The sequence below is a fragment of the Molossus molossus genome, unplaced genomic scaffold (assembly GCF_014108415.1).
Source record: "Molossus molossus isolate mMolMol1 unplaced genomic scaffold, mMolMol1.p scaffold_m16_p_13, whole genome shotgun sequence".
NCBI lineage: Eukaryota > Metazoa > Chordata > Mammalia > Chiroptera > Molossidae > Molossus > Molossus molossus.
The window spans coordinates 84,943,234-85,015,322 of record NW_023425348.1 but is presented as its reverse complement, the minus strand read 5'-3'; the positions used below and the strand labels follow the sequence as shown (position 1 = coordinate 85,015,322).

At 40.0% G+C, this 72,089-nt stretch overlaps 2 protein-coding genes and 1 non-coding gene across 3 annotated transcripts; all 3 read right to left on the bottom strand.

Annotated features, from left to right (window-relative positions):
- Positions 1-16,795: 16,795 nt before the first annotated feature.
- LOC118629236 lies at positions 16,796-16,902 on the bottom strand. The gene has a single exon (XR_004959455.1). It is a non-coding gene; the product is annotated as a U6 spliceosomal RNA (small nuclear RNA).
- Positions 16,903-19,531: 2,629 nt separating this feature from the next.
- Positions 19,532-20,452, bottom strand: LOC118629025 (olfactory receptor 5AK2). The gene has a single exon (XM_036260128.1). The coding sequence runs from the start codon at positions 20,450-20,452 to the stop codon at positions 19,532-19,534; it is 921 nt and encodes a 306-aa protein (XP_036116021.1).
- A 14,262-nt stretch (positions 20,453-34,714) lies between these two features.
- LOC118628770 (fatty acid desaturase 2-like protein FADS2B) lies at positions 34,715-67,051 on the bottom strand. Its single transcript, XM_036259719.1, has 12 exons — positions 66,668-67,051; positions 57,319-57,429; positions 53,469-53,666; positions 52,086-52,187; positions 47,351-47,476; positions 44,443-44,503; positions 41,764-41,840; positions 41,484-41,581; positions 39,433-39,529; positions 37,549-37,628; positions 36,215-36,340; positions 34,715-34,766 (listed from the first exon to the last, which is right to left on the bottom strand). The coding sequence occupies exons 1-12, from the start codon at positions 67,049-67,051 to the stop codon at positions 34,715-34,717; spliced, it is 1,512 nt and encodes a 503-aa protein (XP_036115612.1).
- Positions 67,052-72,089: the final 5,038 nt, after the last annotated feature.

Here is a 72,089-nt window from a genome sequence, read left to right as displayed (position 1 = left end):
AGGAAGGGAGGGAGGGAGGGAGGGAAGGAGGGAGGGAGAGAGAGAGAGAGAGAGAGAGAGAGAGAGAGAGAGAGAGAGACATTGATGTGAGAGAAACATGTGGATTGGTTGCCTCCTGCAAGACCCTGACCAGGGCCAGGGATTGAATCTACAATCCAGGTATGTGCCCTTGACCATGAATCAAACCCAAGACCCTTCTGTCCACAGGCCAATGCTCTAATTGCTCAGCCAGACTGATCAGGGTGCCTGTCCACATTTTTTGTCAATGTTTATATTAAGTTGCTTTTTAGATGTTCTCTGTCAAAGATTTAAATCTTTATTCCAGATTTGAATTTCCTGTTAGCTGTTGACTTGAGCAAGAGTTTCTAACATTCTATCATCTGTTAATTTTGTCTATAATATACTTTATAGAGTTGAAATCCTTACATTTGAAATAATAATTCATCATTTTTGCCTTATTATTCATTCTTTTGAAAAAATAAAGTTTATTTCTTTTCCTAGTTTATTACCCCAGGGGGACAAAAAACAATAACAAAGTTTTTCCCTTTTTTATACTGGATTGTTGGCACATGGTGTCTGTTGCACCGTGAACACTTTATATTAGACACATAATTGAAAAAAGTTACCGTGTTTCTCAATATTTATTTTTCTCAAAAAAGAAAGCAGACTAACAGCATAGAGTAGCCAGTGTGTGTGTGTATGTGTGTGTGTGTGTGTGTGTGTGTGTAAAATATCAAATATTTTTAAACCATTAAGTGATTTAACTTGTTATTTTAAAATTTATACAAATACTTGGCTCAACTATGTTATAGAAAAGTTTTACCAAACATTTATAGAACAACTAATCTAATATGCAATCTTTTCCCATAATTGGCAAAAGAGAACATTCCCAACTCATTTCATGAGGCTAATGTATCCTTGACAACAAAGTAAGTAAAATTTGAGAAAGAAAAATGAAAACCAAAGTTACTTTGTGAATATAAATGCAAACAGCTTAAAAATACACATCCACAATCAAATCCCCCCCCACCATGTGTGAAAAAAATGATTGTGAGGGCCTCAGAGGAGTTTCCAGTGAACAGATATTCTCCCTCTTTCCCAGGATCTGAACAAGTTGAGGAATAAAGGGAGTGTCTATATGGAGACCATAATATCATGTTCAGACTCTTGGGAAAAGACTTAATTAGTCAGGTTACTTGCTGCCAGTGAACATCATAGCTAGACAGCCTTCTTCACCCATTTTGGAGGCAGTGAATGGGAAGTGTCCCTGGAATGCAGGGGAACACAGGCTCCAGCAGGCTGCTTAATCCCAAGAGGGTAAAGGCAGAGCAGAGCATGCCAGGCTGTTTTCAAATTTGCCAGTCAGCCATATTACTCCACCTTCCTGGGAACTGGGAATAAAAGAGGGAGAGGGAGCCCACAATTACACAAAGTAAGGTCCCTGTGCAAGAAAGAAATATGAGAAGCAGGAGAAAAGATGTTTTCCATCGGCAATCATGACCAAGTTGCATAAACCTTACATTTCCCCCCAATATTAACTTATAAATTCAAGGTAATTTCAATCAAATGCTTGAAATAATTTTATAGGCACTTTCACAAACTTAAAACATTTATATGGAGGACAAAAGAGCTAAAAATAACTAAGAGAATTTTAAAGGAAAACAAGGTGAGAATTTGTCTACCAGATATTGGAACTTATTGTAAAGACATAATGCTGATGACAGTATGGTACTAGTGTGAGGGCAGACAGGTCAGTGGAACTGAGAAAAAGAAATGATAAGCAGACCCACATGTCCACGGAAGCTTAAAGTGTGAACACAGTAAATGCACAGCAATGAACTGGGGTCCATTAAACTGTGGTGCTGCAATGGTCTGTACAGGTGAAATAATATTGTGCTCCTACTTTTACGTTTTCCTAACACCAGTTCCAAATGGATCACAGATTTAAATTGTAAAGCTTTGAGAGTAAAACTGCAGACTATTAATGACCAACATTATATAAAGAAGACTGAATATTGACTGGAAATTTATTCAGGTACATTTGTTGGCAACACATATAAATGTTAGAGAATCTGGTTCCAGTATACATAAACAATTTCTAAAAATTCAAAAACAATATGATCAAGATAATTATAGGAGACAAAACCTAAACAGTCAATAGAAATATGGAAATACAGAGATTCCAAAATGGCAGCAGAGTGACAGGAGCTACACAGACGATCTCCCAGGACCAAACTGGAATTACAAAGAAAATAAAGACAAATTGTCAGGAAAACGCAACAGGAAAGCAACTTGAGAGGACCATATAACCAGGGACATTGAATCAAGCCTGGTAGGTCTTGGAGGTGCGAGAGGGAGGCTGGGAGCCCAAGGACAGCAGTGGTCTTAGCTGTGAGCAGCACCCTTGGGGTTAAAATCCCAAGCTGGCTCCACAGTGCAGAGAGCCAGGACAGAACACTAAATTAGCTACATCCACTCACCTTGGGCTCCGGCAGAGAGAGGGCAGACTGGACTGGAACTGTGTGGGGACACTTGAGATTTGGAGGGTGCTCAGAGTTTTTGCTGAGTTGTGGCAAAAAAAGACAGTGGCCATCTTGCTCCTTCCTGGAGCTCTGGGGAGAAGCAGCAGCTCCTCCCTCGGAGATTCAACCCCACCCAGTTGGACCAAAGAAATGCAAATTGATGCTCAATAACAACCAGCATCTGCCCCACCCTTGGGAAATCCTCTTACGCTGAATACCTGAGGGAGTTTTTCATTCAGCTGAAAACCCAAGGCTCTTCAAGTAACTGACACTAATAGCATTCAGGTAAAAAGCTAGAGAATAACTGAACCTTTCCTGGGCTTGCAAATATGCCCAGGAAAGTAAGACTTGACAGTGGTGTTTAACGTGGGTCCTCCCATGCTCATCCAAACCCCATAGAACTGTGGTTCTCAACCTTCTTAATGCCGTGACCCTCATGTTGTGGTGACCCACAACCATAAAATTATTTTCATTGCTACTTCATAACTGTATTTTTGCTACTGTTATGTCTTAGGCAACCCCTATGAAAGGGTCATTCGACCCCCAAAGGGTCATGACCCACAGGTTGAGAACTGCTGCAGTAGAGGGAGCCACAAACAGCAGAACATCAACACCCACAGGGAAAATTTGGCAGGCTCCAAAACCCACGGAAATAACCAAAATGGTGAAACAAAGAAACAAATCGCAATTGAAAGAACAAGAGACCTCTACCAAAGATGAGATAAATGAAATGCAGTTAAGCAAGTTATTAGAGGTAGAGTTCAGAGCCATGATCTTGAGGAAGCTCAACAGCATAAGTAAGGACATCAGCACCATGAGTAACGATATAGAAACATTGAAAACCAACCAAGTGGAAATGAAGAATGACATAGCAGAAATAGAGAACACATTGAAAGGACTAACCAGCAGAGTAGAGGAAGCTGAGGACCGGATCAGTAAATCAGAAGACAGGTAGAAAAAAATCAACCAATCAGAAAACCAAAAGGAAAAAACAATTAAAAAACAGGAAGACAGCTTAAGAGAACTGTTGGACAACTGGAAACATAATAATATTCACATCATAAGAGTCTCCGAAAAAGAAGAAAATGAGCAAGGGTTAGAGAATATATTTGAAGAAATAGTGAGAGAAAACTTTCCTAATTTGGTGAAAGAAGAAGGCATTCAAGTTCAAGAAGCACAGAAAGTCTCAAGTAAGAAGAACCCAAACAGGCCCACACCAAGACAAATAGTAATTAAAATGTGAAAAACTAAAGACAAAGAGAGATCCTAAAGGCAGCAAGAGGTAAGCAACAGGTTACCTACAAAGGAACCCCATAAGGCTGTCAGCTGACTTCTCAACAGAAACACTACAGACCAGAAGGGAATGGCATGAAGTAATCAAGGTCATGAAAAACAAGGATCTGAATCCAAGATTACTCTATCCATCAAGGCTATCATTCAAAATAGAAGGTCAAATAATGAGCTTCCCAGAAAAAAAAAAAAGGCTAAGGGAATACATTAACACCAAACCAGCACTGCAAGAAATGTTAAAAGAATTGCTGTGATTAGTAGAATAGGAAAAAAAATAGAACCACACTAAACAAAAATGGCAATAAATAAGTACATATCAATAATCACCTTAAATGTAAATGGATTGAAAGCATGACTCATATATATGTTGTTTACAAAAACCCATCTCACAACAAAAGATTCACATAGGTTGAAAGTGAAGGGATGAAAAAAAAATTTTCCAAGAAATGGAAAGGAAAAAAAGCTGGAGTAGCAATACACATATCTGATAAAGTAGATTTCAAAATGAAGGCCATAACTAGAGACAAAGAAGGCCACTACATACTATTGAAAGGATCTATCCAACAGGAAGATATAACTTTGGTAAACATATATGCACCCAATATAGGAGTACCAAAATATATTAAAAATCTTCTGGAGGACTTCAAAGGAGAAATCAACAGCAATACAGTCATAGCAGGGGACTTCAACATGCTGCTGACATCATTGGATAGATCCTCTAGACAAAAAATGAACAAGGAAACAAAGAATCTAAACAAAGCACTAGATCAAATGGATTTAATAGATATCTACAGAGAATCACACCCCAAAACTTCAGAATTTGCATTCTTCTCAAGTGCACATGGGACATTATCAAAGATAGACCATATGTTAGGACACAAACTAAGTCTCTGCAAGTTTAAGAAGATTGAAATCATATCAAGCATCTTCTCAGATCACAATGGCATGAAATTAGAAATCAATTGCAACAAGAACATGCAAAGGCATTTGAACACATGGAGGCTAAATAGCATGTATTAAACAATGAATGGGTTACCATGGAGATCAAGGAAGAAATTAAAAACTTTCTGGAAACCCATGAAAATGAACACACAACAGCACAAAATCTATGGGATGCAGCGAAAGCAGTTCTGAGAGGGAAGTTCATAGCACTACAGGCCTACCTCAAGAAACAAGAAAACATTCTAATAGACTATCGAACCTCACAACTTAAAGAACTAGAAAGCAAACAAAAAGAAAACCCCAGAGCAAGTAGAAGGAAGGAAATAGTAAAGATCAGAGGAGAAATAAATAACATAGAGGCCAAAAAAACAATTCAAAGAATCAATGAAACAAAGAGCTGCTTTTTTCAAAAAGATAAACAAGATCAATGGACCCTTAGCTAGACTCACCAAAAAACAGAGAGAACCCAAATACACAAAATCAGAAATCAAAGAGAAGTAACAACTGACACCACAGAAATACAAAGGATTGTTAATAAATACTATGAACAATTATATGGCAACGAATTTGACAATCTAAGAGAAATAGACAAATTTCTAGAAATACATAATCTCCCAAAGCTGGACCAGGAAGAGATAGAAAACTTGAACAAACCAATAACAAGTAAGAAAATTGAAGACGTCTTCAAGACTCTCCTAGCAAACATAAGCCCAGGCCTGGACGGCTTCACGGGGGAGTTTTACCGAACATTCACAGAAGAACTAACACCTATTCTCCTCAAACTATTCCAAAAAATTCAAGAAGAAAGAAGACTTCCAAACTTGTTTTCTGAGGCCAGCATAATTCTAATTTAAAAACCAGAAAAAGACACTACAAAGGAAGAAAACTACAGGCCAATATCTTGATGAACATAGATGCCAATATCCGGAACAAAATACTAGCAAATCGGATCCAGCAATACATCAAAAAAATTATTCACCATGACCAAGTGGGATTCATCCCAGGAATGCAAGGCTGGTACACTATTTGCAAATCAATAAATGTGATATACCACGTAAACACAATGAAAGGTAAAAACCACATGATCATATCAATAGATACTGAAAAAGCATTTGACAAAATCCAGCATCCATTTCTGATAAAAACGCTCAGCAATTTGGTAATAGAGGGATCATATCTTGACATAATAAAGGCCATATTTGAAAGACCTACAGTCAACATCATACTCAATGGGTAAAAACTAAAAGCATTTCCCTTAAGAACAGGAACAAGACAGGAATGTCCACTTTTGCCACTCTTATTTAACACAGTACTGGAAGTCTTAGCCACAACAATCAGACATGAAGAAAAAATGAAAGGGATCCAAATTGGAAAGGAGGAAGTGAAACTGTCATTATTCACAGATGACATGATATTATACATAGAAAACCCTAAAGACTCCATCAAAAATCTACTAGACTTAATAAGTGAATTTGGCAAAGTAGCAGGATACAAAATTAATGTTAATAAATCAACAGTATTTTTATACACCAATGATGAATTCACAGAAAGAGAAACTAAAAAAAATCCCATTTACCATCGTTGCAGAAAAATTAAGATACCTAGGAATAAATTTAACCAAAGAAGTGTAGGACCTATTTGCAGAAAACTACAGGACATTGAAAAAAAAAAATAGAGGAAGATGTAAAAAAGAGGAAGCACATACCTTGTTCATGGATTGGAAAAATTAACATCATTAAAATGTCCATACTACCCAAAGTAATCTATAGATTCAATGCAATCCCTATCAAAATACCCACGACATATTTTGCAGAACTAGAACAAATACTTCAAAAGTTCATATGGAACCAAAAAAGACCCTGAATAGCCACAGCAGTCTTGAAAAAAAAAAGGACAAAGTAGGTGGGATCACAATACCGGATATCAGGTTATACTACAAAGCTACTATAATCAAAACAGGCATATAGATAAGTGGAATAGAACAGAGAACCCGGAATATTGGCATCTATGTTCATCAAGATATTGGCCTGTAGTTTTCTTCCTTTGTAGTGTCTTTTTCTGGTTTTTAAATTAGAATTATGCTGGCCTCAGAAAACCACTGAGCAACAATGGCCAGGGCATGATGGTCAGTGTTAGATAAGAATGTGCCTTTAGTGGTGAGGAATGTAGCAAATTAAACCTGTGGTTGATGTGGACAATCTGGCTCTTTCAAATATCTTGAGAAATAAACAGGAAATATCTTGTGATCACTTTGTAGTGATGAAACAAGAAACATTTTGTTCAATGCAACGTTTTAGTGAGGGCCAAGGGCCAACAAGTTTCTGTAAATTTCCTCCTCAGGTCAGCTTGCAAATTAAAATAGAATAAATTTAGCCTTTTCAAGGAGGCTTCCATCCAGTGGGCAAAAAGCACTTGGCAGAGGAAGCTAGACTTGGTCAGGGGTCTTCAACTAGGATCTTGATAGGGTAATGACATTTACTTTATCAGTTTAATCACTCTGAGTTGAAATAAAATTTTAAAATAAGGTGTTATAATTGACATATTGGGGGGACTTTTACAAGAGCTATGGAAAACCAGTATAAGGGCTACCACACACACACACACACACACACACACACACACACACACACACACACACGCACATGCACACACTGCGGAGTGTGCGCGCCAAGTGCCCAAGTATGTTGAATACACTTAACTTACACTGAACCTTGGTGTTTCTGAAGCTTAATTTATATTAAGCACTGTGCGGTGGGAAGTAAATAGGCTGACCTGGGTTTGAATTCAGGTCTTGACACTTCATAGAGTCAAAGAATGTACTTCCCTTTGGCCTCAGTTCCATCCTCTATAAAATGGGATCACAGACGTACTGAGAAGGTAATGGTGGTCATTGTAACTCATTTGCAATAGCAACACTTTGTAAATAGAATAAAACAAATCAAAGTAGACTCTTATTATGGATCAATATATGCTCCCAAAAGAATGAGGTATATACTCGTATGGAAAGGTGCTCATGTCATATTGTGAAATAAGCAAAGCAAGTTGCAGAATGATACATAAAATGTGGACCCTTTTAACTTTTCACTCTTATACTCTCTCTCTCTTTTTTAAATCCTCCAACAACTGTTTGGATGAAATATGAGAAAACCTTTAAAGTTGTGCTTTGGAATTCTGCTTCTAGTTTGGGGTGAGGGAGGAGGCAATATAGGTTAGTAGTTTTTTTTTTTTTTTTATCCTCACCCGAGGATATTTTCCCACTTATCTTCAGATAGAATGGGAGGGGGAGAGAGAGAGAGAAACATCGATATGAGAGAGACACATCAACTGGCTGCCTCCCACATGACCCTGACCAGTGCTGGGACTGAACCACAACCCAGGTACGTACCCTTGACCGGAATTGAACCCTCGACTCCTGGGTCTGTGGGCCGACACTCTAACTGCTGAGCCAAACCGGCCAGGGCTCCCATACTCTCTTTTTCTCATTTTCCTTATTTATCCATGGAAAAGCTTAGGAAGGGTTCACACTAAACTTTTAATGTTTATCCTTGTGCATGAGAATAAGGAGAGAATGCCTTAAATTTATAAACTTCTTCACCTTTCCTTTTAAAATAGCTTAATTGTTTTAAAAAGGAAGAGGAAGAAGTAAAGTCTGCTTTGTAATGATATGACAAAGTGAGGTGATTTATGTAAAGTTTCTGGCACAGGGCCAGGCATTGAATGGGCACTCAAAATCGGTCATGATAACACGTGCAAATAGTATACTAAAGGCATATAATATTCATCCATCCATCCATCCATCCATCCATCCATCCATCCATCCATCCATCCATCCAATCTTTCAATGATGTGTTCATTCATATCCTTCCCAGCAACACTCAGCCAATTTAGTTCCCTTACTCCATTTCCATCATGTCACAGCATGAAGTGATGGTTCCTGGTCTTGGATGGGACTTGTTAGAACTTGGGCTCTGACCGTGTTGCTCCCCCATTTTCTGCACACCCCGGCTGTGTTTTACTTACAGTCTAGCTGCCTCCAGATTCCCTTTCTGCAGCTGGTGCAGGATGACTGCCCACCAAGCTCTCTCGGTGTGGTTCCTCTAATTGGGGAGTTCGGGCCTAAGGGATCAATACTTGCTCCCTGGAGGATCTGAAGTTCCTGAGATTGAGATGGAATTGGAGTAAACAATGTTCGGTATTTTCTGCTGAAAAACATTTAAACTTTCTAGAGTGGATACATTTAACTTATGTTCCTGTCATTAGGGACTCTGTGTGTGTGTGTGTTTGCGTGTGTTGCCTTCTTAAAGAACAAGTCCTTTTAAAATGTTCCTTGTTTTGAATCAGGCTGAGCATCTTTGTATGGGTCTAAGTATCTGTGTTTAGGTCTAGAAAATTGACCTTGGTACCATAATCAGCCAAAAGCATGGCTTTTTTTTTTTTTTTTTTAAAGAAATCCAAAGCTAATCAAATTTAGGGCAGATAGTCTCTAGTGTGACAAAGAGAGTTAGTAGCATTTGAGCATATTTTATATGATTACTTTAACTCTTGTTTATTTCTTTAAAGAAAAAATTTACTCTTGATTCTCTTTTTAAAAAAAATGTATATATTTAAAAAAACCAGCCCTGGGTAAAGACAGCTTTCTTTCAGTTATACCTACACTGCCAGACGATTCCAGATGACAATCTGTGAAATAAGAGACTGAGTTACTTGGTATCACGCTGCTATGGTTAAAGCTTTACATTAATCAGCGAAAGGACAAAGCTAGACTGAGCCCAAGTGTTTTGATTACCCAGCATACTCATGAAGGAGAGTTATTGCCAATTGACCTTCAGCGTTACTTGCTGTCTGACCAGTGTCTGAGTTAGGAATGTTTTCCACCAAAGAAAACACAATTTTCTTCGGCTTCAAAACAGGGACTTTTTTTTGTTTTTTTTCCCCTTCACAGCTCTACTTTGGAAGTTAAGACTCACTCTCTTGTGACTTGCTTAGTCCTTTCCATGTGTTGGTTGTCTCACAGTCTCGCATGTCTGCTGTGCTGCCAGACATCACATTCTCTGTCGAAGCAGGAAAAGGGATCCAGGAGGGTGGGGTGACAACCACTTCTATACTCTTGATCTGGAAAAAAAAAGCCTCCCTGCCCCGATCCAGCAGATTCTACTCACATCTCAGTGGCTAGAACTGTATGTGGAGCAGCAGAGACATCGGGGTGTTGCCCCCCAGTCCTCAGCTACTTGCTTTCTGTGCCTCTGCAGCAGACAGCATTGTCCGGGCTCCGAGGCAGGTTCCCAGGACTCTCTCTCGGCTTGTCTGGCTCAGGAATAGCTCAGAAGCTGTGAAAGATCCTGGCAACCCCCAAGTAATGGGAGAGGGGAGCCAGATACATGTCCTAACCTTTTGTCCTTCCGAGGGACGATTCTATGGGACATTCTACATAGTTGATCAAAGTCCCCTGTGAGAGTGAGTTCCAGGTCCCAGGGGATCAGCCAGCTAAGTTGGCCATCCTTTCTTTGTGTTTGTTTTTCTATATCTCATTCTTTCTGCTCCTTCTCTGCTGCTTGGGATAAACCCCTTCAAAAAGTTTAGCAACTTTTATAGTCTGAAGGAACCATTTCCTCAGGACTGATGTCACTTTAGTCACTAGTCAAAAGTTGAACGGTCCAGAGCCATTCTCATTTGAATGGGGCTACAAATGAGCGGTCTCCACAATCACCCTCAGGTTTGATAGTTCTCCAGAATGACTTAGTGTTATGGACTGAATGTTCATGTCCCCCCAAACTTTTTCCATTGAAACCCTAACCTCCAAGGTGATGGTTTTAGAAAGTGGGGGGTTGGTGAAGTAATTAAGTCATGAGGGTACAGCTCTTATGAATGGGACTTAACACCCTTGTAGGAGAGACTCCAGAGAGTTCTATAGCCCTTGTCCTACCACCTGAGTACACAATGAGAGGGCAGTAGTCTGCAACTTGAGAAGGGCTCTTACCAGACCCAACCATGCAGGCATTCTGATCTTAAACTTCTAAGCTCCTGAACTGTCAGAAATACATTTCTGCTGTTTATAAGCCACCCAGTGTATGGAAATTTGTAACAGAGCCTGAACTAACACATCAGGAAGGCATTATGCATACAATTACAATACTATTATAGAAAAAGTTTACAAATTAGGACCAGCCAAAGGAAGAGATGCACAGGGCAAAGTCTGTAAGGCTTTCAAACTTGAAGTTCCCAGGGATGCAGTGCCCTCTGGGTGTCAGTGTGGGGTAACATGCACGGAGTATTGCCAACCTGGGAAGCTCATGTGAGCCTTTGGTATACAGATTTGCTTTTTAAAAAAACATTAAAAATTTTTTTTCAATGACATTCAATATTATTTTGTATTAGTTTCAGGTGTGCATTATAGTAGTTAGACAGTCATGTACTTTTCAAAGTGCTACCCTTGATATGTCCAGTACCCACCTGGCACCATACATAGTTATTATAATATTGTTAACTATATTCCTTTGCTGTGCTATACATCCCTATGACTATTTTGTAACTACTAATCTCCACGACTCCTTTTGGAGCTCTGTGACATATTGCTGATGTGGTTCATCTTTCGTTCCTAACCCGTCCTAGAGGTTCAGGTAATACTTTAGGTTTGCAGTTTCTTCGGAGGTTGGAACTAATATGGGAGTATTCTAAAGTCCCATCTTAAATCACAATATTAAAACTTCCATGCCCTGGCCAGTTTGGCTCAGTGGTTAGAGTGTCGGCCTGCGGTCCGGAGAGACCCGGGTTCGGTTTCCGCTAAGGGCATGTACTTCGGTTGCAGTTTGTCCCCGGCCCTGGTTGGTCGTGCGGTTGGCAGCCACTCGATGTGTCCCTTCACATCGATGTTTCTCTCTCTCTCTCCCTCCCACTCTATCTGTACGAAAAATGGAAAAATATCCTCGGGTGAGGATAAAAAAACAAACAAACAAACAAACAAAAAACTTCCAAAGGCCAAAGCCTCCAGGAAAACAGACGGTCCTATTAGGAGGGTATTCTAGGGGCTTAGAGCTCACTTCCCCAAAAAAACCAGACCTTTGTTTAGGTAAGGTTAATTCTTCATTATGCACACTCACATACATGACTTTTATCCAACGCCATATCTCAGGAGTGCAAACAAAGACACATACTATCCTGGTTACAATGGAAACTAAGAAATAGGCACCTATTTATCTGGTTACATTACCTTCCACATAACATTGGAATCTTTTTTAGGATGGAATAAGAAGAGAGTGGGTAGTGGGTGGAAAAACAAATATATTTTGTCACTGCTAGTTAATACAGGTAGGGATGGTTAATAGATTCTTTGTCTTTCAGCCTCTGCAGTATTCTCTTGTCCCTGTTATTGTTGTCTGAATCTTTTATGCCTGATGCCATATTTTTTTTCCATCTTGGTTTAGACTAATATTTTCTATAAAGTCAGCCATCTTTGCTAATTCTTGACTTCAAATTTTGGTTGAAGAGTTAAGCTTCTACCATAATGTCTTAGAAAGAGTTATTGGACTTAAAACACCCTTAAAAAACATAGGCTCTTATAAGAACTGGTTTATCTCTACCCTCCCCCCACCACCCCCTCTTCTGAGGGTTGTCAGTCTGTACCCTACTTCCACTTCTCTGGGTCTACTCAATTCCTCAGACAGTTATGTTTATTATATTCCACAAATAAGTGAGATCATGTGGTATTTGTCTTTCTCTGCTTGGCTTGTTTCGCTGAGGATAATACTTTCCAGGTCCCTTTATGTCGTCTCAAAGGATAAGAGATCTTTCTTTCTTACAGCTGCATAGTATTCCATTTATGTATATGTACCACACCTTTTTTATCCATTTGTCTACTGATGGACACTTAGGCTGTTTCCAGATCTTAGCTATTGTAAATAGTGCTGTTATAAAATGGGGGTACCTATATTCTTTCTGATTGGTGTTTCAGGCTTCTTAGGGTATATTCCTAGAAGTGGGATCATGGGATCAAATGGCAATTCAATTTTTAATTTTTTGAGATAACACCATAGTGTTTTCAATAGTGGCTGCACCAATCTGCATTCCCACCAGCAGTGTACTAGAGTCCCCTTTTCTCCACACCCTCGCCAATACTTGTTGTTTGATGAGTTCTTGATGGTGGCCATTCTGACAGGTGTAAGGTTGTTTTTTTAATTTGCATCTCTCTGATGATTAGTGATGTTGAGCATTTCTTCATATATCTCTTGGCCATTTGTATGTCCTTTTTGGAGAGGTGTCTATTCAGTTCCTCTGCCCTTTTTTTAAAAAATTGGGTTCTTTGTCTTCCTTTTGTTGAGTTGTATGAGTACTCTATATATTTTGGAAATTAACCCCTTATCTGATATATCATTGGCAATTATGCTCTCCCATACAGTGGATTCCCTTTTCATTTTAATGGTTGTTTCTTTTGCCATGCAGAAGCTTTTGAGTTTGATGTAGTCCCATGTGTTTATTTTTTCCTTTGTTTCTGTTGCCTTAGGTGATGTATCAGTGAAAATTCTGCATATGATGTCCGAAATTTTGTTGCCTACATTATCTTTTAGAATTTTTATGAATTTCTGGGTCACATTTAAGTCTTTTATCCATCTTGTATTTATTCTTGTGTATGGTGCAAGTTGATGGTCTAGTTCCTTTTTTAAATCTTTATCTGAGGACATTTTTTTTTCCATTTTTTGTTCAGATAGAGTGGGAGGGAAGGAGAGGAAAAGAGAGAGAGAGCGAGAAACATCGACTTGAAAGGGACACATCGAGTGGCTGCCAACTGCACGACCAACCAGGGCCGGGACAAACTGCAACCGAGGTACGTGCCCTTAGTGGGAACTGAACTCGGGTCTTTCTGGACCACAGGCTGACGCTCTAACTGGTGAGCCAAACTGGCCAGGGCTCTAGTTCCTTTTTTGCATGTAGCTGTCCAATTTTCCCAACACCATTTATTAAAGAGGCTGTCGTAACTCCATTGTATGCTCTTGCCTCCTTTGTCAAATATTAATTGAACATATTGTCTTGGGTCTCCATTTCTGGGTTCTTGGTTCTGTTTCACTCATCTATATGCCTGTTCTTGTGCTAGTACCAGGTTGTTTTGATTACAGTGGCTTTGTAGTATAACCTGATATTCGGTATTGTGATCTTACCTACTTTGTCCTGCTTTTCAAGATTGCTGTGGCTATTCAGGGACTTTTTTGGTTCCATACGAACTTTTGAAGTATTTGTTCAAGTTCTGTGAAATATGTCAGTGGTATTTTGATGGGAATTGCATTGAATCTATAGATTGCTTTGAGTAGTATAGACATTTTCATAATTTAATTCTTCCAATCCATGAACAAGCTATGTGCTTCCACTTTTGTTTATATCTTCTTCTATTTCTTTTTTCAATGTCCTATAGTTTTCTGCAAGGAGGTCCTTTACTTCTTTGGTTAAGTTTATTCCTAGGGATCTTAATTTTTCTACTACGATGGTAAATGGGATTGTTTTTTTAGTTTCTCTTTCTGTGACTTCATCATTGGTGTACAAGAATGCCATCGATTTCTTGACATTAATTTTGTAGCCTGCTACTTTGCCAAATTCATTTATTAAGTCTAGTAGATTTTTGATGGAGTCTTTAGGGTTTTCTATGTATATCATGTCATCTGTGAATAATGACAGTTTCACTTCCTCCTTTCCAATTTGAATCTCTTTTATTTTTTCCTCATGTCTGATTGCTGTGGCTAAGACTTCCAGTACCATGTTAAATAAGAGTTGAAAAAGTGGGCATTTTTGTCCTTTTCCTATTCTTAAGGAAAATGCTTATAGTTTTTGCCCATTGAGTCTGATGTTGCCTGTAGGTCTTTCATATATGGCCTTTATTATGTCAAGATATGATCCCTCTATTCCCACATTGCTGAGCATTTTTATCAGAAATGGGTGCTGGATTTTGTCAAATGTTTTTTCAGCATCTATTGATATGATCATGTAGTTTTTATTCTTCATTTTGTTTATGTGGTGTATCACATTTATTGATTTGCAAATATTGTACCAGCCTTGCATCCCTGGGATGAATCCTACTTGGTCATGATGAATAATTTTTTTGATGTGTTGCTAGATCCGATTTGCTAGTATTTTGTTCAAGATTTGGGCATTTATGTTCATCAGGGATATTGGCCTGTAGTTTTCTTTCTTTGTAGTGTCTTTTTCTGGTTTTTAAATTAGAATTTATTGATTTATTTATGCTGGCCTATAAAAAGAGTTTGGAAGTCTTCCTTCTTGAAATTTTTGAAATAGTTGAGGAGAATGAGTGTTAGATCTTCTCTGAATGTTTGGTAAAACTTCCCTGTGAAGCCATCTGGGCCTGGGCTTATGTTTGCTGGGAGAGTCTTGATTACCTCTTCAATTTCCTTCGTTGTTATTGGTCTGTTCAAGTTTTCTATCTCTTCCTGGTCCAGTTTTGGGAGACTATGTATTTCTAGAAATTTGTCCATTTCTCTTAGATTGTCAAATTCTTTGCCATATAATTGTTCATAGTATTTATTAACAATCCTTTGTATTTCTGTGGTGTCAGTTGTTACTTCTCCTCTTTGATGTCTGATTTTGTGTATTTGGGTTCTCTCTGTTTTTTGGTGAGTCTAGCTAAGGGTCCATTGATCTTGTTTATCTTTTTGAAAAAAGCAGCTCTTTGTTTCATTGATCCTTTGGATTGTTTTTTTGGCCTCTATGTTATTTATTTCTCCTCTGATCTTTACTATTTCCTTCCTTCTACTTGCTCTGGGGTTTTCTTTTTGTTTGCTTTCTAGTTCTTTAAGTTGTGAGGTTCGATAGTCTATTAGAATGTTTTCTTGTTTCTTGAGGTGGGCCTGTAGTGCTATGAACTTCCCTCTCAGAACTGCTTTCGCTGCATCCCATAGATTTTGTGCTGTTGTGTGTTCATTTTCATGGGTTTCCAGAAAGTTTTTAATTTCTTCCTTGATCTCCATGGTAACCCATTCATTGTTTAATACATGCTATTTAGCCTCCATGTGTTCAAATGCATTTGCATGTTCTTGTTGCAATTGATTTCTAGTTTCATGCCATTGTGATCTGAGAAGATGCTTGATATGATTTCAATCTTCTTGAACTTGTAGAGATTTAGTTTGTGTCCTATCATGTGGTCTATCTTTGAGAATGTCTTACGTGCACTTGAGAAGAATGAGAATTCTGTAGTTTTGTGGTGTAATTCTCTGCAGATATCTATTAAATACATTTGGTCTAGTGCTTCATTTAGAGTCTCTGGTTCCTTGCTAATTTTTTGTCTTGAGGATCTATCCAGTTATGTCAGTGGGGTGTTAAAGTCTCCTGCTATTATTGTATTGCTATCGATTTCTCCTTTGAAGTCCTCCAAGAGATTTTTAATATATTTTGTTACTCCTATTTTGGGTGCATATATGTTTATCAAGGTTATATCTTCATGTTGGATAGATCCTTTCAATATTATGCAGTGGCCTTCTTTGTTTCTAGTTATGGTCTTCATTTTGAAATGTATTTTATCAGATATGAGTATTGCTACCCCAGCTTTTTTTTTTTTTTTTTTGCTTTCAGTTTGCTTGGAAGATTTTTTTCCATCCCTTCACTTTCAACCTATGTGAATCTTTTGTTGTTAAGTGGGTCTCTTGTAAACAACATATAGATGAGTCATGCTTTCTTATCCAATCAGCTACTCTGTGTCTTTTTATGGACCATTCAATCCATTTACATTTAAGGTGATTATTGATATGTACTTATTTATTGCCAATTTTGTTTAGTGTGGTTCTATTTTTCTTCCAAATTTTTCTACTAATTACAGCAGTCATTTTAACATTTCTTGCAGTGCTGGTTGGGTGCTCATGTATTCTCTTAGCTTTCTTTTTTGTCTGGGAAGCTCTTAATTTGACCTTCTATTTTGAATGATAGCCTTGCTGGGTAGAGTAGTCTTGGATTCAGATCCTTGTTTTTTCATGACCTTGATTGCTTCATGCCATTCCCTTCTGGCCTGTAGTGTTTCTTGTGAGAAGTCAGCTTATAGCCTTATGGGGGTTAAAAATATGGAACGCTTCAGGCATTTGCATGTCATCCTTGCGCAGGGGCCATGTTAATCTTCTCTGTATCATTCCAATTTTAGTATTTGTGCTGTCGAAGCGAGCACAGTCTTAGCTTTTTTTCACTCAGCATAGTTCCCTGAATATTTATTGAAGTTGTTTGTTGTATGAATAGTTTATTCAGTTTTATTCTTGAGTAAATTCACTTTTTAGAAGGGTTTCCTCTTGACGGTTGAACTTTGGGCTTCTATGTCATGGGTACTTGCTTGGTTTTTATACTATCTTGGCCTCTAGCATCTCTCCAGTTGTTTTTCTCAGGCCCCTGGGCTGTTATTCTGAGCTAGGAATGATCCTACATCTGTATCTTTCTCTTTCCTTGGGAAATAAGGGCTTTTTTTTTTTTTGAAGGAGGTGCTGTTAAGTGCTTTCTAAATTTCTTGCTGGAGGCAGTATCTGTTTGAACTATAGGTGTCCAGTGATTCTATACCAGGCCCCCAGTAAATGTTTGAAATTATAAATCAATCAATCAATCAATCAATCAATCAATCAATCGGAAAAGTACTGATTCAGTCAAGACAATGGTCCATATTTCCCTGCTCTCTTCAGTCTAGGCTGGGCTCAGACAGTGTACATGTAGCTGTTGATTTATGGAACAATGTATGATTATGTACCACCAGACCATTACTACTCTCTGTAACATCAGAAAGAAAGGTTTTCTCTTGGACAAGTGCTAACAAACTCAAATCACCTGTTCTATCCTTCACATAAGTCTGAGGGATTTTGCTCCTTTTGTCTATTTGTCACAGAGTTTATTTTCTTTCAGGATTTCTTTCACCTCTGTACTCAATTTAGAGTACTAATGTGACCTCACTTTGTGCCTCATTTCCAATGAACCACTTAGAGTTCCTAATTTGTATTAAGTTTTCTTTGTTCAATCATCTCCTGCCCCCAGCTATGAGACACAGTGACAAAATTTATATATATTTATGGTATGCAAGTTGATGTTTAGATATGTGTGCATTGTGGAGTGACCACCAAAATCAAGCTCATTAACATACCCATCACCTTGCAAAGTTACTATTTCTTCCCTCCCTCCCTCTTTCTCCCTCCTTCCCTACTTCTCCCTCCCTCCCTCCCTTCTATCCTTCATTCCTGGTGACAGTGTTTAAAATCTACCCTCTTAGCAAATTTCAAGTATATGATATAGTATTTTAACTATAGTCACCATGCTATAATATTAATTTCTAATTTTCCCTGCAGGGCCTCAGGACATCCTCTGTCTACTTTCTGATGACACTCCAGTTATTGTCTCTGGGCCTGGTCTTTGAGATAATTGAATCTGTGCTGGACTGAGATCTCGTCCTATACAAAGATAAAGTCTTTTCAGGGGAAATTCTAGTCATCTTACACTGACTTAAGGTGAATTTTTTTCTCTTCTCTTAGAATTTAAGTAGGAGAGTGTATTTGAAAAACATGTCTTCTTCTCTTGTCCAATTTTCCTGTGCTGTTATTTAATAGTACATTTTTCTGGACAGTGCATTAGACTGGCTGGTGTTATTTTATTTTATTAAAAAATTTTTTTTCTTTATTGATTTTAGAGAGAGAGAAAGGGAGAGGGAGACAGAGACAGAAACATTGATGAGAGAGAACATTGATTGGCCACCTCCTGCATGCCCCCCACTGGGGATTTGGCCCACAACCCGGGCTTGTGCCCTGACCAGGAATCGAACCGGTGACCTCCTGGTGCATAGGTCAATGCTCAACCACTGAGCTACACTGGTCCGCCTACCTGGTGTTATTTTAATGTGAAACTTGCTATCTGGCTAGTGTGGCATCTCTAGATTCATGTGGGAGTTCTCATCACCTCCCTTCAATCTATCTACTAAAGCTTTTCTGTTAACAGTCTATTGTCCTGATTCGATGGGCTCTTTGCCTCCCTACAACTTATCACATTCCTACTGTTTAAAGTTATTTGTCTGGACTAAATGATTGGTATGCCTTTCATAAATGATTGACCATCGTTTAGGTTTTTAGATCTATCTACGTTATAGATTTTCTATTTCTAGTGGAGATAAAGATAGAAAATGTTTCTAGAAGTTTCTTTACTTTATACAAGAAAGAGATAAATTCTGAAAAAAAGAGGGTAACTAATGTAAAAAATAAACCATAACACCAAGTAAGAAATGTGTTTTTAAGTGCTGGAGAATGTAACTAACAGAGGAATATTAGGTAGAAAGCATACTGGCCTGAGTCACAAGGTGCTTTCAAATCAGTTTATTTTATATTTGGATTTATGCAATAATTAGGACAGAACATACATGGAGCCTCTTTGCAGACAATTTAGGGAACTTGTTAAAATAAATGGAAAATAATGAACTGCAGTTTTAAAATTAATCATACACAAAATTGGAGTTTTCTGCTCTTTCAGAACAAAGCTGAAATATTTGAAACAACTAAGTACTCTGTAAAGTCCATACATATTTCATAATATTTCAAATAATTTCAATAAAGCCCTTCTTCATGGGTAGTATGAGATATGTTTCCCAAACTACGCTCAAGGGAAAATTAGTCCCAAGAGATGTTTCTATATTTTCCACATACTAAGAACTAATCTATTGAAAGAGGTAGCATTGCTTTACGATGTGAACATGTTTCCAATTTCAGTAGTAGTATGCAGTGGACACTAACCTCTCCTGGATGCCTTGATGTGCTGTCCTGGAACAATGTGGGTCTGATCTAGAAGACCTTTGCCAGTATCCCTTTTAGAGCTTCTTTGACTTCCTTATTCCTCAAACTATAGATCAGGGGGTTCAACATGGGAATCACAATGCCATAACATATGGAAGCCACTTTCATATTCTCCGGGACATTATTAGAATGAGGCTGTAGGTACATGTATGACAGGGTTCCATAGAAAATGGTGACTGCTGTCATGTGGGAGGCACACGTGGAGAAAGCTTTTTTCCTTCCTGTGGTAGAAGATACCTTTAGGATGGCAACTGTGATAGAGATGTAGGAGTAAGCGACGACCAACACAGTGAACGTCAAGTTAAATCCCACCAAGATGGCAAGTAGCATAATGTTCACGTCAGTGTTGGAGCACGAAAGGGCGAGGATTGGTGGAACATCACAAAAGAAGTGATTGATGATATTGGACCTGCAGAAGGACAGTGTAAATGTAAAACCTGTGTGCACAGAAGCATTTATGGAGCCTATGACATATGAACCAGCTACCAGGTGGATGCAGACTCTCTGGGTCATGACAATGCGGTAGTGGAGTGGGTTACAGATGGCCACATAACGGTCCACTGCCATAGCAGCCAGGAGGTAAGCGTCACTCGTTGCGAACGTTGCATAAACCAATAATTGCATAACACAGCCCCTGAATGATATAGATTTATTTTCTACTATGAAGTTTTGCAACATCTTGGGAGTGATAGCAGAGGTAAAGCAGAGATCAACAAAAGCCAAGTGTTGTAGGAAGAAATACATGGGTGTTCGAAGTCTGGAATCTGTCTTGATGAGCAGAATCATTCCAATATTACCCACCACAGAGGTCACGTAGATGACTAGAAATACAACGAAGAGAAACTTGTGCTGGGTACCAAATCCTCGGAGAAAGAATTCAGTCACTTCAGTGCTATTTCCTTGTGTCATGGCTACCAAAAATCTAGGAAGGTCCAAGAGGAGGACAAAGAAAAGAAGAGAAATCTTTGTGACTTTTTGAAAGAAAAAAAGCCTCTTGCATTTCATGTCACGTTTTTGAATTGTATTTTCAGGCAAACATTCACAATAGGGTTTCTTGCTTTGCAAATAGTTCTTTCATTTTCTGGGTAAGAAACCACTGCAATAAAAGTGATATATGAGCCATGGATTCATTTTCTAAGTGAAGATTTCATAGAAGACTGACCTCTACTATGTGTGATTCTAAGAAACACAGATTAAAACACATTTTCACCATATGAAATGGGTATACACATTTGTAAAGCGATATTAAAATATGACCTTGAACCCTTTCAACAACCTCAGTCATTTATCATTTTAATCCTGGTTCAAGCTCTTGAAATTTGTCTATATGGAGATAAACCAAAATAAAAATAAAAAGAATTGGTTAATCTTGGTGAAATGTGTACCAGTGTTCCTTGTACTATAATTTTAATTATTATGAAGGTTTTATATTTAAAAATAAAAATCTAATAAAAAACATAGACCACAAAGCCATTTTCATACAAAAACAATAAAGAGCATTTACCATAAAGAGTTGTACACTAAAGATGCTTCCAAAGACTGTTATTCAGAAAAGAGGAATATGATCTCTGAAGAAAGACTCAGAAGCAAAAAGAAATGATGAGCTTAGGCATTGAGAAACATGGAAACATTGGAGCAAATAGAGACAGTATCAAATAATGATATTGTTCATGGGGAAGTGATAAACTAAAAATATCAGCTAATGCTAATGTGTTAGATTAGAGGATTCCTTTGGTTTATGGTCCTCTAAAATTTTTGTACTTTAGACTTTTACTTATACGTATATATTTCCAATACTTACAAGAGATGATAGTACTTTTTTAAGTTTAGGGGAATAAATAAAATTTTAAAGTCAATCTAGATGAACACAGGAGGGGATGAAAAGAATAATAGAAAATATCAAGACAAATAGAAATCACCTGAAAAGGCATAAACATCCAAATAAATTAGTAAGGAAATAAATATAAATGGACTAAAATTGACATTAAAATTCAAAGATTGTCAAATTGGATTTTTAAAATGTAAACCAAGCCATGTGATTGATTATAAAATATGCAAAAAATTGAGAAAAGCTTAAACAACTAACTATTAAATAAATAATAATATAGAAAAGAATAGAGTATGCATTAGTGAAAATAAATCATAAGAGCTATAATTCATAAACCAAAGCTTAGAAACATAATGTTGAGGTAAAGAGCTATTGACCAATTGATTACATTACATATAATACCAATATTTCAATGGTATTGTTGATATTTCATATCCATAGCTACTTATTGGTTATTCATGTTCACTGTATACTTTGTATGCCTTTTTGTAGTTGTTAACTATTTTTGTATGTATTTCATACCCTTAGATTGCTGTTAAGCACAGATTATAGACATACCATCTCTCAGCAAGTTAAAATGCTGCTAGTTTTATTAAATCAAAGCTACACCTCCTTTATAAGACATTAGAAAACAAAGGTATTATTATTTTAGGTGTTAAAAGGGGTTAAGTCCAAACAAAAAATTGAGCCATCTCAGTTGTTAAAAACAATGTTCAGAGCCCTGGACGGTTTGGCTCAGCAGTTAGAGTGTTGGCCTGCGGTCTGGAGAGACCCGGGTTCGGTTCCCACTAAGGGCACGTACCTCAGTTGCAGTTTGTCCCCGGCCCTGTTTGGGTCGTGTGGGTGGCAACCACTCGATGTGTCCATTTCATGTCGATGTTTGTTCCTCTCTCTCTCTCTCTCCCTCCCACTCTATCTGAACAAAATATCGAAAAATGTCCTCGGGTAAGGATATAAAAAAAACAATGTTCAGAGACTTAGGGTTTAAAATTGTGAATTAGTTATACCCACAGTCCTCAAGCTTAATTATTATGATGATTCTCTGTGACAAAAGTCGGAGTTAATAGTGTCCAAAGAAGATACAAACCAAATGCTGTTTGATTTGAGAGAAAAGATCTCATATTGTTAGAATAATTTTGTCAGAGAAACCTTCCTTGAAACAAGTAACTTTGAAATTGGTTCTAGAAATATGTTTAAGATTGTATAAGGTGGGATTGTATAAGGTACAGCCAGGGAAGGCAACTCCAAGCAGAGAAACTACTTTAAACAAGCTAAGGGCAAGAGGCAATAAGGACTCACATTATATACAATTAAGGAGTATTGCTCTAATTAGTTGCATTTTCTATATTAAATCAGGTTAGTTATCACATCCTTCACCTAACACACTTACCACATTGTTATGGTGAGAACATTTAAACTTGACTCTTACAGCAACTTTCAAGTACACAATACAGTCTTGTTAACTATCGTCCCCATGCTGTGCATTAGATCCATTTTGTAACAAGAAGTTTGTACCCTTTGACCAACATCTCATTTCCCCACCCTCCGGCCTCTGACCACCACCGTTCTACTCAGAGATACACTTGAGTGAAGTAAATCTTGAGTTCAGACCTGACTTCTCCCTTTCCCAAAGTGTTAGCTGGTAACTGAGATGAATAAGTTAGTTGCAAGACTTTTGCTGGCATGGGCAATCTTCCAGGCGTTGTTTCGGGCAAGTGCTCCCCACTTCAGCAGCTCCTGCTACTGTCTCCACTTTTGAGTTTCTGGTTTTCTGGAGTCTGAAAAGAACTGAAGATAAAATTCCTGGTGTATGTATTCGACTCCCACACTTCCATGTCCTACCCGACACTACAGTGAATGTCTGCCTAGAAAAACATACCGTAGCCCTGGCCAGTTTGGCTCAGCGGTTAGAGTGTTGGCCTGTTGTCCGGAGAGACCCGGGTTCGGTTCCCGCTAAGGGCACGTGCTTTGGTTGCAGTTTGTCCCCGGCCCTGGTTGGTCGTGAGGGTGGCAGCCACTCGATGTGTCCCTTCACGTCGATGTTTCTCTCTCTCTCTCCCTTCCTCTCTCTCCCTCCCGCTCTATCTGTACAAAAAATGGAAAAATATCCTTGGGTGAGGATAAAAAAAAAAAAAGAAAAACATACCGAGAATTACTTTTTAAAAAAGTCGTAGGGTGTTAATGGGGGAAAATAAGAAACATCTGTAACAAAAACAAATTAATAAATAAAACATTAAAAAAATAAAAAGAGTTGTATTTATGTTAGAATATCCCTTTCTATATTTGCTGCAAGATGCTATTATTGCTTGGGCTGCAAGTGGGGGATTTATTTTTGAGAGCTGTAAGATTAGGAACTATTCCCATGAGAATCTCAGACACTGGGGGCTTGGTTGAGTGTATAATATTGAGTGTCCCAGTTGAGACCATTAACTTTTTTTTTTTTTTTCAAGTTTCTGTCCTTTAGGGGCTTTTTGTCTTGTTTACTTCCATGAGCTTAGGGACCATCTGGCCAACCTGGGGCTGATCTTGGATTTTGTCAACCTGGTTTTGCACACTGGATCTTCCACTTACTCCAACCTGTTTCTCCATCTGTCAAATAGGGCTAATGAACCAAACGTGGCTGCCTCCGTGGTGCTGGAAGAGCCCATGCGTGTGCATGTTCTCATCCTTTGACTCTTGGTTCAGGGAAATGGGCATTGCTCCCTCCCCACCCTCTGTGACTTAGGTCTTTCCCCCTTTCTTCCCATAGCATATGTATGAGTGTCTATCTATCCTTTGTCCCTGTGTGCTAATTCCTAATTTAAAGCACTTGTTTGCTCTGGATGGTGAGCTCCTGAAGGCCAGCACACTTATTTGCATTGGTGTATGTCATGCCTACCAAGGTGTCTAAAACTAGTTTGTATCCAAATTTTCATGGAATAAATAAATGAATGTATGTGAATGAAAGGCATGATCTCTGATAGAGAAATCGACTCCTTCTATTTTATAGAGATGACTACTCAGAGCACAGAACTAACACCAGTAATGGTGATAATGCTAATTAAGGATTTGCCAAGGCATTGGATAGGTTTTACATGTATTGTCTTGTTTAATCCACACACAACTCTATGGCATTTAAGTACTGCTGTTATCTGCATTTTATAGAGAAAGGAGCTGAGGCTCAGAAACTCTAAATGAGTCAGCCATGACTACATGGATAGCATAAGATGAACATGGAATTAAAATAAGTCCCTTTGCATCCAGAATTTAAGATCTTGGTTGTCAGGCTGAGCCAGACCCAAAGTTTAAGAAGCAAAATCCTCTGTCTTCTTGAGGAAACACCTAAAGTCAGTGATTCTATGTTGAATGTTCTAGGTTAAGGCAATCCGTATTATGAGCACCTACTATATGCTGGGCTCTGTTCTAGGCACTTGGGACACATAAGAAGCAGGAGTATATGGATATGACTCGTGGAATTTGCATCCTAGTGTGTGTGGAGAACAGTTTGTCAACAAAGAAACTCACTAATAAGCAAGACAATTTCTACTATAAGGAAAATAAAATACTGTGAAGTGAAGGTGCCTGAGAGGAGACCATCTCAGTCGGGAGAAGCTTCCTTATTGAGATGGTGCAGTGGAGAAAGCAAAACCACCTGAGGGGAAAGACGGCAGCTGGAACAAACTTGGCTTGTGTGTTCCAAGGATGAGAAAGCAGCCTGCAGGAACTGGAGGGGAACATGTGACACATTAGGTCAGAGACCCAGCACAGATCTTACATAGACCTTGAGGTATCATAGGGAGTCATTGTAGGGCAAGTGGGGGAAGTGGCATTAGATCATTGCCCTGGACAGATCACTCTTACTGCCGATTGGAGAACAGATTATAAGAGCAAGAAAGGAAACTGAAAGCCCATATATGAGAGTCTGTGGTTTGTTTTTTGATTGAGAGAGAATAGTGGCTTGAATAGGGTCGTATCAAGGAAATGGAGACAGAGTTACTTTAATTGTACTATTTCGAGAAGGCAGCTTTTAAAGGAATTGCTTCTGGTTTGAATCCAGGAAGTGAAAGAAAGAGCAGCGAAGTCTGACTCCTGGATTTCTCTTCTGATCGATTGTGTGAGTGGTGGTGCCATTGAACTGTGATAGAGAAGACTGAGGAGGTTAAAATAAAGTGCAGATAAATCAGATGTAACATTGCCCAAAACCCCAGAGAAACAATCCTCAGTGTAATTGAAACATAAAATGGGCTTCTAAGGCTTTTGAAGGGCTTTGTCAAAGCTGAAAATGGTGAAAAGCTGCTAAGGGGTGTAGAAGGGTCCAAGGAGACAAAGACTGGATTTCTTGGGCCTCTTTAGAGAACTTTTCAATAGCTGAGCCACATAGTAAACAGTCCCATGGAGCCCCCTAGGCAGCATGGGGAAGGTGGTAATTCAGGGAGCTTGCTGCAAAGGCAAACCGAAATCAACCAACCAGCATTCCCATGCCAGTTGGCTCCATGGCTGCTTAAACTACCTGAGGGGGAGGCCAGCTGGAGCCCAGCAGGTTGAGGTCAGCTGAATCCTTGACAGGTTCCTGCAGACATGAACAGGCACCCCACAAAGAGTCCAACAGCTTTGCGAGAGCAGGAGTAGCTTGTCTCCAAATCCCTTCCTTTCTGATAATCTATAGTCTGTTACGAAGGCAACATAAATAAGGATGATTAATCCTCTTCACCTGGAACACCTATCTGTTTATTATTACTCCGTCTTGCTACACAAGAATGTGGTGCTTACCTGGACACCTGGCTCTGATTCATTTTCCTCACCCTCTTCATGTCAGCTGATACTATGCTTTGACCCTCAATTCCTAACATATATTCTGATAGGGTCTTTTCCTAAGCTAATGCTATCACCAGGATCATTTAAGTAGTTCTATAAACAGTGAAAGGTGAGATTTATAGTGATACCAGTTTACTGGATTTTTCTGTTGTGCAAAATGATTGTTATCTCATGATTTCTATGCACCGTGGGATTTTGTTACAAAAGGTGTTAAAGGTTCAGTCATACAATCCATGGCACAGTGTATACTGGGTAAGGAGCGAAGTTGAGGGAATGCAGAATTGGGATGTCTATCCTGCAAAGCCTCAGCCTAGAAGGCCTAACGCTACTGTCCTACCACCTGCAGCACACCAACCACAGAAAAGCTCCCCCTGCCCCGGATGTGACTGCTATTTTAATTCAGTTAAATTTATTGGGGTGACATTGGTTACTAAGATTATATATGTTTCAAATGTACAATTCAATGATACATCATCTGTATTTTGCATTGTGTGTTCACCACGCAAAGGCAAACCTCATTCCATCACCATATATTTGACCCCCTTTACCCTTCTCTACCTCCCCTCCCCCTCCTTTCCCTCTGGTAACCACTATCTTGTTTTTACTGTTATCTTTATCACTAGCCCCAGGGACTGTGCTGACCCAGTAGGCCCTACCCTGAGAGAGGGGCTCACTGGCTGTGTGAACACACACAACCTGCAGTTGGAAGGGGACTTTCTTGGATGGGACAGGTTGTGGAGTTGGGGGTGGGGGTGGGAAGGACACAGAGATTCTGTGCATAAATTGGATTGGCTAGAAAGTGACCAGAATGAGCCCTGGCCAGTTTGGCTCAGCGGCTGGAGCATCGGCCTATGGATCAGAGAGTCCTGGGTTTGGTTCCTGCTAGGGGCACTCCCCCCAAAAAAAAGAAAGTGACCAGAATGATAAATAGATACCCCTCATGCAAATGTGTAGGAGGTTTCAAGTAGATGATAGAACATCAAGTTCCAAGGTGCTGATGGAGGAAGAAGAGGGGAAGCAAAGGAAACAGTTAGGAAGCTAAAGCAATAGCCCCTGAAAGTTGGCCAGGGCCAGGCATGGTAGTGATGCTTTAAAATGCATTATATTTTGAAATCCCCAAATACTTTCTTGTATTTTATTCATCGTCTATGGATAAAGGAGATACGTTCTAGAGAGGAAAGGGCAATCTCATGAGCACATGGTTAGTTAGGAGTAGGTGTTTAAGTATTAAGAAAACCCAAGTTCAGGGCTTTAGAAACTCCCCATTGTGGCTTAGGGGAGCCTCATTGTCTCTTTAGCTCTGTCCAGTTCTTTTACCAATAAATCAAGTATCAGAATACATGTACCAGAATTCTCTTGGTGTGACTTAATGTTTGGGTTTGTCGCAATAAGAAGGGGACCCAAACCCCTCTTGAGCAACCTTTTTCAATTGCCTGAGCAAAGGGTTCCATATTACAGGCCTTAACAATTCTATCCACTTAGGCATTTTTTTGGGGGGTGCTGATGCTGAACACAGAGCATCAGAATGACAGTTGGCTTCTGGGCAGCAATTCCAAGAAATTTTGGAATGCTTGTCATGAAGCGAAAGATTCTTTACTGTTTTTGTTACTAGGTAGTGATGTTTTGTGGCTTCGGTTGTTGCTGTTAATTGGGAGTTTTTGTAGGCCACACTGAAATTGTCAAGCTCAAATCAGCTGAGGCCTAGAAGTTAAATATTATTTTGTCTTTTGTAAATAAGCTGCTTTCTCAGTACACTGAACAGGATTTAAAAGGTATGAAAAAGTACCATCCACCTACCAACACAGTTATCTCTGTTCTGTGTGTGTTCTGGTAAGGGGGCTGGGGATCAGAGGGCTGGGCTTGTGGAACCTAGGGAAGAAGGCAGTGGTTAACACCAGCTGACATGGTGTTATCTCCATCTTTTAATAAATGGTGTAGCTAAAGTGGCTGGATATTATCTCAGTCAATAGGACTACCAGTGAAGTCCAGACATGCCCTTAGAGGTAGGGTAGACCAGAACCTTCCAATCTGTGTTCTGGGATATCCTGATGTGCTGAATATTGATTCCCTCATTTTACAGTTTACCTGGATGGGGCATGAGCAGCTAGAGTTCTGGGTGGGTCATCTTGTGGGCTGAGCATCCTATTGCATTTATCCTTACCCTTGTGTTTCATATAAACATTCTCATTTTATGTTTGTATCATTACAGAAAACTTTCTGGTGGTATTAAAATATAAAATTCTTATCTTTTAAAAAAATGATGACAAATTTTGAAACATTAGCAATAGAATGCTTTTAGAATATGGTGGTGACATGCTCAGTACATATTCTCAGCTTGGATGTTTAGTTACTTCTTGAGATGAACTCAACTTTTGCAGACTGAGCAAAATGAAATTAAATGGGCTTTGATCTACAAAGCCTTCTCTCCATATTTGACTTTGCTTATTAGCCACTTTTCTAACCTTTCTCCTCTCCCACTATCTGCCTCATACATTCTCTTGTATTTTCTGCTAGGACTTAGCTAATCCTTATTTTTTCTGGCTCATTTTCTCCCCTGAATTCTACAATGCCAACATTTTTGAAATTCTCTGACAAATCAAGTCTCTCCCTCTACTCTCTTTCTTGTTTGGCTCTCTGGAGAGTATGTCTAAGCTGGTATCTTTTTTCTTTATTTCTTTCCCAAGGTCCAGAAGGGCATTTTCTCCATTTACCTGCTTGGCATGTCCACTTAGGTTTTCTTTCAACACTATAAACTCAAGGTATTTAAAAGCAACTCTTTGCTTTTGCTCCATGTTCTACTTTTCCTTCCTTGGCCAATGTTCCCACTTACAATTCATAAACTTTGGGTTGTCTTTAGGTTTCCCCAATGTTGAGTTACTCACCATGTTCCATGGCTCCAGCCTCCATAATGTGTCTCCATCGATTATTTTCTATTTCCTGTTTGTACCACCAGCTGAACTCAGGTTCTCATGATCTCTCACCCACGCTGTTGCAATGGTCACCTTGCTGGTCTCCCACCTCCATACCACCCACTTTTACAACCTTTCTTTTATACTGTTTCAAGAAGTTTCTTTCCAGATGAGGAAGGATAAGTGTATGCACGGGAAGGCTTGTTCTATTTTGAGTTAATAACTGATCTTACAGAAAGTTAACTATGTTATAATCCCTTAACATAGCAACATTTCCTTAAAATTTCTTCAAAGATGAAGCTGTTACATAATTTTCACCAACTCTTTGTTGAAGAGAAGAGATATACTTTGTTGTTTGCATAACCGGAGGTTTGTTTTTAAAAGTAAGCTTCTAGAAATTTATTTTTAAATGCATAAAGAAATAAGAGGACCCTGACCAGTTTGGCTTGGTGGTTAGAGCGTTGGCCTGTGGACCAGAGAATCCCGGGTTTGGTTCCTGCTAAGGGCATATACCTTGGTTGTAGTTTTTCTCTGGCCCCGGTTGGGGTTGTGTGGGTGGTGGCCCCTTGATGTATCTGACATCGATGATCGATGTTTCTCTCTTTCTCTCCTTCCCACTCTATCTGAAGATAAATGCAAAAAAAAAAAAAAAAAAAAAAAATGTGCTCGGGTAAGGATAAAAAAATAAAAGAAAGAAATAAGAGGGGTTTAATCGATAAACAGGTAGATGAATAGATATTAAATTTAAAAAAAGTTTACTAAGATGTTCAAGTTGAAATTTAGGTAATGGCTGTATAGATGTTCACTGTTAAATTCTTTCAACATTGCTGTCTATTTGCAAACTTTTATAATTGATGTTGTGAAGGAAAACATATCTGGGCATATTCCTGATCTCATTAGAGTTTAGGTTCAATCTCTTTTACTTTCTGCATCTTTAGGGTTGATGATTAGATGATTAGCAGGGAAATAGTCAAGAAAGTCCTTTATAATATACTGTTTATGCAATACTTACTGCTTAATTTGTGTACTTATATTTGACATGATTTCCAACCACAAAAATTGTGCAATCATTTGACTAACCAGAAGTTTGGATAACTAGAACCCCTGGCTCTCTACTATTCCTCCAGCCTGTGTGCTGGATGCCAGTCAGAAAAAGTGGAAGGTGACTTCTGGGTCTGTCTTATTGCAATAAGAGAATCATTTTCTTCTTTTCTCGCTTGTAACTCATGAGCCTCTCATCTGGGGACAGTCTCCCATACTGTCATTGTTGAAATGATCCACTGCCTTTCCATCCTGTGTGTCTGTGTGACTCTCTGGCCTCTCTTGCTTTTGGTGGGTCTAGGATGGGAGGAACCCTCATTATAATAATAATAACCAGCATTGGACGGGTGTTCCCGGCTTGTGAAACTATTCCCTTTGCCTCACTTCATTTGATTGTTCTGACTGTGCTGTGGTGCATGTAGGCCAGGTATTCTTATGTACTACACCTGTTTTATTTTATTGATTTTATTAATTAATTTTTGTTACAGATGTTTCTCCTTTTTCCCCCACTGATTCCCCCCTCCTCCTCCCTCCCTGCCCTGCCCCCAGCTTTGTTGTCCATGTCCATTGTTCATGCACACATGCATATAAGTTCTGTGGTTCATCTCTCCCCCACCACCCCCTCTTCTGGGGATTGTCAGTCTGTACCCCACTTCCACGCCTCTGGGACTACCCCATTCCTCAGACTGTTATGTTCATTATATTCCACAAATAAGTGAGATCATATGATACTTGTCTTTCTCTGTTTGGCTTGTTTCACTTGGGAAGATACTTTCCAGGTCCCTCCATGTCGTCTCAAAGGATAAGAGATTTTTCTTTCTTACAGCTGCATAGTACTCCATTGTGTATATGTTCCACAGCTTTTTTATCCATTCGTCTACTGATGGACGCTTGGGCTGTTTCCAGATCTTAGCTATTGTAAATAGTGTTGCTACAAACATGGGGATACATATACACTTTCTGATTGATGTTTCAGGCTTCTTAGGGTATATTCCTAGAAATGGGATCACTGGATCAAATGGAAGTTCACCTACACCTGTTTTATACATTGAGGTATAAAGTGTATGAATGACCTGGCCAATTTCATTGTAGAGTATTCAATTAAAGAGCTGAAATAAGAATCTAGACTCTTGATTTCCACTTAATGCCTAACTGAAAACACATGCAGTGTCTTACAGGAGAATTTTGCCAAGAGGAGTACAGTTTTAAAAGAAATAGGGTTCAGGTAAAGCCACATGAAGACAGCCACAAGGAAGGTGCATTCTCCTTGGGTTGAAATCATGCCAAGTCACCACAAAATCTCAAATCTATGTCTTTACCCTCTTCTTCCATGCGTATTGCAATTAAATGCTAATCTCAACTTGACTACTTCCAAGGGAAATTTCTCTGAGCTGGAGACTCTTTTAGGATTGGTGAGCAGAAGTTAGTCAACGAGGACCCTTTCCAAGTTCTGCTATGCCTGTCACGTGCTTCTCCTGCCTTCCCCTCCCCAGGGTGCTTGCTCTTGCTGAGGTCGAAATGCTTATTCCATCAGCTTCTGGGAAGCTGTTAGAGATATTCCAGAAGCATCAACCACCAGGTCTTTTAATGCCACTTAATTCCCCTTTACTTTGAATTTTCTGGCATGGAAATTAATGAGCATTGACTATGGAGTCAGACATCCCTGGGTCTGAAACTCTATTCCACCACTTTCTACCTTGTGACATCAGGCAAATTGCCTCCCTAGGCCCCAAATTTTTCTTCTATAAAATAAGATTAATTATAAGACTTATGTCATGGGACTGTTAGGAGGATTAAATAAAATAATGCTCATGAAGGGTATAGTTCCGTACTAATTGCTTGGTAGATATTCTTAGGTATTGGTGATAATTTTAATAATTCAGACTTAGAACATAGAAGTGCTTTTCCTATATTAGAGAAAGTCTATCTTTCTATCTAGTTAGAAAGAATTACATTTCCCTCCCTGCCTCCCTCTTTCCCTCTTCCCTCCCTCTCTCCCTCTGTTTCTTCCCTCTTTCCTTCCGTACATCTTTATTGAGTGTCTTTAACATGTCAGGCAGTCCCTACTTTCATGGACATTTCAGGCTAGGGTGGAAGACAAATTAATTAAGGAATTGCACAAATGAATGTAAAATTATACCTGCAGTAGTTGCTGTAAAGTATACCCCAGGAGGCCATGACTGAGTGACGTTTCCCTGAGATCTGCAGGTGAGTGACAGCTCACCGGACGAGGGGCGAGAGCAGGCAGAGCGACAGAGAGGTCCAGACACTGGGTTGAGGAGCAGAGACCTTGTGGCAGAAGGGACTGTGAGGACTCAAAAGAAACCACTGGGGCTGCAGCAGAAGGAGTACGTGCCAGAGTGCTGTAGGTGGGGCAGGGTGCACAGGGAAGGGCCAGTGCAGGCAAAGTCTGTTGGCATTGCTCTGGGTTGGTGTTTATTTAGAGAGCCATGGGAATCCATTGATGAGTTTCAGGTAGGGCTCTAATGTAACAATCAGGAGTCATTAGAGCCCTGCGGTACAGAGTGAAGAAATGGAATGACCTGCAGATTGCATCCTCTAAATTCTAATTCAGTGCGCAGAGATCTGGAAATTGTCAAAGTCACAGGCCTTGGTTCTCCTCCTCTGGGAGGTTTATTGAACAGGTAATAGAAATATAGTCATGTGCAAACACCATTCGCCGCAGGGTGAGAGAGAGAGAGAGAGAGATCAACTGAGAGACTGGATTCAGGAAAAGGATTAATTTATCGACCAGCACTAAGCAAGTTAAAATATACTCCATTATGAACTTTGTTGTTACGTAGAACCTTTTTTGAACCCATTTCATTTTTCCCTGATGTGATCTTTCTAATTCTTCCAGATTTGTTCAGTGTCAACTGCATTTTGGGAACTGCAACGTGGGTTAGTTTCGACCTTGAGGGAGGAATGCCTTTGAGATAGTACGTTTGTCCAGGGAGAGGTCTGGTTGCTATTTCTAGTGACCCGGAGAACAGATGATGCTGAACACCTCTGGGAGTTGGGACAGAGGAGACAGAGAAAGCAAGCACTGGGCTCCACTCCCACTGCAACCTGATTTCAGGCGGGAGAAATCATCTATAGATCCACCAGCAGGAGGCATCTCGGCTCTTGTCAGATCCATCCAGAGCTTACATTATGAAGAATTATTAAGTCAGCAAAGCTTTTCTTCCTTTTCATTTCTTACCCAACTTCCCAGTTGAATAGTATTAGTATTTCAATGCCCAATCTTCCCAGACAACCTGTTTTTGTTTTCTTAGCTTTGGCATTAATGGCTTACTCCTCGGATGTGTGAATCATTTATTGCATTTTCCTTCATTGCCCCACTGTGTACCACTGTGGCCCCTGCTCTCGCTGCTTCAGCCCCAGTGGCTTCTTTCAAGTCACCACACTTTCTTTCTGCCATAGGGTCTTTGCTCCAGAGCGCAGAGATTTCATTAAGAAACAACAACAAAAACAAACAACCATTTTGCAGTGTTTGGACAAAGAGAATGAAATGCCTGCTGGTGGAATTTCAGACAACAGATAAACCCTTAATGCTGACTTGCTTGGAACTGGGGATGGAGGTTGTGCTGTCTACTTTCTCTCCCTGAAGCCAAGGTCATCTGAAAGCTGCCCCCATGAATGGATGAGCGAAAGCACAGACACACTAAACATCAGTGTGCTCGCTACTGAGAGTGTCAACTCATCCTTCTAACATTGAAACTCTCTTGTCCTAAGACATGCTTATTCAGTGCCAAGCTTGAAAAATGCTTTGACATAGCCCATGGTCTACGTTAGAGAAAACACATCTCTTTCTTGCAGTATGGTTACCAAATAATGCTGTTTGGCAGTTCTGTTTTGGTGGGTAGGAATTAGGCAAATTAATCTTATACTCAGGAACAGTCTATTCTCGGGCAGAGCACAAGACATCTTTAAACATAGAACTTTAGCTTGTTTGATCAGTTGTTATTAGAACTGCATGTAGGAAGCGCCTTTAAGAAATTTTATAACTTGGAAACAAATATATATACACACACACACCAATTATACATGTGCAGTATAATAATGGAAACCTGAAATGAATACTGAAACATTTAAAGAAATTTTAATGTTAATTATCTTCAGTGTTTAAAGAAAAAGAAGTTATGACAGAAACGTCTTAAAAACATGATTCTCTTCTAAGAGCAATTACCCTGTTTTTCAAACCATGGCCCTCATCCAGGGTATTTTCTTGGGTCACTTCTTCCTATGTCCTCATCATCATTGGGACTTTTACATTGTTCCTGTACTTATGCCCAGTGACTGAGATGATTCGACTAAGGTCTGTTGGTAGGACTATGGTCAAGATCCGTTTGGAAAAATGACATTGGGCTCCATTTCCCACTGGTCACCCTGGCCAAAGCCATCCTGGGTTCCCTCTGCTTCTTATTTGCAGAGGAAAGCTTCAGGGAAGTGGTTATCCTGCATCTTTGGAATTCACACTCCTGGAACAGTCAGGTGTGCCAATGCCAATGGCACTGGCAGGTAAGCTGGACGTTCTTGCACATTCACCAGCCCCCTTGAGGGATGCACTTACATGCACATCCAGGCAGGTGTTCTGCATCATGTTTCGTAGTACACGTCCACCCAGAGGGCTGCAGATTTCTTCAAGGACCTGTGAGAAGAGTGAATAAGATCATCAGAAGGTGAGCCTGTAAGGGAAGGGTGGCTACTCCATGGAACATTTGCTCTTTTACTTGCTTCAGGGCCATGTTGGCATTTTCAGCTATATGTGAAAATGTCTTTCTCTGTTGCCCAGTGGAGGGAGTCAAATACACTGAATTGTGTTATTTTTTAAGCAGATGAGGTCATCTTTCCTTTATGGAGGAAATTGAGGTTTTTTTTTTTTTTTTTTCATTTATTCTCCTCTGTACCTGAAACTATTGTCTACCCTTTTCTGTAGTTTTTTTATAAGCTCCTTTGAGATTCTACAAGATAAAGCATGCAACCATATACCAATCCACCCAATATCCACCTATCCATCCTATTTTATAACATGAAAGATACTTTTCTAGGTTCTGGGGATTAAGCAATGAATAGAAAAGAGGTGAGTCCTATCCACGCCGAGTTCCTAGTCTAGTGGGAGACACGTATTAAAGGATTTACTACTTAACATGTTATTTAGTCATAACGGCAACAAAGGTCATGAATGGAGAGAACCAGGTGCTGCGAGAGCATGTGACTGAGTCATGAGGGTCAGGGAAGACTGAGGAGGAACAGGCATTTCAGATGAGCATTGAAGAGTGAATGAAAATCGATAAGGTGCTAAGGACAGGTGGCGGGTTGGAAGAACATTCTAGGCAGAAGAAAAGGTGATAAGGAAATGGAATGGCAAGGGGCAGGGGTTTCTGTAACACATGAAGGGAGGCAGATATCTGGAGGGCAGAGGAGGAGGAGAGTGGTAGAGTCTGAAACTGGAGCGCTAGTCAGGGATCAGATCAGACCGGGACTGGCCTTGTTGGCTTCATTCAAGGTACTGTCCTGTTTTCCTTTGTTTTTCCCCAGTCCTAATAGGAAAAGAAAGTTCTTAAACACAGATTGCCGGCTGTCAGTCTGACCAGCACTCTTTAGGGAATTGCAAGTACTTCAGAAGGGGTATGAATTTTCAGTTTCCTCCGACCTTGCCATTTCTGGTCAGTTACCTCTGAGATCAGTCTGTAGGGGATCAGTCACCCCTGCCTGATGCATACGTTTATGTCCTGATGGACCCTGCAAGCATCTTAGTTTGCAACCCTGGACCATTGATTCAAGAGTCCCTCTTGAGTTGTTAAGCATGTAAAGGCTCTGTAGGGGACACAAAGACTAATAATACACAGCCCTGTTTTAAGAAGCTTGAAATTTAGTAGAGCAGCAAGGCATTTTTACTAAAAGGTGCCTAGAAGGCAGAAGGTAAATGGCAAATGATATTATTATCATTGCTGTTGTTGATGCTATTCATGGCCATGCTGGGCATATAGGAGCCCTTAATAAATGGTTCTTGGGTGAATGAGTCACAACCCAGTGAATTGGGGATGGGCAATGAAGAAAAATGAGAACTATGAGTTTAGGAGACTCTGTTATTACCTGACAATATCTCCAAACGCCTTCAGCATGGGCTTATTCACATACTGCAGTCCGTGCTTGGCACACAGGGACCTCACCAGAGGTGCCACCTTGTGATAATTATGGCGTGGCATAGTGGGGAACAGACTAGGGAAACAGAAAAGGGAGATAGAGAACTTAGAGCTACAGAGCAACCTGAAACAGTTTTCTTCCCCCATTTCTAAAGAAGACTGTGTCAGCATTGCATACCTAACCTTGACTCGACACAATACTTGTGCGCCAGGAAGTTAAAACGCCCTTGCCAAACATTCTTATCTTATCTCTCAACCTTCTGTGAGCCCTGTGGGTGGCAATGTTTGGGAAGAGCTAAGAAAATAAATATTAGCTCCATCCATCAAAAATGTTTATATTGAGCCAGCCCACATGAAAGTATGGAGTTTTCTACCATTCTGAATTATCTGGAGAGATGGAGGCAACCACTCTCCATCTCTGTCAGTCTGTCTGTCTCTCTGTCCATCTAACTCCTGCATCATAAATGGATGAGTTTCAGTAAGTTCTAGTTGTGACACGTGGGGAAAGTCCTAGGACAGGAATGAGACATGAAAAAAGATGGGTTTTTAGCCAATGCTTTAACTAATCAGCCAGGTGAACTTCTTGGGTTTTTACCTCTTCTTTGATTAAACATAAAAAAATAATTGCATCTTATTTTGCTGGGCTTTTAAAGAACTAACATGAAAGAAAGGATAAAAAAATCCTATGAATGGGATTCCTTCTTTATCACAGAAATGGCCCTAGACAAAGAGGATGTGAAAAGTCTCTCCCCTGAATATTGTGGAGAGACTAACTCTCAAAGGATTATTATTTACTCTTTTTTTAGGGCATGCTTGGCCTAACAGACCCTTTGGTAAAGTATTTCTAGATACTCTTTGGAAATTGTAGCAGAGACTGGATTTCATTGTTGATTATTTTGCAGCCTCAGCTCTAAAGATATAGATACAGATAAACATTTAAATTAAATTATAATTAAGTTTCAACACAACTTGGTTACCCAGTTGGGTTTTGTTAACAAACCAAATGTAAATAAAACAATTAACAATGTCTAAATTCGTGGAAATCTGGAAACAAAATCACTGATATTTTTTCAAGATTTCACTCTATTTACTCAATTATTATACCTCTTTCTTTTCTTTCTTTCCTCCCTTATCATTGATGTTAGTGGAAAGATAGAAAATTTAGAGAATTCTGGTTCATTTTTCCCTCTGAGATCCCAAACCTAAGGCTCTGCTCTGGATTGTATGGGAGGCTATTATAAGTCGGAGCCCATGCCCCGATCATGGGCTGTTTCTATCACTCACTGGTGCTCGATTTGGAAGTTCAGGTGCCCAGTGAACCAGTCGTTGAAAAAGGACTGTTCAACATTACAGGTGGCCAAGACCTGCAAAAGAAAATTTTACATTAGATGCAAATAAGCTCATGTCAAACAGAGAAAAAGTTTTATTTTACTGTTTTTCCTAGTCAATCATTCAACACATGCTCATTGAGTACCTCTTTTGTATAAGAAACTATGAGGAATAAAAAAGATAGATGATCCCAGGTAAATAGCAATAAGACAGTTTGCTAAGAAGTATATATAAGGCAATAGGTATGAAAAAGTATATAGAATTTGAAGGGGCTAAGTCATCATCAGCCCATGGATACAGAAGACTACGATGTCACCAATGAGGACCTTGGCAGATGGAAGTGAAAGTATAAGATTTTGGTACAGATTGTAGGGGTTAGAATACCATTTCCACAGAGTGGACTTGAAGAGCTTCTCAATGGGGAATAAGGCATTAAAGGGTTTTAACCAAGGGTTCTGTGCATAGACGTGCTTTCAATGTAAGTACTTTCCTTTTTATCTAATATATTTTATTCTAGGCATTAAAAAGTATTACCCTAAGGAATTTGTGGGCTTCTCCTGACTGTGAAGATTAAGGTCCCTTACGAATGTTATTTTATTCAATGCCTTTCTGAAATTTATTTCTAGTTGGGGTTGTTGCAATTTTGAATGTTATTTTTGTGGTTGTTCTATGTCAGTGTTTTTCAAGGTGTTTTTCAGAAAACCTTGGGATTACCTAGGACTTTTTTCAAGGAACCTGCAAAGTCAAAACTATTTCTGTAACATGTCTAAGACATTTTTTTTGCCTTTTCATTCTCATTCTCTCATGCTTGTTCAGTGGATTTTCCCCAGAGGCTATTTACATGTGATGGCACCCTCACTCTGATGCTAACAGGTGTTGGTTTGATTCTTATATTAATGAATAATAAATTAATAATTAATTCATAAATATTTTAAGGTGTCTGTTTTAATTTCAACTATAGTAAATATCCACAAACATAAATAACCTATATAAACACAAGCTCTTTCAGGTTCTTAGTAACCTTTAGGAGTGTAAAGTGGTTCTGTGACCAAAAAATATGAGAACCACTACTTTATGCCCTATGGAAAGTCCACAGAACTTGGAAATGAGCTTGGAGAAGGAAGTAGAATTATGGCTGCATTCTCCAGTCAATGATGGCACAGCTGGTAGAAGGCTGAGGGGGTAGTAGGGCTGTTCTTCCCTGGTCAAAATTCTGAATCATTCACAGATGCTTGGAGATCCTGTCATGTCTCCTCTCTGACCCTTGCTACCTATATAAATAAATAAGGTACATTACAGGGTCCTTTTGGGTGTCATACTCATTCTGTAATTAACAATCTGTGTCATATGGGTCAGCAAACATTTTCTATAAGGTGCCAAAGAGCAAATATTTTAATTATCTGTCACAGTTATTTAATTCTTCTGTTTAAGCATGGAAGCATTCATAGATAACATAAAAATGTATGAACATGGTTGTGTTCCAAGAATACTTTATTTACAGAAATAAGCAGTGGGTTGGATTTGGCCCTTGAACTGTAGTTTACTGCCCCTTGGTTTAGAGCAAAGGTGTAAAATCAAACTGCCTGTGTTTAAAACCTGCGTATACCACTTATTATCTGTGTGATCTTATGCAAGTTACTCAACTTCGACATGCCTCAATTTTATCATTTGTAAAATGGTAATAATCATAGCACCTATATCATGCAGTTACATGTAAAGCAGATGACAGTGCCTGGTTCCTGGCAAGCCTTAGATAAGAATGAATTATTATTATTGGAGGTAACCAGACTCTAAATCAGTATGCTTTGAAGGATCCTCTTCCAGGGACTTCATTATTACCTGAGTACTGAGCCAGTCTCTGTTCTCTTCTCTGCTCATTTTCATTGGTATATGGCTCATCTGCGTCACATAGGTAATCCAGGGACTTTCAAGAAACCTTTAGGATAATAAAAGGAGGCATTGATGACTCCTTGAGGTGTTACAGTTCCAATCATTGGGCTTACATAATTGCTGACAAAATTGACTGAGTATTGAAGGAAATGTAAGAGACTCCAAGGTTCCAGTAAAATAGTGGTTATTTATTTTCTCCTTTGGAGGCCCTTTATATTTAGAAATGAGACACTAGGCATTTGGTCATATGATCTACCTTGCTGCCTAATATGCAGAAGCAGTGCCTCAAAGTTTGCTGTAGCATTGGTGCAAGGATCCAAAGATACCCAGATAATTTAAGGGCATATGCAAAATGATTGACAGCCTGGGATTTGTCATCAGATAGAGCTGGGTTCAAGTTCTGGTTTGGCACTGACACTGGACCTTACTAGTTCTATAGCCTTGGGCAAGTGACTTAATCCTCTGAGCTTCAATTTCTTTAGCAGAAAATTAAGATGATACTATCTACATTACAGGATTGTGCAAGGATTACATCAATAAGATTATATCTTAAGCCTTTAGCAAAGTACCTAATGCATACTAGCTATCATTATCTTTATTATTATGTAGAATTTAGAATAATAAAATAAAAGGGTGTGAGGGCAAATTGGGAAGTTGAAGAGGGTTTTTTCAGTATAAAATCATTTGGTTTTGGGAAAATCTCTAGTCATAAAATAACTTTAAAAAATTCCTTCCCATAATCGCCAATGATGCATCAGATAAGGGGTTAATTTCCAAAATATATAGAATTCTCATACAACTCAAGAAAAGGAAGACAAAGAAACCAATTAAAAAATGGGCAGAGGACCTAAATAGACACCTCTCCAAAAAGGACATACTAATGGCCAAGAGACATATGAAGAAATGCTCAACATCACTAATCATCAGAGAGATGCAAATTAAAACAACAATGAGGTATCACCTCACACCTGTCAGAATGGCCGCCATCAATAAATCATCAAACAACCAGTGTTGGTGAGGGTGTGGAGAAAAGGGGACTCTAGTACACTGCTGGTGGGAATGCAGACTGGTGCAGCCACTATGGAAAACACTATGGTGTTACCTCAAAAAGTTAAAAATTGAATTGCCATTTGACCCAATGACCCCACTTCTAGAAATATATCCTAAGAAGCCTGAAATACCAATCAGAAAGAATATATGTACCCCCGTGTTCATAGCAGCACTATTTACAATAGCTAAAAAACCCAAGTGTCCATCAGTAGATGAGTGGATTAAAAAGCTGTGGTACATGTGCACAATAGAATACTATGCAGCTGTAAGAAAGAAAGATCTCTTATCCTTTGAGATGGCATGGAAGGACCTGAAGAGTATTATGCTAAGCAAAACAAGCCAAGTAGAGAAAGATGAATATCACATGATCTCACTTATTTGTAGAATATAATGAACTAAACAAATTGCGGAACAAAATTAACCCAGAGAGATAGAGGTGGGGTATAGGCTGACAAGCCTCAGAGGAAGGGGGGTTTGTGGGGGAAGAGATAAATCAAAGAACTTACATGCATGTATGCATGACCAATGAACATAGACAACAAAGCTGGGGATAGGTGGGGGGTAGGGGCAGAGGTTGTCAATGGGGAAAAATGAGAAACATCTGTAACAAAAACACTAAATAAAAAACTTAAAAAAAATTTCTTCCCTTCCATTATCTTTGGCAAGAGTTATGATATCAAATTGGATTACAGTTTTAAAAGATGTGGGGATCAGGTGAAATACTGCAATTAGAAATTAAGCAAGTGGGAGAAAAAAAGAGAAGATCGGGCAATTTTTTTTTCTACTCAACTATTTAAACTTTTTATTTTTTTACATTTTCTTAGAAATGTTCCAGTTATAGAGAATGGGGTACAGAGTCATAATCTTAATGCTAATCACAATTGATTAGGTAAGGAAGGTAAGAGGATCATGTAGGTTATGGGAATAAGAAGATATTCTTGCTTTCTTACTTGACCAAATAGATGAGCAACATGGTTCTGAAGATTCCATAGAAGGGGCCAAATGTGATGAAATAGCGGATGTAAAAACTGCTGACCCAGGCAATTTCCTGCAGCAAGAAGTACTTGAAAGTTAGATGCTCTGAACAAAATTTCATTTCCCCTTCATTGGGTCCCTTTATGGACTGGATACATCTTATGTCCCATTATTCAAAGGAGCTCCATCTGGAAGGGACCGAGTATTTTCATTTTCTACTTTCTTTAGCTTCAGATAATGAGTCAAGTTACTCACCCCCCAAAACCTTCCAAGGTACATCACTTGCATAGATTGTAGGTTGAAATATACAGGCATGAGGAGGGGAAGCCCAACTGAAAAAACAAAAACAAACAAACAAAAATGATAAAAAAAAAAGATGGTGAAGAAATGAGTAGAATGTGACCTCAGTGCAAGTCAGCAGGTGTCTATCTCTGTAACATGCTGTCCTGCAATGTTGCCTCTGAGAAGGGCAGCAAACCTGAGATTCAAATCTGGGATTTTTGAGTCTCTGAGGTTGACCCAGGAATTTGGCTCAAGCTTCCCCAAGGAGACTAGGGAAGCTTTCAAAATCTGAGTCATCGCTGATGGAGGCATCCTACAAAGAGCTTCTGCTGTGAGCTTTCAAGTTATCTCAAGGTCTATGGAAACCTTCTATCTTTCACAATCTTTAGGACTGGGCCCTGTTACAATATGTCAATGTGGCAGAAATTGAAAAGGTATATACCTTTCCTGGCCAGAGACTATTTACCTGCTTCTCCCCTAGGATCAGTGAAGCTAGAGTACCAATGGGTCTTGTGGAGTTCCTCTGGGTTTTCACAGACTCTCTCCTTCACCACACTTTAGTCAGGTCCTCTGAGTCTTCTTCTAGACTAACCTGCAAACTCTCAAACTCTTCAAAGTCTCAGCACAAATGATTCCATCCATCCCACATACTAAGAACCTTGAACAAGCACTGGCATAGTTTCTAACAGCCCAGGGCCACATCCCTGGGATGGTCTTTCTTTTCTTAGAGCATTCTCTGTCCCTTTGAGATGTATCTTCTATGACCCAGAAAATCATAGGGTTATATTATTAGGATCTGAAAATCATTCCTTTAGGACCTGAAAATCATTCCTTTGAAATATGATCATGACGGTTAAGACCCTGTCTCCCCATCTTTGTGTGTGTGAGTGTGTGTGTGTGTGTGGGGGGGGTGGGGTGGGGTAGGAGCTTAACTTCCACATGCACCAGTTAGCAGACACAGAGGGCCTAGTCACATTGACCGACTCCCCTCTTCTCCTCAATATCTTTCAGTAATTTCCTTTCGCATGCTCTCATGTTTAAAATGTCCCCCACTCTTTGTTCTAGCAGAGTTGAGCTCAGCTTATATTGAAGTCCCTCTCTCTCACTGCAATAGCTTGAGGAAAATCTTTTCAGTCATCTTTAACAAATGTCCAGCTCTGTTTCTCTTTGACAGTTTGAGTACGACATTTGTACCCGAGATGCTAAGTTGGCATCTGAAGGGAAAGGACACAATGAAACAGCCCCGGAGGGCAGCGTGGTTCATTGGGGGGTGGGATTCTGCAGTGAGTCTACACCATTCACTCATTCTTCATCAGCTGAGGGCATATTGCCACATGGAAGATTGGAAGAGAGTTCAGAAAAGAAACTCTTATATGAACACATACCTAGCTAAGTTGGGGATCAGTTACCTTTAAAAATGGGGCACTAATGTCCTCATTTCTCTTTTTGGTTGTACAAGAGAACAAGCAGGTGATTACCATAGGATGAGCTAAGATTTATAGCAGTGGAATTAAATCCCCATGTTTCAAAAAATTGACCCATAGACCATCTGGTCAGGCATGTTACAGATGACCACTGGCAGTCAACATTTGAGTAAATTAGACTACAACAGAGTTTCGCAACCTTGGTTCTGTTGGAATTTTGGGTCAGGTCTTTGTCGTTAGGGGCTGTCCTGCTTATTGTAGGATATTTAACAGCATCCCTGGTTTATACTTCCTGGATCCAGTACCATCCCTCTTCCTCTGTGGTGATAACCAAATATGTTTCTATATGTTGTCAAATGTCCCATAGAGAGCAATATTGCTCCTGGTTGAGAACCCCTGATCTACAGGAAATGTTTGGAACTTTCACTGATTTTGGTTTATTTTCCAAATGTTTTTGATGAACATATTTTGGGGTCTCATGAAACCTTCTTTTGTGAGCTGTCATGAGTTGGATTTTGGATAAAAGCAAAGCGTTTTGCTTCTGATTTTTTTTTTTGTTAGTATCAGCATTATTTAGCTACTCTATTTTCTTTTGAGCTTAGATCCACATCTTACATTTACACCTTCTATCTATCTATTTCTCTCTCTCTCTCTCATATCTGTTTATCTATCTATCTATCATCTATCATCTATCTATCTATCTATCTATCTATCTATCTATCTATCTATCTTTATTTACTAAAGTATCTTCTACAACTGTATGTAAGCCAGCTAGTTTTCTTCTACACAGAAGCTCTATAAGTTCCTTTTATTCCTGGGCCTCTACTTTTTCTGGGATTATACTGTCAATACTTTGGCATTATTTCCTTGTCTCTCCTCCCTACCCAAATGCCACTATTCTTTTCTTCTTGTAGGTGTTTAGTCTTTCCACAATTAGAGTCCCAGAGCAAGACCCCTTGATTGACATCCTGTCTTCCATCCTTCTTGGAGTTTTTTTTTTTCCCTTGCCTAATACCCAGAGTGATGAGATGCCTATTAAAAATTCTATTTGCTTCTCCATTTTCCTCTTCAGTTTTCCACGCCAGTCTGAAAGAAGACGTGTTTCTTTTCTTAGTTATAAGACAACATAGGCTGGTCTCTGGGAGAGGATTCGTCATGTCTTCTGGTCTGACTACTGCTTGCTTCAAGGAAATGGGATGATAAGGCATGTGGACCCAAGGAGACTTACCCATGTAGAAGTACAAATGCTGCTTTTCATAGTCAATATATTTGATTTTCTTCTTGCCATACTGCATGGAGAGAGAATAAAACTTAAATAAGAGACAATGTTTGTGGCCATTACACTCGAGGGCATCTGTGTGTTTGTGTGTGTCTAAAATCTCCACAGAAAGAGCCATCTGATCAGAGTTCATTGGCTGTTGAACTTGAGGCACTAGAAGAAGCAGAACTGGAATGGGTGGAAATATTGTGGCATCTTTTTGCTTTAATTAAATATGGACAAGTCTTTTTATTTTATTTATTTATTTACTTAATCCTCACCCGAGGACATTTTTCCATTTTTTTGTTCAGCTAGAGTGGGAGGGGGAGAGAGAGAGAGACAGAGAGGGATATATATATATATATATATATATATATATATAGAGAGAGAGAGAGAGAGAGAGAGAGAGAGAGAGAGACATTGAAATGAAAGGGACACATCGAGTGGTTGCCACGTGCACGACCCAACCAGGGCTGGGGACAGACTGCAAACGAGGGGCATGCCCTTAGCAGGAACTGAACCCGGGTCTCTCTGGATGGCAGGCCGATGCTCTAACCGCTGAGCCAAACCGGCCAGGGCAAATGTGGGCAATTCTTGCATGGATGGTTTATTCCATTTGACCATGGGGATTGTGATAATTTTTTTTTTTTTTTAATGATCATAGAAGTCATTTGAGACTTTTTATCCTAATGTGGAGTAGAGTGGAGTGGTGATTGAAAAGGCACATTTCTGATGTTTTTTTCCTAGCTCTTCTTTAACTATGGTGTTTACAATTCGGCTTCGAGCTCAGTCTTTATCTACATTCATTCAACAGATATTTATTGAATGGTCATGTGATAACAGATACAGGCATGGCCCCTCCTATCTGTCTTATTTCCTCATTTGTGTTCTGATCATGGGTCTCATGCTGTGATTTACTCTTTGTAAAATACAGCAATATTATATGTAATCTCAGTACTGGGAATTTGATTTATTTTCTAGGGGTCTCCTTCATTAATTCAATCTGTTCTTAGTGCAAGAAGACAGAAAATACTTTGAGAGGAGGTATAGAAGTAATGGTTGTATTTCCAGCAACTAGCAGACACTCAATAAATGTTTAATTGAAGGAATGAATGAATGAATGGTAATTCACACCCCGCCCTCTATTTTAGCTGTGTATTCACTTAGTTACAGTATGGGCACTGTTTGACTCTTGCTTTCCCCGTTCTTTTAATACTTTCCCACCTACACATAAATTTCTTCTCTTACTTGGAGAGAAAGTTTGATTCTTTCTTCCTGTATTGTCATAAATGAAAAGAAATATTATGACGATGATGTAATAATAGCTATTTGCAGTTATTCTCAAACTTCCAAATACTTAAGTGGTGGGAAAATAGAAAAAAGGGGCAAGCGGAAAATGCTTGGGAGTTGGCAAACCTAGGAGAAAGGCTGGTTTTGAATATCTCTCCGAAGGAGGACTGACTCTAAGTGTTCCAGGCGTGTAGGACCCAGCACATAGAAGATTTAATTAATGCTTGTTGAAAGAATGACTGTTTGAGGAAAGTGATAGAAATATTGGCAATAAAATGTGAGAAAGTAAATATTCAGGACTCATCAGAACTGTTTTTGATGTAAAACAACTTAATTTTAGAGTTTAAATAATTTTAAATAATGTTTTGTTCAGTAGCCGTGAAACTATATTATATAGATCCCTAAGGTGCCAGGGATTTGTCCCGACAACAGCTGTGAAGCTTGGAGCGTGGTCTCCATCATTTGTGAAGCTCTAAAGAGGGCCCTGCTGGCAAAGGTCACGCTGATTAATGAACTTCAGTGGGACCAGTCTCAATTTGTCAGAGGGGATAATTAGAGAAATCAAATGTAGTGATGAACATGGAGTTCACTAACATCAGAGAGGTCTCGTTTGTTTGGGGAGTCATGCTCAAAACCAACTGATTCACGAGCACAGCCGTGGATTCTGTTTTTCGAAATCTAGGCAAGAGAATCTGTTTCCTAATTTAGCTGGGGAAGAGGGTGAGTTTCCCAAAGCTGTGAAAACCTAGTTTCGAAAAGTTGTACAATTTTTGGTTTACGTACCGCAAGGCCCAGGCAACAACCGACAGAACGAAATTCCTACTGAACGAAATTCCTACTTTTATAAAACTCCTAAATACTTCTAAGATAGCAGCTTCTTACTAATTACCCGATTCACAGAATCCATGTCCTCAGACCTCCTCTGTCCTAAGAAACTTGGTGATCGTCCTTTACCTGATGACATTAAGTTGAGGTTTTTTAAAAAATTAACAATTGCGAAATTCTGGAGCTGACTTTCCCTTCCTTTTACTATCTTTTAAGAAGTACACATTAGAGGCAGGATCTCTGAGTGTAGTAAGAAGCATTTGGCTTTTGTTCATGCATTAATGAACCACAATGAACATGAACTAAAAATAACAGCGTCTCTTCTCACTGAGCTAGAATTAGTTGAAATCACTAGAGATTTAGATCTTTGTGCTTTAGCACTTACTGAATGACCTGTTTTCCCTGAGTGAAGGGCTCCACATCCTTGGAGAGTCGTTGCCCACCTTAGGTCACCTCGTTTACTAACATTAGCATGTGCTGCTTCAGAGCTAGTGGCAGGGGCTGGGCACGGGTCTGCTCATCGCAGGATTGCTCAAGCAGAGTGATATGGGTGCTGTTTCTACACGAGGACGTAGAGTCATGCACTCCACAGCTCCTTCTCATCTTACAACCCAGATTCAGTCATTTCGAATCTGTGTCCCGGACGTTCTCAGGACGTGTGTGACGCTCCACGGCAAGGCAACGGGCCGTTCTACGACCCTCTTCTAAGAACTTCTAGAAATCACTTGTAGGAACCTCTGGTGGTCGGGATTTCGAAACGTACCTTGATAGGCTGCAAATCTCCGATCAGGAAAAGTGGGCCCACGTCAATATCTGGGTCTTTGGGGTAAATGTTCGGTTTCGTGTGATGTTGGAAGTGTCGGTGATTCCACCAGTTTACCGACAGGCCCTGAGGAGAAGAGAGGGTTCATCAGTGGCTGCTAGATTTCTCTTTTGAAATTTACTGCAGGATTACAGTTTTCTGCATGCATCTCCAAAGTCAAAACAAGGCATCGGAGCTTCTCAAACGTGCACATTGGAGCTTCTCAAACTTGCCCTCTCTGCTGGGTCACAGAATGAATCATTGGACAGGGCGCTCTCAAAGCCTATGAACAAATGATGCTATAATTCAGGAACATAAATTCAGGCTCCAACAACTCCTGATAATAAAAAGTCATAAAAACCTGGTGAAATGAAATATCTTTCCATTTTTCTTTCTTGATTCTCATGTAAAAAAATTGTGGAGGTAGGTGGGGCAGAGAGTATTTTTCCTATTTAAAAAGAAAAAGAAACCTCAGCTCTAAGACTTTAATTAGTTGTGGGGGAAAAATGGCCCCAGGAATCCTACTTCAATAAATATTTCAAAGAATCACAGATTTGAAGTGACCTCCTAGGGGAGCTTGGCTCAGATCATTGCATGTCCAGGTTTCAATGCTCTCAGATAAAAATAAATGAGAATAAAAATATTGCAGATGATGTCATGTTCACATCAGCCCTGATTAGGTTGCTTGTGATTTTATCTCTTTGAATTCAAGTCTGAAGGTCTTAACAGAGCAAAGGAATTAGGGGCACATCAACCTAGTTTCACATACTAGATATATAAATATTGCTGTGTGGTTTGGGCAAATTATCCACCCTCTTTTTTAAATTTTTATTTTTTATCCTCACCCAGGACATTTTTCCATTTTTGTTGTTGTTGTTGTTCAGATAGAGTGGGAGGAAGAGAGAGGATGAGAGAGAGAGAGAGAGAGAGAGAGAGAGAGAGAGAGAGAGAAAGAAACATTGACGTGAAAGGGACACATTGAGTGGCTGCCATCTGCACGACCCAACCAGGGCCAGGGACAAGCTGCAACCGAGGTACATGCCCTTAGTGGGAACCGAACCCGGGTCTCTCGGGACGGCAGGCCAACGCTCTAACTGCTGAGCCAAACCGGCCAGGGCTTATCCACCCTCTTTAAGGCTCAATTTCATCCCCAGTAAATATAGTATAATAATATTTACCTTCATGAGTCATTTGGGGAGATATGAGGAGTTGAATGCAAAATGTCAGCACATTGAGATACTCAATTTCCTCTCCTTTCTCCTGTTGTGTTCATCATTCCCGGAAGAATAACCAGCCGTAAGATTTTATTGTGTATCTCTTGATAACTGTTGTATGCGTGTTTTAGATCTTCACTGTCCAATACAGTAGCCATAACCACATATGGCTATTGAGCATTTGAAATGTGACCAAATTAAGATAGACTGTAAGTGTGTAAAACAATTTTGAAGATTCAGGAGTGAAAAAAAGGAATAAAATACCTTAATAATTTTTATACTGATTATCTGTTGAAATGATGATATTTGAATATGTAGAGTAATAAAGTTACTTTTTAAAATGTGGCTATTAGAAAATTTAAAATGACTTATGACATTTTAATGTGACTTTTATTATATTTTTGTTGCACTGTGTTGGTCTACACACTATACATCTATGTTACAGGAGATGGTTTTTGAACAATCTGTGTTAGCTCTGTATCCCTATAGTCTTCCCTGAAGTTTTCCCTTAGCAACCCAAGCCCTCAGTCCATCAGGAGCATGTCAAAGTTTGTGCCCTTTCCAGGTCGGGGGAGGGTACATTAATGTGAAATCAAGTTTTGAAATTTAAAATTGTCATGCATGTACAAGGTGGGAGATGTTTGCTGTTTATAGGATAATTTTCTTTGTTACCTCCCTTACCCCACCTTTGCTCCCCTAAGGTAAGTGTCTCTCCTGCACATAGTTGAAGCCTTATTAATTTTGATCATTAATCACTGGTTTTGTTTGCAAGAAGGCAGAGTGAACTTCATTTGTTTTTAGAGCCATTACCCATTTATTTACTTCGGTCACGAGTCATTAAAATTATATTCAAAATTGTTTCTGGAGACACAATTTATAACAAGAAAGTGCTGAACAAATTTGGACCAATGGGAAAGCAGTGTTTTTTTTTTTGTTTGTTTTTGTTTTTTTAAGTACCAGCCAGGATGGGGATGCTTTGAAATATTCCATACACTAGCACCAAATTGATTGTCAATGATCTTCAGAGCAGATGAGTCTCACTTTTCCTCTGACTTCCTCAGAGCAAGGGAGGGAGGGTGAGAGGGTTCATTACCTGAATCTCAAAATGACATAAGAAACCGTCTCTGCCTTATTTCTGTGTTAAAGATTTCTGAGAGAATCCAAGAACACTTCATCTAACACTAGTGGATAAAGGGCAGAAGAGTGTGCTTATAGGAGTTTTCCCATTAAATTTGTCACATAAAATGACAATATATTATTCATCCTAACCATTTGGAGTACAGATATTTCTAATATGAATCTGGATCCAACTCTCTGCTATTTTAATATATTTAAGCCTAATTTAGTTAAACTGAAAACAGGGTAGGATTAGATGGTGATTCTAAACCAGGTATCTTCCAATTCAATATATAATCACTTCAGTAAGAAAAACCAAATAGGCTCTGGCCTGTGCTTACAAGTTTTTCCTTAGAGGGTCTGGCTTGAATGGAAGAACTTGGCTTAGTAGAACATTGGTAGGCAGTTCCTATCCTCCTGGACCAGGGTATGTGGTCACTAAACCCTAGAATGTCACAGAAAGCAGACATCCTGGTTAACTCCTAACATTACAGAGATAGAATGTGACTCCCTCAAGGTCACACAGTAAACATTATCAGAGTTGGGACTAGAAGCCATTCTTAGCAGTCCTTTGTTGGGTCATTTGTTCATCCATCCATCCATTTATTCAACAAATGCTTATTGAAGGCTTACTATGTGCTAGGCACTGCTGGGTGCTGCATTGCACCCAGGACACTATGCCTACCCTTCTGAGCCTCCTGTTAGTGGGGATAAGACCAACTGCCGTCATGGCCACCTGTTTCTTCCAGCAGTCTGCGTTTTGTGACCCTCAACTTTGACCAGAGTCATCTGAGCTTCCCTGCCCACTCTCCCTCTTTCTCTTCACTTTTCTCTTTTCTCTTGAACCTTTTCCTTTATTTCTTCACAGCCCCACCCTTCCAGGACTAGTCAGGCTTGCTGGATTCCCCTAGCTTCCCAGCAGCAAAATTTCAGAGCCCTCCTGAGAATATTCCCATTCATGATTTTACAGGGCATATTTTCATTTTTAAAGGCACAATTCTTCTGCAAGGTAGTTCCTTAATGGGGTGTCAGGCATTGAGCCAAATAGTTTACTGGAATAAGAAAAAAATGTTAGCCCTGGCTGGTTTGGCTCAGTAGTTAGAGCATTGGCCCACGGACCAGAGAGACCAGGGATCGGTTCCTGCTAATGGCATGTACTCTCAAAAAAAAAAAAGTTAGAGTTTCCTAAGTAAAAATACATCCTTCCTAATAAAAATTTAAAATTCTAATTTTAGCATATATATTATACTGTAATATTACATATTAGCATATATACATAGTATCTACATTGTTAGTAAATTTATATTTCTTTTTATTATTATTATTTTCTATTAATTAATTTTTGTTACAGATGTTTCTCCTTTTTCCCCCACTGATTCCCCCCTCCTTCTCCCTCCCTGCTTTTTCCTCAGTTTGTTGTCCATGTCCACTGTTCAAGCATACATGCACATAAATTCTGTGGTTTATCTCTCCCACGCCAACCCCCTCTTTAGGGGATTGTCAGTCTGTACCCCATTTCCACGTCTCTGGGACTACCCCATTCCTCAGACTGTTATGTTCATTATATTCCACAAATAAGTGAGATCATATGAAACTTGTCTTTCTCTGTTTGGCTTGTTTCACTTAGGATGATAATTTCCAATACATATAGAGTGCTCATACAACTCCACAAAAGGAAGACAAAGAATCCAATTAAAAAATGGGCAGAGGAACTAAATAGACACCTCTCCAAACAGGGCATACAAATGGCTAAGAAACATATGAAGAAATGCTCATCATCACTAATCATCAGAGAGATGCAAATTAAAACAACAATGAGGTATCACTTCACACCTGTCAGAATGGCCGCCATCAACAAATCATCAAACAACAAGTGTTGGCGAGGGTGTGAAGAAAAGGGGACTCTAGTGCACTGCTGGTGGGAATGCAGACTGGTGCAGCCACTATGGAAAACACTATGTGTTACCTCAAAAAATTAAAAATTGAACTTCCATTTGACCCAGTGATCCCACTTCTAGGAATATACCCTAAGAATCCTAAAACACCAATCAGAAAGAATATATGTACCCCCATGTTTGTAGCAGCACTACTTAAAATTGCTAAGATCTGGAAACAGCCCAAGTGTCCATCAGTAGATGAATGGATAAAAAAGCTGTGGTACATATACACAATGGAGTACTACGCAGCTGTAAGAAAGAATGATCTCTTATCCTTTGAGACAACATGGAGGGACCTGGAAAGTAAATTTATATTTCTATGTGGGGTGTGCACACTTTTTACTGACACCGGTGCACAAGAAAACTTGGAACTGCTGCCCGAGGAAATGACCTGCAAGAATCCCATCAGAGTCCCTGAGCATCCTGTACCTTGAGATGACACATCACAAATCTGTGCATCAGGTGGTTCCACTTGGAGTTCTTGAATATGGAAAGATGGCCCGTGTCATGCTGTAAAAAGGAACTCTGGGCCTAGAAGAGATGAAGTTGTTAGAGGAGCTTGGAAGGCAAGAAGAAATCGACAAATGAGTGCACTAGTTGATTCAGGAGCCTTTTTGAGACGAACAGTGGGAGATTTCATCTGATCTCCAGCAAGTGCACTTTCTAGTTCCCACACGTATCACATTTTCCCCACTGCTATGCCACTGTGCAGGTGGTTCTCCCAGCCTAGACTGCCCTCTCTGCCACTGTCAAAATCTTCCAGTGCGGAGTGGAAAGAACACAGCCTTTGCAGTCGGGAAGATTTGGGTTTTAAACTGTTCGTCACCGTGTTTGAGCTGCACGATTCTTGGCAAGTTACCAGTGGCTCTGAACCTCAGCTCTTCATCTGATAAGCAGGGATAGCCCTTGACTCTTTGGGCTGTTGTGCAACATACACACGTGTCAAGTGGCCAGCTTGTGCACCAAACAAATATTTGCTTCCTTTCTTGCTCCCAAAGTTGCCTTTCAAGGAATAGTGTAAATGGGCTTTCAAGTTAGCCTAACAAATTCTGGAATTAACATTGATGTTAATTTTCCATAAACCCTTCCCCAGTTGTTTCATGTAGAATTAAATGCTTCTTTCTGCTCCAATAGCACATACATGTTCCTCCCCTTGGCATCAGTGCCATTCTGTCATGTAATATGTTTAGAGATTTGAATGACAGTCTCCCTCACTGGATAACTCATTTCCCGAGGGCCGGGCCAGGTGAATTTTCCTTTGTGCCCACAACACAATGTTGCGCTCATAGAGGTCTATGCTCAGAGATTCCTACTTTATTCAACAAAGATTTATCAAATATATATGCCAGGTGCTAGTTGTCATTTGTGGCGGAATTCATCCTTATTCTCATATAAGACATGTTCTCTACTTTTGAAGAATTCTAACTCATGGATCAATGCTGGTTGGTTATCAAAGATGAGTGTTCCATGACTGCCAACAGAACTTCAGTTACTGAAATTTTGTAAATGAAATTGGGCAAAGAGTAGCAACTGTCATAAAGTAAATATTTACATTATGTCAGTCACTGGGTTAGGTGTTTTACACATTAACTTGTTTAGTTCTCCTCAGAATTGTTTTATAAAAAATTGTTACCCCCACTTTACAGGCAAGAGAACTTGGGTCCAGCAAGGTTTAATAATCTACTGGTGTCAGACACCAATGAGTAGCTTGCCAAGAAGTATTAAGCAGCAGCTGACATCAACCTAAAAAGAGAAGAAGAAATTCTGAGCCTTTTTTCAAAGCCATTGCTTGGGCTCAGGATACCTGCTTACCTGAGAAATTGTGAGAAGAAAGGAAACACATATTGTAACGGGCCAGCCACTGCCAAAATGCCACAGCAGGAGCCAAGCCAGGGTTTCCAAAATCAAGATCTGGATGAAGTGAAGGAGAAAGAACCCCAGGTTGGCATTGAACATGTTCATAGCTTCTAATGTCCTCCTCAGTTCTTGGAAGTCTTCCACCAACAGGGACTGTGAAACATTCAAAGAAGAAATTAGTTCTTTCAGGAGAAAAGGAACACGATCATAATTAAGATCTGTTTCATTAACTTATCGATACCTTAATTTTATAAATAGAACTATATTAGTAGTAATACATTTAATAGGACAGAATTAAAAGCAAAAAGAACAATGAAAAAATAAAACCTTTGAAAAATGTTAAGATGATTATTTTTCTCTAGAGAAGAGAAAGGTGAGTAGTGATTTGTCAGCTGTCCTCAAATTGTTATGGAACTTAGAATTACTGTCTTTTTTTGAGGGGTAATGGTGGTTAGTAAAGACATACAAAAAGTCTAACAGTTCCCTTTTAGACCATCAGCATTATTTCAGATGTTGACTGATTTCTGGTTATGCTTTGAAGAACTTTGCTGTCCATATGGATTCATGTTACCATAGATAATGCTACAGTGTACAAAGTGATTTCTATATTGTCTGTTTTTTTTTTTTTTTTTTTTTTATGTGCAAAGGGCTGGTTCATAGAAGATGATGAACATAAATAAATGTAGGTCACTTAGATTAGCTCAATGGAGAGATTTCCTGTGAGCTGCTCAATGGATCCCCAGAAACAAGGCAGGATCTCTGGTGGCATTGGACTGTCTGCTGGTTGGAAGGGTCCTGGTCCTGTGGACATGTACTGGGCACATGTGCAAGTGTGTATGTACAATGCTAGCACCGGTTTACAAGCTTGTCACGTCATACTGGAGACTCAGTGCAAGGGCTCGGCAGAAATAACTCTTAGCTTAATGAGTATCATGGGGTTGAAGCCAGGATGGTTGAGAAAGTGACAAGAGTTTAAGAAAGAGAACAGGATTGTTCAGATGTAAGAAAGGAGATACATTTTGAATTAAAAAACAGTTATGAACATAATTCTAGAAGTCAAAAATTTCATTTAAAATTTTACTGATATAGCCCTGGCCGGTTATGCTCAGTGGTTAGAGCATTGGCCAGTGGACCAATTCCTGGTCAAATCTCAGTTGCAGGTTCGATCCCTGGCCCCAGTCAGGGTTGTGTGGAAGGCATCCAGGTGTTTGTCTCTCTCACAGTGATCTTCCTCTCTCTCCCTCTTTCTTCCTCTCCCCTTCCCACTCTATCTAAAAGTCAATGGAAAAATATCTTCAGGTAAGAATAAAAAAATGAAAAAAAAAATTCACAGATAAAATTTTTAAAGGATCCACTGCCTGGGAGAGTCTGGATGGGCTCATCAATCAGGCCCTTATCAACCCTGGAATCTGGGGGCCATAGATACTTTTAATAGGTCTTCTCTAGAATGCCTCTGAGTCTGGCCATGCTTTCCAACCCAAATATTGTACAGAGACAGAGTCACCAAAGCCCAGAGTCACCTAAGCCACTATGCTTCCTGACACTCAGTTTTGTGCTCCAACATTATCAGTCTACATGTATGTCTGGTAACTGTAAGATGATCTATCATTGTCTAAAACAGTATGATCTCTGGGGGGAACCATACCTTTTCTTTAGCTTTATATACATATATATCTTCACAGAGATGAACAAAAGAACATTTTTGGTAGATCATTATCTCCAGAGACCAACACTTTTTCAGAAAATGAATGCTTGTAGCTCTTAGCCACTAGTGGGATATTTTTCCCTTAGAGAATATTTTTAGGAGAAACAATTAAGCTTTCCTTTTTTAACCTAGGGCCTCCTGCCCTAAGAGACAGTGAGTTCATAATAATCTAAAATTTATTAAGCATTTACTGTGTTCCAGACATGGGCCTGAGCATTTAAATGCCTTTAATTCCATCAATAATCTCCCAATAACTCTTAATGACGTTGATACTATTGTTGCTGTTTCACAGGGAAAGAAGCTGAGCTGCAGAGAAGTTTGATAGCTGACCTGAACCCACACAACTTGTGGCTAGGTTGTGAGTCCAAGCTGTCCACTCTCAGAGCCCACCCTTCTGAACACAGAGCCATGCTTCTTGACACACAGCCTTGCAGGATGTACATGGACCTAAGTGTTTGTCTCAGGTCTGCGCATAACCAGTTTTATGTCCTCAGATTCCTGCTGCTGCCCTCTGTGAGTTTGCTTCTTCATTTCTTTCTTTTATTATTATTTTTAATCCTCACGTGAGGATATTTTTACATTTATCTTCAGATAGAGTGGGAGGGAGAGAGAGAGGAAGAGAGAGACAGAACGTCGACATGAGAGAGACACATTGAGTGGTTGCCACCCACACAATCCCAACCGGGGCCGGGGACAAACTGCAACTGAGGTACGTGCCCTTAGCGGGAACCGAACCCGGGACTCCAGTCTGTGGGCCAACGCTGTAACTGCTGAGCCAAACCGGCCAGGGCTGCTTCCTCATTTCTTAAAGTGGAAATATAATCCTTATTCTATCTACCTTGCAGGGGTAGATAGATGGATCAGCACTTTGTACAAATTATTTGCAAAGAATTGTACAAATGTAAGCTGTTTAAAAAATAAATTGCAAAAAGAGAGAAATGCTTAATATTAGCTGAAATTCCTTTAAGCTTTATGTAAAACCATCCTGGTAAATTTTTAATCTTATAGAGACCCCATCCTTTGGAAGACAGTGTTGAGGTAACCAAAGTATTAGAGAAAGAGTGAGGTTCTTCTTTGGGAATATCTAAGGGATAGGGGTCAGAAAGAGGTGACTTGGAGTCCCAGTTCTTCAACACACCAGCTGTAGGACTTTCAGAAAGTAATTCCCCCCAACCCCGGACTATAATTTCCCCAAATGTTAAAAGGTATGTAGTTAGAATATAGTCACATCTTGGATTCAACAGGTATTTAGGGAGTTTCTACTGCATGTCCAATCCTGAGCAGATGAGTCCGGAGGACACAAAGATAAGCCAAGTAGGTGTAATCTCACTGAACTTAGTTTATCAGGGAGCATAGACATAGATATTAAACTAATAATTATAAGCAGTCACTGAAAAAAATTATACGTGTGTGTTGCCTGGCAGGGAGTAGGTGTTTAGAGGCATGGAATTACTGTTTGGCACAGGGCCGAACATTCCATTCCTCTGTTTCACAGTGGTTTCAGAGTTCTGAGCAGGAAGATGACATTGTTTGGAAATACGTAGAATCCACTCATTCATGCTCTTGTGGGCCCACCCAGGCATGATGGCTGGTTGCTCACAGAAAATGATAAGTTGGATCTGAAATACACCTTGGTCCCATCCCTCCACATATTCTCCTCTTCCTCCTCCTCCTGCCCCTCTTCTCCCTCATCGTTCTTCTTCTCTTCCTCCTCCTCCTCCTTCTACTTGTTCTTCTTCTTCTTCTTCCTCTTCTTCTCCTTCTCCTTCTTCTTCTTCTTGTTCTTTTGTTGAAAGTATTACAGATGTCCCCTTTCCCCCCACTGATGTCCCTCCTCCACGCTTCCACCCCCTTCCTGCTTTCCCCAACCTAATGTCTGTGTCCATTGGTTGTGCATATATGCATATAAGTTCTTTGGTTCATCTCTTCCCACTCCTCCCACCCCCATCCCTCTGAGGTTTGTTAATCTGTTCCCTACTTCCATGACTGGCTCTATTTTGTTAATGATAAACCATAAATGAGTGAGATCATATGGTACTTGTCTTTCTCTGATTGGCTTATGGACTTCCACATATTCTTGAGTCCTGAGACCTCACTCACGTTTTTGTTTCTCTCCTGGCTGGGCTCTTCTGGGGCAAGCTCTCCGATGAGCAGTGGCTTAAGATATAGTCTCACAATGTCAAGGTCCAGGTGCATGGCTCTGAAGACATCCTGTAAATCAGAGAGAGCTGTCAGAAGCTTAGAAGAAACATGTTTATCCACAAATTAGTCCCCTCCCAGACCTAACCCTGTGGCCATCTTAGAAACCAGCACAGACTCCATTGTAGAGAATTTGCTTCCAACTCCTAGTTGATGCTTCAAGTTCACTGAGCAAAATTACCCTTGGAAATCCTCTATGGAAGCTGGAGATCTACCTACTAAAAGCACATATTCACTAGGCAAGTCCAGTGCAGCCAGGTTATCCCCAAGCATTGGAAAATACCTCTTTTACTGAAAAGCAGAAGAAATAGTGGCTTGAGTTTATAGGCCGTGATAGACCCACAACCTCACACTTGGTGTGGAAGTTGCTTATACTATCTAAGGCATTCAGCAGCCAAGACTGGCTATGCAGATCATGCCTTCCATCAAAGTCTGCTTCTGGGTTCTTAGCCAAGGAGCAGGGGAATGAGGTTCTTGAATTGTTATTTCCAAAAAAGAAAAAATAAAGTTGATAATGGTTGTTTAAGGAAAATATGGAAGAGAGTATGGGAGCTGAGTGCTGGAGCTCTGGGTTGTCTGGAGTAGCAGACAACATTGGCTAAGTTGGCTACTGCTCCCAAAAAACACCCAGGCAGTGTCTGCAGGGGCTGGTGACAGCCAGGCACAGAACTGAGTTGACCAACTCTACTCTTCCATCTCAGGTCGCATACTGAGTAGACGTCTCAAGTGGTTATGAGAAGCAGCAGTGGTTCCTATAGATTGCTCATATTGGGAAGCAAAATATATTCTATTCCCTTGGGGATTTAACTCCCTTCCTTTTAGGGAAGGGGGCTATTCCAAGAGGAAGATGCTGGACTTCCTGTTATTACGGCTTTGGGGACAGGAGTGATTAAAAATGAAGCAATAAAACCAAAGTTGTAACTTGAATACATGAAAACCATACACATTACTCTGCGTTCTGGTGTTGCATAGTACTGATTAAGTAGACCCCAGAGCAGCCTTCTCCATATAAATCCATTGCTACTTACTAGCTGTGTAACTGTGGACAAGTCTCTTGACCTGGTTGTGTTTCTCTTTTCTCTAACATGGAGGTAATAATAATAGCTGCTCAATTAATAAAGTTATTACAAGGATTAGTGAATTAGTTAGAATCCCATTGGCAAATACTAAATTCTCAATATATGTTAACTATCTTCTATGTATACCACTAGAGATAAGAACTTACTACTTATTTTCTCTGCAAGATAACAATTCAGATATTTTATTCCTTTATTCCAATGCCTAATGTGGTGTGAATTATTTTAGTGTATATAATAAGTTCACCATCTTTAAGTCATAAAGCGACTTTAGATATAGCCAAGAACTACACATGAGCCTGCTTATAAGAAGGTGCTTCTATAATGAATAAGGTTAATTGGAAAGGTTCAATATCAACTCTTTTGACTACTTCACCTAGATTTAATGACATGAAAAAAGATTTGTATCTGCTAGAACCAGTTCAAGCTCAATTGCCCATTCTACTTCTGCATATCTCCTCTGACCCCCTTTAAAAATGCCAAACTATATTATTTCAATGGTGTTTTTTAATGGTCACATTTAATGATTCTGAAACTTAGTTCCCCTAATCAGAAAGAGAGTCATTCAGCGATTAAGAAAATGATTAAAACATTGCAGGATGATCTATACGGAAAAATCACGTTCTGTTTGTTGTTTGGAAGCAGATTGGGATGGAAAACATTGTGATTGGTAAAGGTCAGAGTGTAAAGGAAAAGTAAGCTATTACAATTTCATCTTAGTCTGAGCCGTCCTCTTGAGTCCTGGAACAGTGTGCCGACAACCACATTCCTCTGGGTTCATTGTTTCCTCTGATCTCCAGCAAGGTTCCGCAGTCAGTGTTGTAACAGACACTGAAGACCTATATGATGCTCTAGAATAGCAGGCATTGCCCTGCTCTGTGGAACTCTTTTCATTGTATTGATGGGAAGTACAACAAAAATTTTTAGCTAGTTTTAGCATATTTGATTTAGGAGAATTTCCTAACAGAGACTGATGCTGAGTCGGTTGTGAAATGCCCTCCTTCTTGAAAGACCTGCAAAACTGAGTTCTGTTACCAGCATTCTTGGGCAAGTATGTTCCTGCTGAAGGAAAGAGGGGATAAAATAAAGGGGAGAAAGGATACACCACCATTTATTGAGTGTATCCTATGTACAGGCACTATATGGACCAATTCATAATAACCATCTTCGTGGTCTTTGAGGTTCTATTGCTTCTGTTGGAAAGGTAAAGACATCATGTTTTAGAGGAGAGAAATGTCTTGCCTCAAATGCCATAGTAAATGGTAGAGTCAGGATTTGAACTCAGGGCTATGTGAATTTAAAGCCACGAAGCTGTAAAGGTCCATTCCAGCCTTAACATGTATATATATTTTTGAAAGGTCTCTCAAGAAAGATCAACACCAGATTATTTAGGAGTGGTGCTAAAATCATTATGTGTCTTGCTGAGCAGGGAGTAATAGTGTCTCCCCACCTTAGGTTGTAATCATGTGAATCACTTTGCATCTGGTTTCAACCTACCCCCCAAGGCTTAGCTTTCATAATACCCTACATGCACCCTATTATTCACTGGATCTCTCCACATTAAATAAATGTTTCATGCCTCTTCATGGTTCAGAAGCTTTGTACATACTGTTCCTTTTGCCTTGGTTGTCTTCATCCATTTCTCTACACAAAAGCTCTTCCTTACCCTTCAAGAGCCGGATGAAATACTGTCTCCCCTAACCCATCCAGAAAAGCTAATCATGATCTCCTTTGGGCTCCTATGACATTTTGTTCCTAGAACTTTTTTTTTTTTACCCTCACCCAAGGACATTTTTTTTTCCATTTTTTGTTCAGATAGAGTGGGAGGGAGAGAGAGAGAGAGAGAAACATCGATGTGAAAGGGACACATCGAGTGGCTGCCACCCGCACGACCCAACCAGGGCCAGGGACAAACTGCAACCGAGCTACGTGCCCTTAGCGGGAACTGAACCCGGGTCTCTCTGGACCGCAGGCCGACGCTCTAAACGCTGAGCCAAACTGGCCAGGGCTAGAACTTTTTGAATTATGTTGTAAGTAATCTGTATCTTCACCCCTTCTCTAGTGGTCTTTGAGTTTTTTGAAGACTGGCACCATGAGTTATTGATTACGTTATACATAGTGTCCATCAGTGTGCCTGGAGAATGGTATGTGATCATGGATGCCTGATGAATAAGGGAAAGGGTGAATGAATAAATGAATATAGGGTTTTTCTAACAGGGAGAAAGTTGGGATCATCCAAGTGTTGAACTCAAAGGATACAAGTCTTAAGGACGACTCTCTCTCCTCCCTCCTCTTGACATTTCTCATTTCCGGACCGTTCTGCTGCTTTCACGCTCTCATTTTCATCTGTTAGCCTTTTGATTTTCTTCTCAACCATCATCTCTGCTCCTTCACCTATTCATAAATCTATATCATAGCGTAGCTCAAAATTAATTATTTTCAAAGCAGTATCAACACAAGAAAAATATGAATTTCACAACTAGCTTGGAAATGACAATTTTCCTGACAATTTTTTGCTGCTTCTTAATGGAGGGTGAAGAGATGTGCTTTACCGTAAAAGCTGACGAGTCCTAGCGGAAGGGAACAGTATGAAAGGCCAGAGATAAAATCTTGCCTTTACAACTTAAGTATTGTATCCAGGTTGTGCCCTGCACAAAGGCACCCAACCAGGAGGGACTGCATGGGCTGAGATCCAGCGGGCACTCCGCTTGCCAACTCTTCCGCTGCAACCACCCAAAGAATGTGCCTTCCCCATTCACACCAAAGCACAATGGAGGGCAGTAGAGGAGCAATCTGTTTTATATGGGACAGATTACTTAATTCCTCAAGCCTCTTTTTTTTTTTTTTAAATGTGGGCAATAGCAACACCCAGTCTGACTCATGAACTCATTAGTTCCTTCCTTCATTTATTTAATTATTCCAAAATCTATTGAGGATCTAGCTGAGTGATTAAGAGCTTAGGCTTTGGAATAAGACCCCAATAAATGACCACATTTGTATATTATCTAGTTCATCTGAGGTGGGTTGAAATTTCCCAAAATTCAGATAAGAATGGCGAATATATGTATGAGCCACAAAGAAAATAACTAGAGCTTCCATCTACTTGCCTCAGAAAAGCTCACTAGAATATTCAATACCCAACCACAGACACCCATTCCCACTTCTTTAAGCAATTTCTCCTCTGCTCACCCTTCTCAGATCTCATCTGCTCCGAAGCAATGGCTAGAACAAGTTGCCTCCTATTTTAGGGAGAGCATGAATTGTGAATAGGCCGAATTGTGGGGAGAATGTAGTTTTTTGCACTTTTCCTGGGAGAGAGCCACTTTGCAGCAGAGAATGTCACATGAAGTCACCCAGATTCCTTTTCACCCTCAGGGATAAGCAGAGGGTTATTTTCTCACTGTAACTCATTCTAGTGTTCAAAATCTTTCATTATTTGAAAGCTCTTCCTTATACCGATATATTTTTTAATATGATCCTTTCAGCTGAGCTCCAACCCAAACTCTCTCTCCTCTCCTCTCTCCCCCTCTCCCCCTCCCCCCTCCTCTCCTCTCCTCTCCTCTCCTCTCCCCACTCCCCTCCCCACCTCTCCCCTCCCTCCCTCCTCTCAACTCCCCTCCCCTCCCCTCCCCTCTCCTTCCCTCCCCTCCTCTCCTTACTCCCTATCAAACCTGCTCATCCTCCTGGCTCCTCTGACCCATAATGGATAATCACCACCTAGTTACCTAAGCCAGATATCCATAAATCAGCCTAGAGTCCTTCATCTTGTTTACTTATGCAGTCACTCATCAAATATTATAAATTATGTCTTTCAGACATCCTTGGCACCCACCCCCTCTTCTTTATTCTTATTGACATTGTTCAGGTCTCCAATATGTTACCTGAACTCCTTTCATTTTGACCAATTTTTTTCAATTTCATTCTTCACTTAGCACCCAGGCCGACAGGTTTCACCCATTTCATTTTTAATCACTTTGTCACTTCTTTCTCTGCTCCTCTACCCATTGTTCCAACTTGAACCATTGTTTAAATGAGAACTGGATTATTTAAGACATTCTGACAATCCAGAGGAGATGGAATTATTATTGATCATTACTTTCCTTTCACCAGCAGCTGGTTGATTTTGTTGTCATGGTTGTGGGTGGAGAGGGATGCTATGCTAGAAGGAGAGGAGGACATACAGTGAGGGCAAAATGCAGACGCCCTAGCTCAGCATCAAGACCCTTTTCCCCATCTCCTCCTTCTCTTTTCTCTTACCCTATCCTTCCTCTCCATCATTTTCTTCTCCTCTTCTCATTCTCATTCCATGACTGTCACTGACATTAGTTGAGTACATATTATTTGCCAGTATTGTGCTAAGGCAAAAGAAGTATGGGACACCCACACTGGCTGGGCATTTAATCATGACATGAGTCATATCTGTGCTTCACCTCAGGGCACATCCTTTTCCCCCTGCCCCAGCCTTGCCTCTTTTGGCTCTGCTCATCCCAAGTCCTTGGGGGCGCTCTCCTTTGAAGCTACACATAACACTACCCTCTTCCCCACTGCAGTTCTCCAAAGAGTTGAAATGGACTTAGTTGTGTTTTCTCTAAGTTTTTGTCATTCCTTCCTGGTCATATTGGCCTTCAACTCTCATGAGAAAGAACTTGAATTTCTCAGTGTCCCTCTTAGAGCAAGGTGTCTAGAGATAAGAAATGGGATGACCAGCACACAGGATGATACACCTGCTTTCTTTGCTCTGGACATGTTATACATGTGCATGCACCACAAGATTGTGCTACTTTTGTGGAGCCTGGAACACACTGTTGCCTTAAAACTTGTGGCAAACTATTTATTCACATGCATTTCCTGTTACATGCTTGTCATCTTCATCTTGATGATTGTGAAATTGTAGTCTACATAATTAATTCTTCGTGGACTTACAGGTTATTTCTGGCTTTTCCCAGATGAGCTTTTGCAGGTGAGAAGATGTGGGTCTGGGTTCTAGTTTTTAGCACTGTGTCACTGGTTTTAAGTCACATAGTTGGAAAACAATCAGGTAACTCATACGTGCAATAATAGGAGCTGATGTGCCAATTTTGTTTTATGGACTTACCTTTCTTAGCACAGGTTATTGGAGATGTAATTTATAACCCATCTCAGAATAACTAAGCAAAAAAGCACAAGAGCAGCCATTTTTTTGAGTATATAATCTGTGCCATGCGCTTTAGGGAACATTCTATTCAATCTCCACTGACTTTCACAACAATACTAATATGAAAGCATTATTATCCCCACTTTCTAGATAAGGGAGCCAAGCTCCCAGAGCTTCAGCAACCTCCTCAGGACATTCCTAGTGAGTGGTGGAACCCAAATGCAACCCAGACTTGTTTTGTCACCAAACCAGTACTCTTAAATCACTAAGCTGGGCTGCTAAGAAGGGTTTTAGAAAGACAGACTGCATGAATGAATGAATGAATAAATGAACCTATGGGGCAGACTACTTAGGTATCCTTATTCACCATTATGAGGAGGATGGAGGCTTGAGAAGAGTTACTGTGTAAAAAGAAAAAGGGCCCCCCTCCAGGCAGGTGCACCCATGAGTCCAAGACCAGCACCTAGAGACTATATTTGGGTCAACATTTCCCTTAAGGGCATGACCTTCCAAGAGCTCTTAAGTTATACAGTGAGTATTGGACAAGTCTCTGACTTTGTTCTTTCCTTCTTCCCCAGACAGCATGGCACCTTTAGCCATGTACTCTCTGTTTCCAATCAGAGGGCACCAAATATGATCAGGATTTCTAAGCTGGTAGTAAACAGAAAGTAATAATCACATCTCCAAGGCTATGGATGTTGGAGATATGAATAGTTACAGCTACAATAGAATGAAGCATCAGCCCGATTTTCCATAAACCAGTTAGATGGGTAATGTCATCTCACTTTGCAGATGGTGATGCAGAGGCTCAGAACATTCCAGTAACTTTCCCAGGTTCATGTAACAGATCCCAAAGCCCAGGCTCTCTGCACTCTGAGTAGCAATGGAGTATTGTGGTTGTCAGAATTTCCCCGGCATCCTCCCAGTCTTCTTTAGCCAAAAGTTTCTTTTTGGAGAATCTTTTCTCTGAACATTTTTGGATTTGCTTTCCTAATGTCTAAGTTCCATGACTGACCATGTTCAGGATTTTCATTCTCAGGACATGAATCCTAAGGTGGCATAGATAGTTCCCCTTAGGGTTTTGATGGTTTCTATTTTATTAATTAATTCTCCTTGTTGGCTGGAATTGGATCAGAATCATGGTCTTTTCCTAACTTCTGTGGGTAAAAATTATCAGCAAATTACAGATTTATCCCCTGAGCCACCTCAAGTATAGAGTCTATCCATGATTTTCAAGGTGGCTGAGACCCATGTCTTTGCCAACACACCCTCTGAGCTCATCCTTTGGCTTGTGTTAGAAAAGCATCATCCATGTTTTCTCTGAGTTGTGGGAATGAGGGAATGGGCTAGATAGGGATCTGTATTTTTTTTTTTGTTATCCTTTCTCCTGTTATTTCTGCACACATGCTTTCCACCTCATTTCTTCTACCCTCAGCTCTCTGGATTCCTACCCAGCATCTACCTTTTTGACACACAGGATACTCCCACCCCTAGCTACAAGCGCATGCTCATTTTCTCAACAAAAGGTTGAACTTTGTTTAAAAAAAATACCAGATCTTGTGGAAGTGGTGAGGGAGTAGCAAGGTATATTCAGAAATGTGTTCACCTGTCTGCAGAATCAAGATAAGAAGATGGGAGAAGAAAGACCTGATTCAAAGGGAGACGAGAACTTAGAGGAAAATGAGAATTGGGGAACAAAGATGTTGATCGTGTCAGAAGACAAAATCATGCTTACTTTGCAACTTTGCCAGGCGCTCGTATATTTTGTTATTATTAACACCATTTCTAGAGTGATTCTTTAGCAGTGTTTTCAATTCTATACTTTGAGACCAGTTGGAGAATTTATACACTAAACTGTGAAACTTGTTCTCACTTCCGCAGCATATATACTAAATTGTGAAATCAACAAAGCAACAAAGTAAGAAGAAAAAAAAAGTCTGGGTTTTAATTTCTGCTCCACATATTAATTTTCTGATTTTGGGTTAGTTACCTTTCACTCTCATTTGTTCATCTGTATAATGTGAACAAGGACATTCGTAATTGGCATAAAACAAACTTCCTTATCAAATATTTTTAAAGGGCTTCCTAATGCATTTAAGCGTTCGAGAGACCTCCCTATCAAATGTTCAATGGAAAATTTTATTTGTAAGGACTCAGCTATAGAGGGTCAAAAACAAACCTGATTTCAAAATCTGGCAATATTACTTGCTGGCTGTATGTAACATTTGCTTCTTTGAACATTAACTTTCTCATCTGTAATATGGAGATAATATCCACCTTCTCATGGTGAAGTTTAAGAGAAGTGATGCATTTGAATGTGTCTAAGGTATTCTAGGCATCCAATAAGTGTTACACTATTTTTTTTTCTTTTGTTGTTTTGGTTGGGGAAGGTGATGACGAGAAGCAGTGAAGAAAAATGGAAAGACTGAAAGTTAAGAAAGATAAGGGGTTTGAATCAGCTCTGCTGTTGGGTGACCTTGGGCCAGCTGGTTATTCTCTCTGATGTTAATTTCTTCCTCCATAAAATTGGGTTGTGTTACCTGCATGCACTGAATGAGCTGCCGGGCACAAAAGATCTCTGCAAGATCTAAAAGCCTATGTAATTGTAGGTTTTCATCCTTATTACTAACAACATTTTGGTGCCTAACAGATGAATCACTGGCTTTCTTTTAAACACTCCAAATAGGAGAGTCTGAGAAAATTATACTTGGGTACATTTCCCCCCCTAGATTTTACTCACCTATTTGTAACTTTCTTCTTACAAAACAGCGACTCCACTGCAAGACAAAACACCAAGAACAAAACAAAACCCAGAATACACAAACATAATGCCCAGTGTCAACATCTGAGCTCATCCAAAAGGAATGGTTAGACTTTGAGGCTTAAATCCTCGCCGGATAGGAATCCTGAAAAATTACTTTGTGAGGAGATGAGCGACTGTGGGGCTTGAGCACATACTTGACATGCTTTTGGGAAGAGAGCCAAGGTCCCAGTCACCCAGAAGCTGGAACAGAGAGAGGGCAGAGCTATGGTTCCTTACCGTGGCATCTTCCCCGGAAAAGTGGTGGAGAACCCGGCGCCCACCTGGATGCCGGTCTGCCCAGCCAGTAACATCGTAGACCTTGCGATTGATCACCAGCCACTGGTCGGCCTCCTGATTGTGTCTCTGGATCTCCTGCCAGCTGTACAAGTTGAGACTCTTCCTGGGTGCATCATCCTTCACATCTTCCGCCTGCTTTAGGGAGGCCTCTGCCTTCCCCCTTGCTGCTGGCCTGTCGTTTGCCTGATGCTTCTCCACTAGGGATGGTTTATTTTTTCCTACAAGGCTCCCATTGCCTGCATGCTTTTCTTCCATCGTCACTGAACCCCTGAGATTTCTGGGTTGACTTCTGAAACTTCTAGAACTCACCTCTGATTGGATCATAAACTAACCCTCTTCCCCCTTGACTCCATTTGCAGTATGATGCCTGCACAGAACACTTCTTTTTAGCCTAATTTTCTCTTCCCAAACCTGATCGTGAGCACGTTCCCCAGCCTCTCACTCTGTGTGTCCTGAATTTTTCTGTCCCAATGGAGGCTGGACCACCTTTGTCTCCTCACTTCTCCTCTCTCTGCTGGCTGGTGTCTTAGCAACATCCTTTCCCATGAAGTCTTTAAGTAAAGAGTTGTGACCAATGGCAGTCTGGCAGTGTTGTGGCCCGCCTCCAGGGAGGAGAGGCTGTGCTCTGCCAGGTAACTTTCCTGGTCTGCATCAAGGTGGGTAGGGTTCCTAGCCCTCTGCCGTGCCTGTGAATGGAGACATTCAGATTTGTTAATTCAGTATGGGAGCAGAAGCTTTCAAAATCTCCAGGATGACATGGTTGCTTGGGGGACTGGGGAAATACTCTTTTTGACAGCTATTTCTTGGTAGGGCTTTTAAACTTTTCAGAAAGACTTCTTCTTATTTATTTATTTATTTTTTATATTATTAATTAATTAATTTATTTTTGTTACAGATGTTTCCCCTTTTCCCCCTACTGATTCCCCCCTCCCCTCTCCCCTCCCTGTCCCCAGCTTTGTTGTCCATGTCCATTGTTCATGCATACATGCATGTAAGTTCTATGGTTTATCTCTCCCCCACCACCCCTTCTTCTGGGGATTGTCAGTCTGTACCCCACTTCCACGTCTCTGGGACTACCCCATTCCTCAGATTGCTATGTTCATTATATTCCACAAACAAGTGAGATCATATGATACTTGTCTTTCTGTTTGGCTTGTTTCGCTTAAGATAATACTTTCCAGGTCCCTCCATGTCATCTCAAAGGATAAGAGAGCTTTCTTTCTTACAGCTGCATAGTACTCCATTGTGTATATGTTCCACAGCTTTTTTATCCATTCAGAAAGACTTCTTTTTAAAGGTTTATATTTACCAAAAGAGCATGTCAATGGTAAACCAGTGTTGTAGCTCACTGTCCTTAGAATCCAATAAAGAAAAACAACTTGTCTTTGAGCTGCCCTAATTGACAGCCTCAGAGACAGCAAGATGAACAATGGGGAATGTTATAGACGGCTTTAGCCCCATAAAAATTAACCAGAATTTGACCTTCACTGGGAATTTGAAAAGCAACATCCTTCAGGAAAAGGGAGGACAGAAACGGCCCCAAGGCCAGAGTGTCCTGCATACTCTGTAAAGAAACTGATAGGGAGAAACTGAAGCTCCCTTTACCCCATAAAACTGTAACTGTTCAACATGTGTGTATTGCACCTGACTAACCGCTAATATCCGTCTCGAATTTATTAGTTTTTAAAACTTAGATAATAAAATAAATAACAAAATAGATATATACTGACCCAGTTCACCCAGTTCCCTTTCGCCTCAGCTCCCTCCCACCTCCGTTCCCTCCTGCTTATCGCTAACTGCCCCTGCTTCTGTACACGCAGCTTGCTTGCTCTGCTAAACTCTTGAATGACCCCTGTCCTATATAAGCAGCCCTCCCCCTGAGCTCGGGGCTGCAGTTCTCCTCTGTGTAGGTTGGCTGCAGTCCCTGCGCAGGTAATAAAACATCCCCCAAAACTGAAAAATTGAGTCTGAGTGTGGTCAATCTCCTGGGTTACAACACCAGTTTTTCTCTTTTACTTCCCTTTGAAAGCTGTCTAAATCTGTTAGAACACCTGAAGATAACAATGACTGGTGTTAGCTAGAACGTAAAGCCTTGGTCACATGCTTTATTAGGGAGCATTAACCTATGAGGGAGGTACTATTATCGTCCCATTTTCCAGGTGAGAAAACACTGTCTGAAGATCTCAGGTATGCAATAGCTGTAGAAGCTGTTATTGTTGTTATTGTTCATATTTTTATTTTCACTTTGGAATGTAGTCACGTAGGTCTCTTAGTTATTCTCCCAGATCCCTGGGCCTCAGTTCATTTTATTTGTTTTAAAAGAAATGTTGTTATTGGAACAACTTTTATTATTAAAGTCTAGGAGGAGAGATGAGAGCTGTTCGACTACAAAAGGGGAGGCTCTTTTGATTCCATCTTTTGTCCACCCCCCATAAAGGGGATATCGGGGACTTTCTAGGTCAGGAGTTCTGCTCCATTTTCTTTCAGGAGGAACTGACTTCCTGTAACTTCATTTGTGTTTTACTCAATTCTGTGGAAGAAAGAGACAGGGTAGGAGGAGAGAGAAAATGGTGGAAGAAGGGGATACATGTGAATGAAATTGTAGCCTACCCAGTTGATGCAGAGGGTTAAGAACTAGGAGAATGCCTACACAATTACCTAAACATTTGCTAAGCTTGTTTGATTGATTGATTCCTAAGGATGCTCCCCTGAGATGTTTTCCTTCAGGGCCAGAAGGTACAGATAAGAAAAGCTGCGAGAGAACCTCCGGAGAGCAGCTGAAATGGATCGGAGGACACTTTGATGGTCTCAGTGCCAATTTTCCTCATTACTTCCTCATCATAATACTAAAATCTGACCTAGTCACTGATGGAGAGCACATGACCTTTTGCTTGTTGAGGGCCAGTTTCCCCCTTTTTGTGCACGGCTCAGAAAGTATTGGTCCTGGAGGTTTTCCTAGTAAAAGTCCTCAGTACGCTTGCCTCCCAGGAAGCATTCCTTTTCAGAATGGATGCAAGTCCGTCAGAATCTGGAATGTGTTGGCTGTGTGCAAATCATACCTGGGCATGGAGGGGCACGTCTCAGCCTCATGGAGCGGGTCCTCTCTCAGCAGCTCATCTTCCTGACCACGTTCTGACTCCTGGGGAAAGGAAGTAAATGTCCCATCTCAGAGGTAATGCCGAAGAATGTCTGGTTACAGAAAAAGATTTTCTGTAAGAATAGGATTCTGGAATACCAATCCCACCTAGAGCTCTTTGAAAAGCTAGTGGAGGTGAGTCATTCATTTATTTACAGATCCATCTGAGCCTGCATTGAGTAGTTTCCAGGGGGCTGGCATTGTTCTCCTGGGCTTCACTGGCTTTTAAAAAACAAAAAAAGTGTTTTCATTTTTTCACAGGAGGTCAGAGTGGGGGTTACCATGCCTTGAATACAGGTATTCACTTACTCAGGAGATTTGAGGCGGCATCCCTGGGCCAGACAGATTAGATCCAAGACAGGGCCTTTGGAATCCCCCCTCCCAGCCTGAAGCTTGTCAGATGCTTATAGTAGTTTCTTCTGACATCAAGGATATTCTTTCCTTTACATAATTTATCAAAAGTTTACTAAGAATTTATTCTTTTCTAGTTGCCATGCTAAATAACCTGGAGGTGAGAGGTGAATGAAGCTTCCTTTATTCTGGAGAGCTATTAAAAACAAAACAAATTAATAAAACATACCTACCTCCCCAAGCATTTAGGTTTTTGAAAAAGAGTTACATTTCCAGAGTTCAAAAGCCAGGACTATTGCTTCTAGCTCTGTGGACTTTGACAACTGCCTTAACCTCAGTGTTTTCTAAAATAGAGATGGTGCCCATAATACTGAATATCTAATAGATTATTTTTGTGTGAAGATTAAATGTGTTAATTCATGTAAAGAGCTTACGACAATACCTAGCATATATGAAGTTCTCGGTGAATGCTAGCTGCTAGTATTACTTTCTTATCTCTGAGTTAGCATATTATTCAAATATAGAGAATATCTGATGAGCACTTGCTATGGTCATATATGGCATATTTACAATTCTTCTGTTTTCTTCTTATTTTTTCAATTACAGTTTACATTCAATATTATTCTGTATTAGTTTCAGATGTATAGCAAAGTGGTTAGAATCATGTACTTTACAGAGTTATTGAGATATTATTGACTATATTCCCTATGCTATAATCTACATCTCTGTGGCTGTTGTGCAACTCCTAATTTGTACTGCTTAATCCCTTCACCTATTTTTTACCCAGCTCCCCAACCCCCCTCCTCTCTGACAGCTATCAGTCTTTTCTCTGCATCTCTGAGTTCGTTTCTATTTTGTTTGTTTGGTTTGTTCATTAGATTCCACATAGAAGTGAAATCATATGCTACTTGTTTTTCTCTGACTGGCTTATTTCGCTTAGCATAGTATCTTCTGTTTTCTTTTTCGAATCCTCACCCAAGGATATTTTCCCATGGGTAGACTGGTAGAGAGAGGGAGAGAGAGAGAAACACTGATGTGAGAGAGATACACCGATTGGTTGCATCCCGCACGACCCTGACCAGGGCTGGGGATCGAACCGCAACGGAGGAACGTGCCCTTGACCGGAATCAAACCTGAGACTCTTTGGTCTGCAGGATGACGCTGTAACCGCTGAGCCAAACCAGCCAGGGCTCCTCTGTTTTCTTAAAGGAAGTTGGAAGACAGTCAAATGGGGAAGAAAAAGAGACAAGCATGTATCAGTTCCGTAACTCAAGTAGTGAAAAAAAGTATCAAAGTACAAACCACACACTGAAGCAGGTTGAGTTTTCCTCCTTACACATGGGCTTGGTCCTCTAAATCATCTTCTACCTCCTGAACTTGTCTCCAGGTTCCTTGTCTCCTTCTGAATCAACACATGAACATTCTCCAGCTCTGCAATGTCATAAACCAACACGAAGGGTCCATGTTATGCACAATCCTGTAGCCATGTCCTCAAAACCAGAGCATTGCTCTTTTAGGTAAAAAATCAAAAGCATTTAAAAAGAAATTTTACAACAGTATGCCACTTTTTTGGTCTTGAGGATTCAAACTCTGCTAGTAAAGAAAGACGCACTTTGAAAATAGCTGAGGCTGAGAAAGCTCTGGTCTTGGCATCAGCAGGACTGAACATGCCTCTTTTGTACTTTTCTTCTTAAAAGCCGAGCATCTTTACCAAAGTCACTCTCTGAACCTCAGTTTCCTTCTCCATTAAATAGGGTATAATGATATCTATTCTGCCTGTATTTTAAAGTGTTGTGAGGCACACAGGAGGTAATGGAGGTGGAAGTATAGTTTTAAAGTAGAAATCTATTATGATAATTGTGATTTTACAGGGCG

Coding starts and splice junctions, on each gene's coding strand:
- LOC118629025 (XM_036260128.1), bottom strand. CDS start 20,452: ATGACACAAGGAAATAGCACTGAAGTGACTGAATTCTTTCTCCGAGGA.
- LOC118628770 (XM_036259719.1), bottom strand. CDS start 67,051: ATGATCCAATCAGAGGTGAGTTCTAGAAGTTTCAGAAGTCAACCCAGA. Junction 53,667..57,318: donor GCCAGGAGAGAAACAAAAAC/GTGAGTGAGGTC, acceptor AATGTTTCACAG/TCCCTGTTGGTGGAAGACTT. Junction 41,841..44,442: donor GCATTTGTACTTCTACATGG/GTAAGTCTCCTT, acceptor TTGTTTTTTCAG/TTGGGCTTCCCCTCCTCATG.